The following is a 67,584-nucleotide window of genomic DNA, read 5'->3' on the forward strand; positions in this document are numbered from 1 at the left end:
AAAACCAAACCAACTTTTTTGGTAATTTTCGATTTCGGTATTATCAGTTTCGATTACCAAAATGTCGGTTTACCGAACCTAAAACATCGGTTAGTATTCGGTCGGTTTGGTAATTACCAAACCAAGTAACAGCCCTATTGGAGACCATAAAATGCGCAGAAAGGCTATAAAGCCCAATTTAGCCCTCCCGCTGAAGATGGCCTAATATGCATCGTTAATGAAGATTTTTCAAGCTCGGAACCCCTTAAGATTCAAGCCTTCTTGGAATGGCTCCAGAAGGTTTATCGAACTAGTTAGAAAGACAGAAAATACATTCTTCTTATTAATCATAGTTTAATTTGAGAATTCCTGGCTATTGTAACCAGTAACCTACTAATTTTCAGTCATTATCTGCAGAAGAGGTACGTAACGCACGACGTAAGAGATTCAACTTCTACTGTTTGGGCATGGAAATCTCCAAAACCAGAGGCTGTAGCCCGTCCCATCTGTTTTAGTGGTGGCTCCAGAGAAGTATCATTTTCTCATGGATGATGTTTGTCAACTAAAGAAAAACCTACAAATTGTATTATTCTAAAATCCAACTTAATTTCTTGGATTTTCTGTACCGTCCTATGCAGAAAGAAAAACCCCCCAAAATATCTAATATAACGTGGTAGAAATTTACAGCTTTACATAAAAGCTGCTTCTGAATAAAACAAAGAGCATCTCTAGTTCTCTACAAGCAAGGAATTAACATATATTAGTGTTAAGCTTGTAGATCATGAGTTGTGGGTCATCGATCGCACCAAACATGAAAGAATGATTGTCTGGCCCTGCATTACCTCCTTTTGATATATGCCATGCATCTCGATCTTTTGCATTTGATTTATGTTAAGAGTGAACTACAATTATCTATTTTTACACGGGGTATTTATTATTTTTGAGCTGGATGTTTAGATATTCAAGTTTTAAGCTCCATAGACATGTGAAGTGGCACATTGAAAATGGATTTTATGTCAAGCTGCCAAACTCGACCTAGCTATAGAGATCTCTAATTATTTATTTCATAGTCCAAAAGAGACGAAAGGATAGCCCACAGATCGTAACTCTAAAATAAATGCTCTGGTTGTTGCAGGTGAGCTGACTCTTATCCCTGTCACTGTTACCATATCTGGATAAGTCCAATGCTTTCACTCACCAAACCATGAATATATTTGAATTTCTTTCTTAACGTCAATTTATTTATATCTAATTTGACATATCAACATTAGAAAAAGAAATGCTAATTCCATACCTTCTCTGATGGTTAAGTTCCTTGTAAATTTATCAAACAACATTCTGAATCTAAGTGAAGTATGAATAGTTTACACATTCATCCGAGGAAACTCTGTTAATTAACTTGAGCAAGAAAATAGAAATGCCTTGAAATTCAATATTCAACGGCTTGATAAATGATAATTTAAACATGAGTAATGTTAGGTGAATGATTTATTTAGGTATCACATGCATCTTACCTTATGTAACAGATGATGTAGCATAAAATCTAACTTATCAGAGAATATTATTAACTAACGTGACTGTGCTATATTAATTGCTACATAAAATGAGATGCACGTGATACCCAAAAAAGTTGTTCACCTACCATTATTCTTTATAAATATGTAGAAATATATATTGAATTTCTGATATTAAGTTGTGAAAAATACAACTAGAGATTTCAAACAGTAGGTAATTGCATTTCATTTCAAAAATAATAAAAAAAGTTTGGAACCCAGCCTAGTTGGGAGGCTCAGCCCTACGCCCGGTCTCATTTATTAAATTAATATTATAATTTTACAACGAGGGACATAAAACTTGAACCCTATGCTACAGAAAAACCATGACAACGAACCAAATACGCCTCTATCAATAATACACAAATGAAACTCTCTCTAAACCCTAGCCGCTACTGGCAAGGGTCTCCATGGCGATGCTTATCGCAAACCAAAACCCCTGTCGGTGTCAATTCTTTGCTTGAGGGAAGGATCGTGCACCGCCCAGTAGGCGTGAAGACTTGTGCGCTGCTCTTCACATGGATCGAGTTTCCGATCTTCTTCCCCTTCCGTAGGACCAGGTTGGTGGGCAGTGGAATCTTATGCTGCCTCCTGTGATCTCTCGGGTTGGAGATGGATAACCAGGGTCTCGACTCTCCACCAATCTATGCTTGGAAAGGAGGGAGGTTTTCTTGATTATGGGTGGATCAGACTGCCTAGGGGACGCCTCAAGATCACTCCGCGGTGGCTACGTATTCCTTCAAACCACATTCCGATCTGCTTCTTTCTTGTTGGTCGGCGGTGGTCTTGGCACACGCTTGAAGAAGCCGGCGACATAGTGTTGCAAACTGTCGGACTAGCACAGGCGATGTTGGGAAGCGGCGGCACAATAGGGGTGCACAAATCATTTTGGAGGCCCATCTCCATTTGGTGGCCCAGATTTGATTGGGTGCTTAAATTGGATGGGATTCGTGTGCTTAAAATAGTTGGGCATGTTCTTTGGGTTTTGGTCCAAAGAGATTGAGTAAGTTGAAGTTGGTCTTTAGCTTGCACACTAAACTCTGCTATGTTTTTGCACTAAATATTTGAACCTCCTGGCGTACCACAATTGCGTGCATTGGCAAAGGGAGGCTCAAGTCAAAAGTATTTTTTGTAAGCCTAGTTGTATATTTAGGTTTTGGCAAGCTCTTTAAATCATTGAGCAAGATTTGTAATAGTGAAAGGTATCGGGTGTCCACGTGGACCGTTTGTATGTCCCGTTCTGACTGTTCTATCAATGGAATTTATTTGAACTAAAAAAAAAAAAAAAAAACCAGGACAATAGTTCTTGTAGAGTACATCATTCGTAGCATAATTTTTTTTTTTTCATTATAATGATTTAGATAAAACATCCATGTCTATAATCATCCAATCTAAATGATAGATCATAAGTTCGAATTCAATTTTATTCAAAAACTAGTTGTGCATGATAAAGAGTTCAATAAGCTAACACCACATGGGTCCAAACATTATTAAAATGGTTGGGCATGGGCCAAAAAATTCCGTTTTAGCTTATCCAATTGCAGATTTGCTTGACATAAGTCTACAATGTACAATGACGAGTACTGCTCCCCCAGTATTAAATCCAAACCACATGGTTAAAGTGTAGAACAAAAACACAGCTGTTGGTTTTCATTTTTGTTACCCAAACGACAACAGTGTTCATGTATAATCTAATCTGGTTTTATGTAATCGGGTCACTCATCCTTGTGAACGGAAAGAAGCTGCCCATAGTCTTGCTCATTGGGACTTACTAATTGTAGTTGTTTTTTTTTTTTTTTTAACTGCGTTTTCAATTATTGAAGAAGTTAGTTGTGAATACATGTGATGGTAATAAGAATAACCAAAATAAACAATATTCGATAACAATCAGAGATTGATGTAAAGACATTGATCGGCTAAAAATAATCATTCTGAATAGTGATAATCATGTTTAAGAATTAAAAAGATTCGATCGTGAAAAACCTATTAGACATTAAAACGAAGTTTTAATTATAGATTAACTTACGATCCTACATCGTGTTCAGCTAGTCTATCTATCTCCACCAATGTCCTAACCCAACAATGTACCTAAGAAGAAGTGAAGAACCCTAATTGGAATTTCAGAATTTGTACAGGCGAAAATAAGTCCAAAAGAGGATAAGAATACCTCGAAGTACGAGAATCTTATCCACCAAGACTAAAGATCCACGCCCACAATATAATACAAACAAGTGACCCATTGCCACGTCAGAAAACCACTTCATATTAATAATGTGACCCTATAAATACGATAGAAGACCCCCAATCAACCATTCCCTGCACTATTTCTTGAAAAGAAAGAAAAAAGGAAAAGGAAGAGAAAGATCAAAGAAGAAAAACTGAGTATAGCTTCAATTTGCTAGCTAGTGATCTGCATAACCTTGATCATCATCAAGATGTTGGCTATTTTTCACAAGGCTTTTGCTAACCCACCGGAGGAGCTCAACAGCCCTGCTTCTCACCATGGTTCCAAGAAGCCTAAGCTCCCAGAAGAAACCCTCCAAGAGTTTCTCTCCCAGCATCCCCACAGCAACTTCTCAATGAGTTTTGGAGATGCTGCAGTTCTTGCTTATGACAAACCAGACCAACCCTTTTCCCTAAAACAGAGGTACTCATCTAATCAATCATTTTCTTGCTCAAATATGTTCATGATCTCAAGTAATTGATTGTTTAGATATGCTAAGCATGTTGGGGGTTATTTTTTCAGGTTGTTCTGTGGTTTTGATGATATATACTGTCTGTTTCTGGGTAACTTGAACAATCTGTGTACGCTGAATAAGCAGTATGGTCTGATAAAGAATACCAATGAGGCCATGTTTGTGATCGAAGCTTATCGGACCCTCCGAGACCGGGGTCCGTACCCGGCTGACCAGGTTGTTAAGGATCTTGATGGGAGCTTTGCTTTTGTTGTCTATGACAGCAAGGTCGGCAGTGTCTTCACTGCACTGGTAGGATACTAGCATCATAGAATTGCTTCATTCTAAAGTAATTTCAAGTTGTTCTTTAAGGCACCTAAAAAAGACACTAATTCTTGTCCGAAACGAAGAAAGTGATTTGACAAAAGAACCAAAGCATATAATAAGTATGGTTATCGACGACTTAACTTTCGAAGTTAGAATTTAGGTTTAACAATTCACCATCTAATATCTAGAGTGTAGACTGTAGCCGGTCAAGATCTTACCAAAACTTACTATTAGTTACAAAGAACAACATATCAGAGTTAAATATACCGTACAAAGAAACAACATCTTACTTTAGGTGATCCCCAAAATGCACAACTATTCAACGAACTTAATTGGATTCGAATTATGGAGATTACAAACTTCAAAAATCTTGTGTTTTTGACTGCAGGGTTCTGATGGTGGAGTACAATTGTATTGGGGTATTGCAGCTGATGGTTCTGTAGTAATTTCTGATGAATTACATGTCATAAAAGAAGGATGTGCTAAATCATTTGCTCCATTCCCAAAAGGTACCCTAACAAAGTTATTAACCTTGCTCAAGGGTAGCTAGTGATTAATCATATCAAAGGCTAATGGTTGTGGTCATATTGCTGAGCAGGTTGCTTCTTTCATAGTGAGGGAGGATTGATGAGCTTTGAGCATCCAATGAACAAGATGAAGGCAATGCCCAGAATTGATAGTGAAGGTGCCATGTGTGGAGCTAACTTCAACGTGGACAAATTCACAAGGGTCAACAGTATTCCACGTGTCGGGAGTGCAACAAACTGGAGTACTGAGTGGGCATCGCACTAAGACGAAAGGTGTCATTGTGCCTACAGAGTGCCACAGAGACGGTGCCTGAACTGATTACTTACCTGAGCGTTTTTCTTAGTCTGTTCCTACTTAATTTTCAGTTTGTAACAATCGGACGAGTATAAATAATGCTATGATCTTCAAAATCTGTGTATGTCTGCGGGTCTGTTTATACCATGTACAAAAAAAAACAATTCACATAAACTAATGCCCATATATGTTGTCTTAAAAATTAAAACAGCTTACCATCTACCTAAAAAGAGGTGAAAGCAAAATCCTGGAGTAGGGCAAAGCACATAGTCCACAATCCCATCTATCTTTGCAAAGTACTTTGAAAAAGTACATTAAAATAAAAAGGAAATGCAACAAAATCAAACTTGCATATATAAGCTTAAACCAGGGATAGTGATAATATTTGAAAGAGCACGGGCAGTCAAGAAAAATCTGCCATTTGAATACGGATACAACAGGGCATACATTAGTCTGTTTTCTTCTAGAAGAACGGGAGACTAACGTATCATTCCTTCCACATTTCAGCAAACTCATCCTGCTCCAGTGGATTTTCAAGCTCATGCATCTTTCTCCTTGTCTTTGCTTTGACTTTCTTAACAAAAGTCCCAGCCTTCTTCTTTTTCTGCATTGATCGAATCTGAAAGCAGAACGAATATCACATCAATAGAAGTAAACTACGGAATCTGGAGAGAGTTAACAAGAAACTACGCATCAATATGTTTCACCTGATTTGGCGATATGTAAAATGGATTCTCATATAGTGTTGGGCCCCCAAAGCTGCCAGCAAATATCTTGATTGGATTCAAACAAAATCGAGGACCAACCTACATACAAACACATTCCGAGTTACAATGTCACCACAGATACCCTGACAACATGCATAGATTAGAACAGTGTAATGATGCAAACCTCGATCAGGGTCATTTTATCCAATCCACCTCGAGCTATTTTATCTGATTCATTATGGGGAACTGATATCTGCATATCAAGAAGGGGAAAAGGTCAAAGGCTAATGGTGGTGATATTGTAAGCAACATTTTATCCTAAAGATAAAACAAAAATAATTATATTAGGATAGGCACAAGCATATTGTAGTATTAGCCCACTGCATTTCCGTGACATGTATTTTTATTTCAGAATCTGCATTACCTATTCTTGACATGCCAATATCTGGAAACTAGGTACATTGACTGCATTCACATACAATTTTTAAATACGCTTCATCATAGCATACAATTAGATAAATAAAAGCATCATCAGCAATTCAGGAAAAACATACTCATTCACATCTACTTTTCATTAACTTTTTTTTAACAACTACATCCCTGTTAAGATCAAGCCAGAGACAGGTCGTCCCTTCTAATGGAGGCCAGCAACTGGCCACAGAAGAAGAATACCACATTCCTCATAACCAGTGCAGTTCAAACTAGTAGGGGTCAGGTTGAGTAATGTAGTGTTTTTTTTTTCTTTTATTTGGTTAGGGTGGGAAAAACAAGTTGTCCGAAGAGTGGAACTAAGGCTGGCCTTTGGCAATAATCCCAGTCCAACTTATCAAGGTTGATTGGTCAACAAACCGAAACATTATGCGTGCGCCTATCTGCTAATAGATATCCTAGTGTTTCATTCAACCCCTTCTTCCTAAACTACCTCTCCAGTTTTCCATCTGTAAACAATTATCCACCGAGTGTTGAGGCATCCCACAAAATTGAGGTAAACCAATGTTATTGCTCATATGTACATCATTGCCAATGTTCCACACTCAAACTGGTAACTTAGTGTTTCAGATTGCAATTAAAAGACAGTAATATTACAAAAGAATGCAGGAGGAAACCAAGTTTGATAATGACTTGTTGGGCTGAAAGATAATAGTCTCTAACTCTTCATATAGGAGACATAACAATATTATCATGTTGCAAACATTGTAGAAAAATCCCACATAAAAGGCATATCTAGACGGCGACACTGACATGACAATCAAAAGCCCTCAAAATCAGCTCTGAATTACACAGTAAAAGTGAAACTACAAATATCTTCAATAAATTTTATACCTGATAATTTCTGAACCATATGTGGTCATCAACGATAGAGAAAACAAAGACATGATCATGATAAGGCTTAGATTTTCTGTGCTCCTTTGGAGTGCCAAATATCTGCAAGACGAATTATAACACCGAATATAAGATATACCATATGACACGTCTCAAATTTTTTTTAATCATAATGCAAAATGATTACCACCAAGCAGGGATAATCAAGATAAGGTTTATTGCTATACCTGCGTAATCATCTCTTTCAAAAGTTTCCAGTGAGGATCCTTATCAAAATTGGATGAAAAAGTTAACAAAGGACGCGACCCTTTTAGATGATTTCCCGTAAGCTTCAATTCCTCCATTGTGTGCACTGAAAATCCACAAAACAAGTTTCATTCATCAGATCTGTTCTAAGAAAAACAAGTCAATCTTTCAGGAATTTTATACGCAATGCAAACAGAAATATTACCAGCATTCACTAGGAATTTCACAGATGGTCCGCTGGGAGATTTTGCCATCCACATATAAAGGTCCTTTCCTTTCCTGCACTGTAATTTAGAGAACCCCATCCAAATCAGACACATAGATTACTCAAGAAAACCAACAACCTTGATTTGCTGTTATTACAACACCCAAACTATGCTAAAAGCCAACCACTCAATTGAGAAATTGCAGAATTAAAGTTGACACTGACACTTCAATCAACCCCTTGATATGTAAATGCCTGAATGGTCACACATGTTAAAGGGGAAACCTATCAGTTCAACAACAAAATGGGCACCCTAACATTGAACAAATATCAAACAACAAACACTCACAAGGTCCCCCAGAAAGAATAACATCAATTTACCTCGAAAAACAGACAGGAAGAGCAACTCTTTAGCTCAACCAGCTCATTAAGGGTTGCACCTTTACTCGACTTCGACTCCACCTTGTTGTCCTTCTTGCAATGAGGCAACAGGTCCACCACATTCAACATCAAATGTCGATACCTACAAATTTACAACCATAAACATAATTAGACATCACCAATTACACATATATACATGCATTCAAACTCCCCCATACATCATTTATCAAAAACGACACCCCTATATCATCTTCTTCTGATGAGTTTGAACTATTTCTTGTATAAAAATAGAAGAAGCGAAGATGTTTGATCTGTACCTGTAATTAATTCGACGAGAACAAGTAACGAGGACCTTCTCTTTGTTCCTGAAGACTGGTGTGGACTCAGTTTCTTTGGGTTGGTCATCCTTCTTGTCCTTCCAACCCAGAAGCGTTCGTTTGGGTCTCTCCGGAGCCACCTCCTCCTTCTTCTGCGGCGCAGCCTCACTCTCGCTGTGCTTTCTCTTCTTCGCCATTACTTACTTGGTTTCTGTTGTAAACGAAAAAGCTAATTCTGATCACAAAGAATCCAAAACCTAATTAGGGTTTTGGGAGAACGACTGTGAGGACTACTGACCTGAGAGAGTTGGGGCTTGTCGTAGGGCAGGAGGCGCGGGAGAGATGAGAGCGGTGAATGAGGGTTTAGGGTTTACAAAAGAAGAGTTTGAAGTATTTTTGACCCGGCCCAAGTCTCTACTTTATGCTCATTCTTTTGGTTTCCTGACCCGGCCCGTTCATTTGTCTACTTTGCTTATTGTTGCATGGGGTAAAGTAATGCTGGTGCCTTGTTGTGAAGCTCTGTTAAAGTTTATGAAACACCGGAAATGATATGATATTCCATGTTTATTGATAGAACTCCATTACGAATTTATTGAGAAATCTTGCGATGGATTCGTAATCAAGAATAATCTAGACATCTTGCATGAAATAATTGAAATTTTATTATGAGATTCTTGAGTTTCCGATTTTGTTTAAATCGAAACTTAATTTCTCACTGTCCCGTTCCTTTTATATATCTTGGCGGTCAAAGGGCTTTATGACTTTTCTTCTTGTTGTTATGAAAATATTTTGTTTTCGGTGGTTCTAGTTGGACCTCCAAATTTGCTATTTAGACCTCCTATACTTAGTACACCTCTAATTTATTTTTTAGAATACTTGAAAAACTAAGTAGACCTCCTTATTTTTACTAAAACACCCTTGAACATGAGATACAATAATCTATTACTCTATTTTTTATCTCTATCTTTAACCACGAGAATAAGAATGAGTCAAAATCACATGATATTGCTTTCTTATGAGTATGTCTCTCCTCCACCAAAATTAATCAGAGAGGATTAGTTCTTGATCTTGATATGTTGCTAGAATCCCTTTGAATTTGTTAAAAGAAGGATTTCACGGGTTTTGGGTTGGAAGATTGAGTAATAACTATATAAAATATTCAATTAATTTAGTTTAAGAAAATTTCAAATTAGATTGTTTTGAATTTACTTTTATATTAAATAATGGGTCATGTATAGAAATTATTATTTTTATGTAGTTGTTTTAGGTAAATTATAAAACTATATGGTAATATAAGGAAATTCCAGAAAAAGAAAAAACCAATTTAATTGAATGTTATATTTGGAGAGGTAAGAAAAAGTAATTTTTTTTTTTTTTCATTTTTCTCACTCTGTCCTTATTTGTCTTTTTATATGACCTGACAAAGTCTATTAATAACTAAAAAAGTTGGAGGTCAAAATATCAAATTTAGAGATCCAACTAGAATCACCTTTTTGTTTTTGTTCAACTTTGTTTTTTTTTTTATCTTAAATTTTTTTTTTTTAAAAACAAGTTTTTGTTAGCTATTCACACACCCCTTCTATTTTTCTAATACATTAATTCAATTTATTTTGACAAATTACCCTAACTACCCTCCTTTGCAATTCAGTTTTTTTTTTTTTTTTTGCAATTCAATCATCACCAAATTCTAAAATGTAAACCCTTATTTTACTGCAGACGAGGACTACAAAACTCTTTGTGATTCCTTCTTTTCTTTTCCATCAAAAACTTCTTTAGCATAGTTATTCCATCTCTCTAATGTGATGCTTTGAAGTTCAACTATGGCAGAGCAGGAAATTGTAGACCAATCTTGGGAGAAAATTTTACATCTGATTTGCAATGGAGACATGGAAGAAAAATGTGAATTTAGTGATCATTCGAGCCCCTTTGAATCCATCATTCCTAATAAGATTCTAACTCAAATTATTTTGTGTATTTCAATCCATTTCTCACGATCAGTTTCTCAGCAATTTCGTGGATCTAAGAACTTTAAATTTATGGGTTCTATTTGTCTTGGTTTGATTTTGGTATGGGCAGCGTGTTAATCATGGTTTTGACTTGAGTTGATTGATTATTTTGAAGTCATTGACGCTTTGTTTTTTTTTTTTTTCTAGATACCTCATCACATACATAACATGCTTAATTATACTACTGTGCTAGTTTTACATGTATTGATGTATAAGAACAAGAAACAATTGTTTCCCGCTGGCAATAAAAGCGAAAAGATGATTTAACAAGGCTAAAGGCAGAGCTGCTAGACACATTGAAACTTTTATTGTATTGCACTAGCATGATTTAAAAAGGTTTTGAAACATTGGATCAGAGATGAACTGATCAATGTAGGATCATATTGCTTATACATTGGATACATTGCTGATTGCTCTTTTTGTGTGTACTGATGTAATTACCTTTTGAGTCTTATGCTTTCTTGTTTGGCTGTCTAGAAATTAGTATACTAGTTGACATTATATATGAATGATTATTGTTTTGGTGATCTAGGAAGTCAAAGTAGAGATAAATAAAGTTGACAAAATGCTTTCTTTGCTGGAAGTAAATTTTAATAGTCGGGAAGACCTTCTTGCTGCTGTTCATAAAATTGAATTTATGGAAGGGTATGTAACTGTTATAAGAAGATCAAAACCTGGTAAGTGTGTGTACATAGGCTGTGATAGAGGTGGTAAGTATCGAGACACTAGGATGGTTCTACCATAGAAATTTTTCAAATTTGCAGACTGCGTCTCAAAATGGCTTATTGCCAATCTATAAGAGACGAGAAACTTTAATAAGCTAGGTACAATATTGGAACCCCAAACAACAAAGGAGTAAAGCATGCGTCTTACCCCTCATACGTACGAGGAAAAACTTTTGCAATTTAGCTGATTATTAATTCATGATTGACTTGTTAAATAGAAGAAAAAAAATCAGAATTGCAAATAAAGATAGTTAGGGTAATTTGTAAAAATAAATTGAATTAAAATAATAGAAAAATAAAAGGAGTGTGTGAATAGCACCACCCTATATTTATAATTTGAGTGCCTAATGATTCTATTAATATAATATATTTATAATTTGAGATCACACATTATCTTGAAAACTATTTTATTAGAACTTAGTCATTTTACCACGTCAAATCTCTCTAATTTCTCTAATTTTCATTTTGTAATGTAGTGTTTTGATTCACGTATTTCTCCTTCTTTGTACAATGAAATAGTTAACACTGCAAACTTATTATGGCTTGTCTTTTTAATACAGTTGTCCTTTAATACTTTTCTACGACATCGGAGGTGAACAAGCCCATTAAATGCACAATGAATATAGGCACGGCCAGCTTTAAGAACTTATTGAGAGCTCAAGGAGAAATAAATCCACGGGTTTTGAGTAAAAAACGTTAGTATTTTGTTGAACTAAGGTTACTCCATGTTAGACAGGACTTCTTTTCCTACTAGAACATAAAGGACAAGTAGGATCTCAATCATACCTTCACTGCCCTTATCCCAAAAGCGGAAGTTTCCTCTGGCTTATCACAATTTCGTCCCATTAGTTTTTGTAATTGTTGTTTATAAGGCCCTTTCTTGACGTTTTAGCGTTCTCAAAGGTAGGAGATTTAACAGCTGATCCCCCATCTATCATGATTCTTGTTATCTCCAATCCATTAAGGTAAAGTAAAAGGAGGTGTGAAAGTACAGGAGATCAGATTACAAGATTTTCAGATATGAATAGAAAAACTCATAGAATAAATATCATCAAATGATTCTTTGATTTTTTTCACCAAACTTTACTAATTGTTTCTACAAAGCCTTAAGAAATAGAAGATATTTCCTAATAACATCATGATGAAACTAAATTGCCAAAAGTTCAAATCTTGAAATATTCGGGTTGCATCATTCCAGAACATCTTGAGCGAGTAAGGCACATGATGAATTGGTGACAGCGGCTGCATGTAGGAAGGATTCAGCTGTTGGTACTGAGATTGCTGCTGCTGCACGTAGGAAGGATGAAGTTGTTGGTACAGAGGCTGTGGCTGCTGAACGGATGGCTGATAGTGCTCGTAGCAAGGCTGCAACGTCGTCTGTTGGAAAGAATGTTGTTGCTGGTAGAAAGGTTGTTGTTGTTGTTGTTGTTGTTGCTGGTAGAAAGGTTGTTGTTGCTGCTGCTGCTGCATACAAGGCACATTTGGTGACGATGGTCCAACTTGAGTATGAAGATGAGGCACCTGATCAGGTGTCACATAATGAACGCAACTCGGGGAGGTCCCAAATCTTCTGAGATGTGGTGTACCACTATGTGAGGATTCCATTCTAAGAAAAAGAATAAGATCAACGTTTCAAAAATTAAAAAGAATAAGATCGATTATAGGTCCCAAATCCAATAGACTAATGCATAGATTTCATATAAATTAATGAGACCAAAGTAAAGAGAGTACATACCGTCCATTAGGAAATGCCCGTCGTTCAAGAGTAGTGCACAAAGTAAATATGGAGCTCATACCCAGTGAAAGATTCTCATCATGGATGAAAAATGCAAGGCCTTCATCATCGATTATCTCCACAGGTTGAGTAGGGAGATTTGATTTATATGCAGTCTTCATAATCAACTTATATTCATTTGGATCAACTCCCACAACACCACACACTCTATCAACAAGTTCTTGATAAGTAATGTCCTCTGGGATTATTATTCCTTTCGTTTTGCCACCAACATATGTAGAATTCACCCACTCTCCATCATGGTTAACCAAAACTCTAACTTGAATACTCCTGCTGAAAATTAGCAGATAAAGAACACCGTGAATAATGAGACAATGAGAAACTAGCTGAATACCTTATGTCTATTTCATATACCACCGAACATATATAAACCCTAAACAAAACCACACTTTTCGGTTTATTATAGCTCTGGTATCCCAAACAATAAAAGCAATAGAAATGTGGTAGTAAATAATTAAAATGAGAGTAATGCTAGGTGAACCAAATTAGTAGAAGATATTCAAATATTCTAGTAATTAAAGAAGACAAACACAAATTATCAATAAGTCTAAAGTTGTGTTACCAAAAGTATCCCAAAATTAAAAGTTCAGAGTACCTCCTAGAGGAATTTCGCAATGGATGCTTCAAGCGCACGTCGGAAGAAAGGCTTTGATCAATAAAATTTTTGAGGTCATCATCATTGATTATCTCCACAGGATAAGCCGGTGATTTTGATTCATCGATCGTACTGATCTTGATCTCATTTTCAGTTGGATGTACTCCAACAATATGATACAGTTGATCTAGAAGCTCACTATAAGTAATGTCTTCTGAAACCACTATTTCTTCTGTCCTACCACCTATGTAAACAGAATCAACCCACTTTCCGCCATAGGTAACGCCAAGTCTGAACTCACCCATTTCCCTGAAAACAAAGATACTAAAACAATTGGCAAAGGAAGTATAATAATTAATTAACATGCAAGAAACTGAAGATGATCGAATAACCTTTTATTATGATTAGTGATGTTTTCCTGCTTGTTCCGCAAACTAGCCTTCCCCTTATGTGTTTTGTGTCCATTCACCAGAGTATGAGCTTGTTCTTCATATTCTGCAGATGGCTTCATCAAAGTTTCATTCTTCCTTCCCACTTTAGATGCTTTTCTACATTCAAGAATCTTCAAAAGCTCGTTCAAGCACCATTTTGAAGAAGCATAGTCTGGTGAAACGATGACAACCCAAACCTTTGATCCCTCAATTGCTTTGTCGAGTTGTTTGCGAATGGACTTTCCTTTCTCAAGATCTATGTCATCTCTAAAGGTCGAAATTCCCCAGTGAATTAATGCAGCATGTAGATGGCCCATAAATGCCAAGCGGGTATCCGCCCCTCTAAAGCTTAGAAAGACATCATGCTTTCGTCGATAAGAAGAAGACCAAGAAGGTGTTGATGGCAGATTTCTAATGGCAGGTTTTGAAAATTGTATTTTCCACCGTATCTCATCAACAACGTCTTGAATGAGTTTTGTTTCGTGACTATACAGTGAACAGAGATAATATTATTCCATTAGTTTAGGGAAAGCATAATATTCATCATACATTCAAGTTATACATGCAATATCTTGATCTTGAACTTTTGAGAGATTTAGTGAAAAAGTTTTCCCAATTGGATGGCAGCTTCATTTAAATGAATCAGATGAGAATCTTTTTCCTACTTATTTTCATTTTTTCTTTACTGTCATAAAGTATAACGCTGAAAAAATTAAATAGCATATTAGTTCAAGAGTAAAGGACTGGCAACATATTATTTATCTTTTTGTTTCTTATTTTTTGTCGTGTACTAAAAGAAAAACGATTAAAAAACTAAATAGAATTGTTTTGACTAAAAAATTGCAAATGGGTTTTTGACGTGAAATCGACTGTAGTAAATGAAGTTATAAAACAAGTAATAATTCATTAATTTGAATGAAATTTTATGGATAAGGCATTTATAATAATTATTAAGTACTATTAATAAGGCATTTATAATAGTTTTTCTTACATGTAGCCACTACATTTATATACTTCAAATAAAAATAAACTAATTAGAGAATTGTTACAATACGCCTCAAATTGTTATAAGGCACTTTTTGTTCGACTTTAATTGTCCATAACAATACTATAGACCATTGATGTAATAAAACAAAACAATAAGGTGTGTACATTGATATATTGGTGTCTACATTATAAAGGTCAGGGTTAAGGATAGATAGGGTGGGGATGAAAAAAAAAACCTGACATTTTGTGAGGTGTATAACAATTTCCAATAGTTATAATTTATAAACAAGCAAGTAAAGGATCAATTAGGTCGCCTAAAAGACTTACTACATTTTTCTTTTATTGACCTTCATGAATGTTTCTCATACAAGTTTTCTTTCAATTAATATTCAATGAATTTTTGAGGTGAAGTATAACTATATATGTGGGAAAGAAGTTCTGAAAAAAGTACATATATATAATTGCATGTCCGATATACTTATTTCCGATATAATCTCAATTGATAACAGAATTATAGAATGCAACTCCTTTCTTTGTCAAAAATAAAAATAAAAAATGAAGCAACTGCTGGTCTGCTATATAAGGTAACTAAATAATAGATGACAAATAAGAAAATGAAAGAAGAGGAAAAATAATGCATACCAGCCCTTTGAATGCCAGCCTGAAAGATTTCCCAGTTTGGTTAAAGCAGCTCTCCACCTTTTTACTTTTTGTGGGTCATCCTTGTACTTTATCTCATGGTCTGCAAAGGCTTGTGCAAAACTTCCCGTTTGATGTCGTACATCGGAGGGATCAACACCGTGGAATATTGGCAGCACTGTTTTTTCTTCTACAACCTCCGAGAGTTCATCCAATGCCCTCTCCGACCGTGCCAAACGTTCAGTCACAACGTATATATAAGCTCCTGGTGTTTTTTCTTCTATCATGATAGGTTGCCAGTCGCGCGAAATTGAAAATTTAAAACGTCGTTCAACTGGATCCTTCCGTATGTCAAGATTACCCAGAAGGACTCCACGTGGAATATCTCGGGGAAGCTCGGAAAGGGATGAATATACTGTTTGTGAATTACGGATGCGTCTTAACTGTTCTTCGTCTAGAGTTGGGAATTCAACTGGCTGAAACCCAGCACAGAAAAATAATTTCAGATGATTAGCTGCAATTTCTCTCAATTGTCAACATCAAAGCATGGTACCAATTTCTCTCAATTGATTAAAAAAATTCGTTTATTTATTTACAGAATTAGGTAAGATCGATGTAGGAAGCCAGATGCTTACTTAATTAACTAAAGGACTAAATTCAGCAAACGTGGACCAAAAAAAAAAAAAAAAAGCCCAGATCCAAAGATCGAAACTTTAGCCAAAGTGAAAGAAAACCAGAAGAGAGAGCTGACAGCTTTAGAAATGGGTTACCTCGACATATCGACATTCGATGTCATCGACGATTCTGAGGTACTTTCGGAATATTTCGAGGACGGAGTTAATTGGGGTTTCTGAGGATGAAGAAGCCGGCGAGAGTGGCGGAGAGGAAGGCCGAGTCTCCTTGCGGTGGTGGTAGTCCATCGGAGGAAGCCTCCTTGAGCTCAAATTCATTTACCTTCGATCTCCTGGTTGTATCTCCGCCATCAATCGACAACCTTCAATCTCAAATTCGAACAATCCAAAACCGCCATCAATCTACAACCTTTACACGCATAATGGCTAAATTACCATTAAACACCACAAGATGCCGTAGTATGAGAAGACCAGGGCTACCCTTGAGGAGATCGTTGACCAGAGTATACAGTACGGTGGTCAAGAGAAACTGAGCCGATAAGAGATGCCGTAGACCTTGCGAATGAAACCCCAACAGCGCTGGTTCTCGCCTTTGCAGAGGCCGGGGTACAAGACCTCGCCGGACTCTGTCGACCTCGTTGAGCTTGCCGGTGGTGCTCACCCTCGCGTGGTCTCGGCGCTCGAGTCTGTTTTGGAAATTTTGGTTGAATTGGATTGCGATGTTGGGCTTGATATTGGGGGTGCATTTAGGGTTTTAAAGAGTGAGGTGGAGCAGCTCAAGGGATTAGAGAAGGAGAGGATGTTCGGTGCCGACTCATCGCCTATTTTACGACATCACCTTATTGGTTTTCGTTAGACAACTTGACAAGACCTGTCTCTCGGAATGCACCTTGAAATCATTGGCCCTGCGATGCCCACTTTAGAATAAATTTCACCAAAATTTTGGCGAAGCTTCCCTTTAAAAGTGGACCCTGCAAAAACATTCTAATATTCCTCCACAGTTCAACTTCCACAAGTAATATAAAAACTCAAATCTCGAGTATCAATTTATTTCGGCAATCAGAGCGATTTAAACAATGAGCTAAAATAGAGTACAAGGAGGTTAAACACTTAACCTATAGGAAATCGGAAGTGATGAACACTATGCCTCAGCGACTACGCAAGCTCGACCTCAACCTATCTGCAGACTGGTCACGTAAAATCAAAAAGCCCAAGAAAAAGCATTTAAAAATTATTAGAATAAATGGACGAAAAATAAATAATTTCAAAGGAAAATTAAATAAGATTTAATGATTTCCCAAATTATTCTCTTAAAAAGTAGTGCAAAATCGGTAAAATACTCTCGATTATCCTCTAATATTGATATCTCAAATGAACTCAAATCCTCTGTAAATCATCTCAAAATCCTTTCAAAACCTCTCATAAAGAAATATCTCAAATCACCTTAGAAGTCTTCGAAATCACATTAAAATTACTCATATCGTAAAATAGGCGATAATTAGAGGAAACTGCCGACTAGTCATCTCATGTCACCTGGAGGATACTGCCGACTAGGGATGCATCGGAGGGTATCGCCGACCGAATGAGGAAGTGATGGCTAGAGAGTACTGCCGACTAACTATCTCATGCCATTTGGAGGGTACCGCCAACCAAATGATGCATCGAAGGGTACTGCTGACCGAAATATTCTGGAGAGTACTGTCGACTAGGTAATGCATGCATGCGCTAACATATTTACCTCCTCGAATAAACTGAACTCATTAAATCATAATATTAAACCCAACAAGTCTAGAGAAATCGATCATACTCAAATACTTAAATAAATGCTTCCAAAAAAGAAACTCAATAATAATTCTAAAGATAAATCATCGAAAGCATTAATCACGAAATCTCGATAAATCAAAGCTCATAAAACTCAATATATATCTCAATAAGCCATAAAATCATAAATAAATCTCATAATAAATAAATGCTCGAAAGTAGTAATGCATGCATTAATTTATTTTAAAATCAAATGTCTACACAGGGAAATGACGAAAATGCTGAAACCTAGCTTCTAAGTCGACACTATACTCATTCTCTTTTAACTCTTCTTTAATTGTAGGGCTAAATACTGGTTACTACCCTGTGGTTTAGGTCCAAAATCAATTCAGTCTCTGGACTACTAATTTCATCAAAAACACCCCCGTACTTTCAATTTTAATCTAATAGGTCCAATTCGTTAATCTTCAGTTGTGGGTTCTAGTTATAATTTGGTTATTTATTTAAAAACTTTTTATTTGATAAATTTCTAATAGTGGGACTCACTCCTAAACTGACTATGCATACTATCTCAACACCACATTATAAAACATAGGCCCATATGAGCCACGTCAACAAGTTAACGGACTCAATTAACGAAAAACTAACAGATTGGACCTATTAGATCAAAATTGAAAGTGCATGGGTGTTTTTGATGAAATTAGAAGTTTAAGGACTAAATTGATTTTGGACCCAAACTACAGGGTAATAATCAGTATTTAGCCGTTAATTGTATCTCTCGCTCAACATTAAGTGATCACGCTCAGTCCTTTAATATTAAGTTAAACTCCTATCAACAACTTACTAATAATAATTACACCTTTAAATACTTAAAAACCTTTATAGTTAAACCAATATAGAGCCTTGTCCATCACTTCAATTTAACAACCAAGAAGAGTGCCAATTAATTATCCATGTCGTTCTCCTCTCAACAATGATTAATACTCAAATTCCTTATCAACAATTCCTTTAAAGAGTTTACCAAATTTACCCTGTAATCCGACACTCCAATTTCGATAACAAAATATCACGTTAATTACCCAAAGTCAAATCTCTCTTTACATTAAGCCAAATCATACTTATTCCTTGCCATTACCAAAATCATATGAACTTGGCCGATTTACGCTTTCTTTGTCAATGACAAACATGCTTCTTACAATCATAATATTTGGAACAATAATTAGAGTGGACAACAACGAAATCATAATCCTTGAACAACTACTCTTTTTCACCATTTTGACAACGTTAGCCTCTTTCAATAAAGTCTATTGAAGGAAATTCCATATCAAATTCATTTTATTCAACACAACTCAATATTTCGATCAACTCATCTACAACATTAAAAGATCAACAAACCCAGGCCCTTACCATTCTTCAATATCAAACAGACTGAACCCGCCGATCGACCCGCTTTCTCCAAGACTCCAAAACGTCGAATCTCACAAACCTCACACAATCTAGAACAAGTTATCAAATTAGGGTTTTCATTCCACATCAACAAATAGCTCCAACATAAGACAAGGGACGATCATTTACCTAGTAAGGTAGCAGGCAAATCCTGCGGTGGAGCCACGGTGGTGCACGCGCCAGGAGCGGCACGTGCGAAGACTCTGGTCGGAATCGGAGGTCGGGACTTTGGGGCTCTGGTAGTTCGTGCAATTTTGACTCTAGTTATGGTGGTGGTGTGACTCGATTTTCACCGGAGGTTGAAGAACAACGAAGTGCAAGGCCAAGAGCTTTGACAATGGTGCATGTGTTGTCGTCCAGTAGTGGTGAGTGACGGGGATCCTCAGTTTTTCTCTTCCTTGTTTGCTGAGTTGAGCCAAGATGGTGGTGAAGCGAGGAGACAGTTAGAAATTGAAGAAAGGTGAGGGGCAGTGGCACTGGAGCTTTACGGTGTGCGTACGGATGCTGGGATCAATGTATGGCAGTAATGGACTTGGGTTGTGATTGGGTTTCAGTTTGGATTTGACTGGTAGCGGCGGCGTTGTGAAATGGTGGCCAGAAGTGGTGATCTCTGGGAGAGCAGAAAGATGAGGAGGGGAAGAAAGAGAAAGATCCGTGCGGCTGAGAGAGAGAAAAGGAATGAGAGAGTGGCTAGGGATTTGTTCCTTAAATACCAAACATTGTGAATAGTCGATTTTGCTCTTTATAAATTTCCGAAAACTTCGACGTAGAAATAAACTTCCGTAGACCATAACTTATTCATACGAATTCCAATTTCAGCTTGCCATGTGTCCACGAACTCAATATTTAACGTACAGCTTTGCCAGAAGGATTGCATACAGCGTACCTTCACGGGCTCGGCCATATTATAATGGAAGGAGATTCTAATTTACTCATCGACTGTATATGTGATGCTGTAACAATTCCCTGGACTATGAAGATTTTAATCCGAGATAGAGATTTGGCTAATAAGTTTCAGAATACCATCTTTCGACATATATAGAAAGACGAATTTTATAGTTGATTATTTAACATCCTTAGCCTATAACTTTGAATGTCATAAAGTTTGGTTCTACTGTTTACCTCTTTATGTGTGTCCAACGTTCCGGTTGGATCAGTTGAGAGATGGTGTTTCTTGTGGTTTTTCCTTTGCTTTGTAAGTTTTTTTTTTGGGTCATAAAAAAAATAAAAAGAAAACCAGAACTTGTGCAATAAAAATATACATTACTTATTGCCTTTGGTTTATGGTTTTGCTTTATTGACCTTTAGCTTTGTTGACCCAAGAAAAAAAAAATGATATCTCCCCTTTCATTTCTGATTACACTCGGAAGATTCAATAGAAACAACAAAGAAAATTACTCAATTTCCACTCTGGAGCAGAAAGTTTGAAAAGCCTAATGGGCTGGGACGACTTTTGTGACACCGTAATGAGTGGTCTTTGGCTGAAATTGCAAAAAGGCCATCACGCATTCAGAAATTTGTTGTTTGATACAGAATAGGGAGAATATCACAAATGATTGATACGCTAAAAGCAAGCGCGCAATTTAACCCTGAAAATGTCATCGTTAGTATATGGTAAATAGGGATCGTTTTATTCCAGGGATTGAGGATACACCTGTCATTGTAGGACAAATAAAGAATTAAAATAAGTACAAAGTAAATTATTTACAAAAATAAAACAAAGTATAAACATATTTACAAATTAAGGGGGATTTTTGGATTTTTGGTTTCGAAAATTAAAAGAAACGAAATAAAGAAAACTATACAAACAAAAATACAAGGATGAAATGAGAGAAACAAAGATCAAAACCAAAATTATAATCAAATTCGATTCAACCCTAATATTGTTCATCTAAGTCATGAGAAGGGAGTTGATCATGTGAAATATTCAAAGCAAATAATTTCCCATATTTTACTTTTCAATGCTAATTAACCTAAGTGAAAGCACAAAGACTAATCCTATCAAACATGCATTCAAGCTCTAGAAAGCTAGACAATCATAACATGTTTAACGCATGAAACTCATAGAAAGGCTATCAACTTAAGTGTGCAACTTAGTATGAAAAAGTCCACCTAATTGCAATCCTCTTTAATTAAATTCGGTTTTTGCCCAAAACCTTTACTACCTTTCGATTCAAGTTACACAAAGCAAAAAGTTGATTCATGTTCTTAAATCTAGCATCATTCATATAAAAACCCTAAGTGTTTCGAACCACATAAGATTAAAATACGAAAGATATCAATTAAGCAAATTTAATCAAACAATTCTCACAAAAGCAACTAAGAATTACAATATAGGAGTCGAAATTCTCATTCAATTTTATAAATTTCAGAATTAAAAACCTTGTTCACACATCAATGTCAACTAAAACAAAACCAACGAAATTCAAACAAAGGTTACAAAGTAGAGGTCGAATTACACCGTGGATGGAAGATGAGAATGGATGATTTTCGTTGGGATCCTTGAAGCTTGAAAGCAAGTCTTCAATGGTGGATGGTGGAGGAATAGGTCACGGCTCCTTCTTCTCCCTTCGGCCTTGCTTGAATTCCGTGGCTTGCTCTAGAGGATGGGGAGAGGATGAGAGAAGCTCACGGCAACAATGTGTATTTTCTAAATTTTTCTAAAGTGTTTGGAACCCTTCTCAACGTCAAAGAGGGGAGTATATATAGGAGCACGGCTAGGGTTCACAAAGCAATCAGAAATTTCCACATAGCTTCCACCAATGAGAATTCGCCAAGTAAGCTTTGTGATGTGGTCCAACCAATCATAGAATGCCAAGTAAGCCTTGTGATGTGTTCCAACCAATCAAAATTCTCTAAAATACCTGCCTAATATTTAATTGCCGAATTTCCTTGAAATTATTCTGATTTTCTTCATGAATTTCGGCCAACATTCCTTTAGGGATGCACCTAGACACGTTTTGAGCTTTTCCTTGGTGCACACATATTTTCCTTCCATAAAAATCTCCCTTGAATCTCTCTTGGCGTCATCTCCTTGATTATTTCTGATTTTTACGTTGGCATCACACAAAATTAACTCTCCAAGAATATTTTCCTTCCTTAAAAGTCTCCCTAGAAAATCTCATGGCTTGGTCTTTTATTTTCCATCACAATTTCCACGTAGCTTTCCTTCTTTTCCTCTTGGATTTCACGGCAAATTTAATCCCCAAGGGAAATGTATTTTCCTTTTTTTTTTAAACTCTTCCTTGAATCTCTCCTTGCTTTGGACGGCAAAATACAATAGGCATCCGAAAATATCACAAAACCCTAGCTCCTTTGGGCCTTCATCCATTTTTGCCGAAAATCCAAGTCTCTTGATAATTCTTGGGCTTTCTTGCGTCACCTTCTTGCCATGTCATCTTCTAGAGTCTTCAAGAAGCTTCTCTCATGCCATGACACTTCATTATGTTGATTTCCATTCTTGGTTGGCTCAAGAGTCTTGTTTTGGCAGGGCTTCCTTTTCTAGACAGGGTTTCCTGGTTGAAACAGGAAAGCCTCATTCCTGCTCATTTATGCAGCCCTTTGTATCTCATCTTGTCTCCCTCCAACGTTGGCTAGCTCCTCTTTCCATTTATGAACTCATTTCAGCTCATTTATTCCTAGGACCTGAAAATAGAAACTGTTACCAAAAATAGAAACTTTCTAAAAATGAAAAAGGGAAACTTTCCTAAACTAAAATGGGAAACTTTCTAAAAATGAAAAATAGAAATTGCAAAACAGGAAACTTTCTACAACTAGGAACTTTCCCATTTGAAGAATGGAAACTTTCCTAAACAGAGTTTTATTAAGGAAATAACGCAGAAAATATAAGGAAATAATAGTTAAAACGTCGCATTAAAATGCTCCTATCTATGATCACTCAACTTTTACATGTTCGACACTTTGGTCACTCACTTCTTAAATATATCACTTTGGTCACTCAACTTTAAATCTGTTATTCACTTTAGTCACTCCCTTAATTTTTTCATTAAAAAAAATATATATTTGCCACAATATCAAGGATATTTCGTCCAAATAATTGTGAAAATTTGAGAAACTAAATTGGAATGATTGGGAGAAGTGATTAAAGTGATACAAAATGCTCATTCAGTGACTAGAGTGATTGTCAGAGTAATAGTTGAGTGATAAAAGTGATATATTTGAAAATTGAGTGACCAAAGTGTCGAATGAGTCATAGTTGAGTGACAATTTGTGTAATTCTCCCTATATAATATACAAAGGGTGTGAACTCTTCCCAATTTCTAATCTCGACATTTTAGCTTTATGCCTAGATGGATAGATAAAAGATGAATAAGGTTTGTGCAATAAAAAGATACCGTTACTAATTGCTCTTGACTTTTTTTTAGAGAAATGAGTCAAAAGCAATAAGTAGCCATACATTTTTATTATAGTTCAGCGAAATTAAACATAATGACCTGCTTGTAAGAGTAACTCCAACAGTTTCTTCATATTTTAATTTTTCTCTATTTCAGGGAAAAATGAGCCTCTTTTGCTCCAAATGGTTCCCTATAACTATCCCCATTTTAGGGATAGTGAGAAAAGAGAAAACTAAATTCCCTAAATTTACAGCAATCTCTAAAATTTTAATGACGAATACGGAGATTTTAGAGATTGCTGTAAAATAGAGAATCTGTTGGAGTTGAAAAAGAAAAAAAGACTAAAGCTTTTCTCCTTAATATAAAGATTATAGGGAAACTATTGGAATTGCTCTCAGAAAGAGCTATTATCTAAGCAATTCAATTTTTTTAAGCTACCAAACTGAAGCACATCTAGCAGTACACTCTGTTGAGAAACGGTCGATATGTGAAATCGAAAACACAAATAAACACAGCACGCCAAGAGAAACAACCATAGATATACGAGCACAAGAACACAGATTTAAGGTGGTTTAGCAAAAATTTTGCCTACGTCCCCCAGGCAGAAAAACAACCTTCCACTATATTTATAATGGGTATAACCAGAAAGAATAAGAAAACAATGACTCTCTCTTCTCTTCCTATGTCTCTCTTTTTTGCCCTCTCTCACTCTCTAACTCCGAGAATACACTTTGCTCTTTGTCTCTGTGATGCAAAACCAAGAGCAGAACCCCTCCTTATATAGCCATAAGGATATCAGCTTTCTTCACCGATTAGGAAACCTATTCCTATTGGTGGTAGACAATTATGCCTTCTCCTTCTCTGTAATCAACAAGGATTACATGTAATCCTACATCAATAAGGATTTTCCTTCCTAATTGGAACTTCATTCATTAGTAGGAATCCAAAACCTACTGGGTAAACAATTCTCATACTCTAAGATAATTAACCTAGGAAAGACTCATAGGCTGGAAACCCAACAATCTCACCCTCCAGACCATGAGGGAGGAATATCGGTGTGACTCCATTACAGGGAGTCCGCCCGAGCTAACTTGATGCAGAACTTCATGTTTGGAGCATGTAGCTCCCCCTCATCGAATAACCCATCACTATGTCCCTCCTGGTAGAACAACTCTAGATCATCTTCTCCCTAGTTAGAAAACTCATCATTGGAAAAGGAAATTAGGGACTTCTTTTCCAGATCACCTTTCTTCCTTATATGGCCTTCGCTTTGGCGCCATATGTGTGAAGAGGTATCACCCATTGCACTCAAGTCATCTCTGCATACCAAGCTATGTGTCTTGTGTAAGGAATGACAAAGCTCTCCTTTAGCAACATCCAACGACCCGTTTGTAAGCGTCCACTTTTCATCACCAATATATTGGTGAAACCTTGTCTATCAAGAGCACTTGAAGACAATATGTTGACACGCAAATCAGAAACGTGCCTCACATCCTTCAATGTCATTTGGTAACCAAGATTAGTCTCAATGCAAATATCTCTGATTCCCGAAATCTTGGAGTAGCTTGTATTGCCTATCTTTAACATCCCAAAGTCTCGTGCTTCGTATGTGGAAAAAAGCTCCAAGTTGGAAATAACAGAACAACTTGCACCGGTATCCACGAACCAATCGTGACCCTTGTCACCAACATATAGACATTCTTGAATGGTAAGAAGCTCCCCAAAGATAGTAGCCATAATGCTCTACTAGAAAAAGTACCCATCACACACGGATGAGAATACGTGTGAAATCATAGTATTGCATACGGAAATCCGTGTGAAGACGCCAATACACACGGTACAATGACTGATTAAAAATCCGTACGTATTACTAGCGTTGCCAATACTACTTGCACACCGAATTGTCTGTCCGTGTGAATGCATTTGGTGGGTCCCACTCCTTTTCCCATCCTCTAATTAGTAATTTTCAGAATAAATGTAATTCATCATTTTATAATAATTCATATATTCATATATTTATTTTTAGTTCTTCCATTAACTTTTATTATAAATAATTCATATATTTATTTTTAGTAGTTCATTTCTCTGAATCAGAGACATCAAACACCATGAGCGCCGTCCGATGTACCAATTGATCCCGACCTGCTTCACCTCCATCTTTGAATTCGACCTCTCCTTCCTCTCGCAGTGGGGTCACGCGCTATTCTAGCCCTCCGCCTCCTCCAATGACTTTGTCTTCATGGTGAATCAGCAGATCTGTGTATGAACAATTCAATGTCAAGATCCCACTAGATCGAGTTATGAGTCTTGTTTGCATCTAATGAATTCCTACAAGAACATCACAATACAGTTAGCAAATCAAGTGAAGAGGGATGCAAATTGCTGTGTTGAATAGGTTCATGCCTTTACCTGCAGATCTACAATCGATGAAGAACAAACTCTCTTGATTCAAAGTCATCTTCTTCATGTTTTTTTTTTCTCTTAAACCTCTCTCTGGTTTCTCAGTCATAGATCTCTCTCTTTCAGATCACCCTGTACTTGACAGCTTCTGTAAAGCTGTGATTGAAGGATTAATATCAACAAGTCAAAGAGATAGCAAGAAAATCACAAGAAATAACAAACTGATTATTGAAAACATGCCTCAATTGTAGAGGATTTAGGATTTTAGAATAGTGTTTGCTGGCGGCGGACTTGGGAAGACCTTGTGGTTATTAACTTAATAACCTATCTGCACCCCTTTGTGAGAAAGAGAGAAATCAGAAGAGAATAGAGAGAAATTCAAAGTGAGATTTGAGAGAGAGAGAGAGAGAGAGGGAGAGACGTGTTTATGAATTTTTTTTTAAAGAATAAATAACCATTTATTGGATTGACTATGGTCAGCCTCCACTTTTAAGTAATTGAAAATAATACTGAAATTTGCATAAAGCAATTGAAAAATATTCACACGGACGTATGTGTGAAGCTCAATTTTTGCTAGAAATAATGGTCTAAACATAAATACACTTATTCAATTTTATACATATTCACACGGATATCTGTGTGTATCTGACACATGTACATATTTTTTTTTAAATATAAATAAACTTTCACACGGATATCTGTGTATACCATCATTTATACATAAATTAGTGTAAATTTCATACGAAAATCCGTGTGAATTTTCATGGCCCCACTTTTATGATATATTTCACACAGATATCTGTATGAATATAGTTTTCACACAAACATCTGTGTGTATCGCAGTGTTTCTCACACAGAATCTTATCTGTGTGAATCCCATCTGTGTGTGCATTGGCTAGTTTTTCTAGTAGCGATGCCATCATCTCCATCGTTTTGGTAGTTGTCTTTCTTTCTGTCCTATTTCCACTTTTGACACATCCGTTTCATGTGGCCCGTATTGCCACAATAGTGACACTTGCCACTAAACCCTCGACCTGAATTCTTGTCTTTACCCATTGTGACGAGGAGCTTTCCTTGTCCATTGTATATGCCCACAGCTTTCCTTCTTGTTTCTTCGTTAAACATGTTATCCTTAACAGTATCCATAGACAGTACACCATCAGACGCGTAATTACTTATGGTCACCAATAAAGTTTCCCAACTTTCCTTCATTCTTGGCGTCTATGTCACCGAATTCGTGTGAGTGAGTTTGATCATTGTGCTATTTGCTCCTTCCATTCTTACAACACCGAACTTACCGAACCAAACTTTGAATTCCCAGACGAGCCTAAGCTCTGATACCACTTGTTGAGAATCAGTCAATATGTGAAGTCGAAAACACAAATAAACATAGCACACCAAGAGAAGCAACCACAGATATACGAGCATAAGAACACAGATTTAAAGTGGTTCAACAAAGCTTTTGCCCACGTCCACCGGGCAGAAAAAAAACTTCCATTATATTTATAATGGGTACAACCAAAAAGAATAAGAAAACAAGGACTCTCTCTTATCTTCCTATCTCTCTATTCTTTGCCCTCTCTCACTCTCTAACTCCGAGAAGGGAATACACTTTACTCTTTGTCTCTGTGATGCAAAACCAAGAGCAGAACCCCTCCTTATATAGCCATAAGGATATCAGCTTTAACCTATTCCTATTGGTGGTAGGCAATTATGCCTTCTCTTTCTTTGTAATCAACAAGGATTACAAGTAGTCCCACATCAATAAGGATTTTCCTTCCTCATTGGAACTTCATTCATCAGTAGAAATCCAAAACCTACTGGGTAAACAATTCTCATACTCTAAGACAATTGTCTTAGGAAAGACTCATGGGCTGGAAACCCAACACACTCTATATAACCTAAGAAGGAATAAAATAGCAAAGATATTGTAAGGGACCTGCCGACATTCATCAACAAATTGGGGAAAATTCTACGGTACTGGGGCATATCTCATACTGTGTGCTTTGTGAAGATGAATGTGTTGTCCTGGTGGTAAATCTTCATATTCAAGACTAAATAGAGCATGTGTCCTCATTCACGTAATAGATTTCTCGATTGTGTAATTGGGTGGTACCTTGTGTAATTTTCCTCATCGGGAAAATAATTACATCTTTTACAACGCTTATTATGAATATAAGGACAAATGATTAAAGTTATTTGTAATAAATGTCCTGTTTGTGGTAATTATAAGGTCTAAGACAACATCTACTAGTTTATGAATCATTTTACAAAATTGACGATGAATGTGTTGTACAAGTGGTAAATTTTCATATTTCATATCAAACAGAGCATGTGTCCTTATTCACATAATATAGTTCTCGATTGTGCAACCGGGGCAAACCTTTTGGTAATTACTTCATTTATGACAATATTTACAGGTATATAGACAATATTACAAATTGATGACAAATGTGTGCTTAAAAAGGTAAACCCTCATAATAGACCAAAATAGGCTCGAGTCTTCAATGTTGTAATGTGGTTCTTTATTTGATAAATAATGTTGTTCAATCAATAAAAAAGCTCCAATTATAATATTTACATGTTTGACCACTAAATTACGATAACTACTACAATTGTGATTATAAATTGTAATTTTAGTTCCATTTGGTGTAATTAATATATTCATGACCTCCGTTACATGTTTTGAAGTTCGAACAATGTTATAACAATAATTGTGTTGTTAAATTGGTAATTTTTATTTTTTTAAATTGTCATGTGTCAAAATTTGAATGGTAACCTAATATCATATTAACTTGTTATATATTAAAAAAGAAAAAAATAAATAAAAAAAGGTTATGGGATACCCGGGGGTACTGTAGCTTGTCTCACAACTTGGTTTGCTTCTGGCTTATTGATTTGCTTTATCTAGCTTTGGTTTTTCCTTGTAGTCAAGAAATTCTCCTCCATGAAGCTTCCTTGGCTGGTGTAATTTGATCATATTCTACTTGCATAGCCACTCAACTTTTGCTCAAAAAGAAAAACAATACAGTCATATACTCTGGAATTACCTTAAAGCCATGGTATATTTTTGGTACAAGAAAGCCATAGTATATGTGAAGTGCCTTTGATCGTACATATGGCTGAAAAGTCTCGTGATTCATTTCAGATTACACTCAGAAGATGGAAACAAAAAAGAAAAGTACTCAATTTCCGCTTCTTTTTTTTTGATACAACTCAATTTCCGCTTTGAAGCGGCAAGTTTGAAAAGCCTAATGGAGAAGAACGACTGCTGTGACACTCAAATGAGTGGTTTTGGACTGAAATTGCATAAAAACCTTCACGCATCCACGAATAGCACAGGGTTCAGAGACCTGGAGGATATGAAAACGAGAGAAAGGTTTATGAATGGTGAATGTTTTTAATTAACACTAGTTTTTAATCACCCAATTTGAAGCTTGTGGATGTGGACCAAGTCATTGAAAGTTTAGGTGGCTGGAATTGCCGAAACTCAGCACAGAAAATAATTTCAGATGATTTGCTGCAGAAGCCAAAAGCTTCATGTTAATATATAGGCAAATGGCACACTTTCTAGGTCTGCTTTTAAAATCGGTTGTGCTTTTGGGTCGAGTCTGATTCGAGATCGGGTCGATCCAGATCTGGATCCTTGTTGTTTGATGTCAATCGGTGCTAGATTGTCTTGTCATCTATGGCATTACTTTGTTCGTTTCCATTAGGCTAGGCATATGAGTAAGGGGTGTGCAATAAAAATAGGGTGGTGCTATTCACACACCCATTTTTTCTATTCACACACCCCTTCTATTTTTCTAATACATTAATTCAATTTATTTTGACAAATTATCCTAACTACCCTCCTTTGCAATTCTGATTATTTTTTTTTCTTTTTTTCTTTTTTGCAAGTCAATCATTACCAAATTCTAAAAAGTAGTGTGGTATTTAGTGGGAGTGTGCCTTCCCATATGCGGCAATCATTGGCTGACATTCTAGACGTTCAGGTAGTGGACAAGCATGAGAAGTATCTTGGCATTCCTAATCTGGTAGGTAGATCGAAAGCTGACACTTTTGCTTATATCAAAGATAATTTGTCAAAGAAGCTTACAGGTTGGCGTACCAAATTATTAAGTGCAGCTGGTAAGGAGATTCTGATAAAAGTCATAGCATAGGCAATGCCCCTATACACTATGAATTGCTAACTTCTATCGCAGAATTTGATTCATGAACTCCACCAACTTTGTGCCCAATTTTGGTGGGGGAGTACAGAAGATAAAAAAAGCTATGCATTGGAGAGCTTGGGATGAGTTATGTAAACCTAAAGTGATGGGTGGAATGGGATTTCGTCAGATGTTTGCTTTTAATCTGGCTATGTTAGCTAAACAAGGATGCCGTCTAATTGAAGATCCTGAGTCTTTGGTTGGTAGGATGTTGAAGGCAATCTATTTTCCCCGTTGTAATTTTTGGGACGCGGAGGTTGGTTAAGCTCCATCCTATGCTTGGCGGAGCATTCTGAATGGTAGAGATGTTCTGCAGGCCGGTATTCGGCGTCATATTGGGGATGGTAAGTCCACCAACGTGTGGACTGATCCTTGGTTGATAGGGGAGGATTTGACTTCTTTCTATACTCCTAGAATTAATATGGTTTCATATCTTATTTTATCTCCAGGTGTTTGGAACCAGGCTTTACTACAGGAGCTCTTCCCATTACATATTACACAAAAGATCTTGGCTCTTCCACTTAATAATCGTATGCATGATGATCGGTGGATTTGGTTTGGTGATAAGAAGGGAGGCTTCAACGTCAAATCCGCCTACCATATAGCACAGGATAGAGTTTTGGGTGAGAATTTCGGCATGCCTAACCCTAGTGCCGAGCTTTGGAATCGGATTTGGCAAGCCCCGGTTCCGGGGAAGGTTAAAATTTGTGTGTGGAAGGTGGCGTCCAATATTCTTCCATCTCGGAGTCGGCTAAGTGAAAGGGGTATAGACATTGATACCCAATGCCCATTCTGCGATGAAGAGATTAAGTCCCCTCTACATGCATTAAGAGATTGCTCCCATGCTAGCTCATTTCTTCAATTGGCAAATATTCCCAATGTTCCTTCTTCTACAAGTGTGATTGATTGGTTAGTAGCTTCTTATTCTCAGTCCCCTACTACCTTTGCTACTTTGTTGATGGTGATTTGGGCAACTTGGTGTAATCGAAACGTGAAAGTATGGGGTGATGAAGCTAAGTTAGCTTTGGAAGTTATGCCACTTACTCTAGGGGTGGGAGGAATTTAAGGTTCCTTATTCATCTTCTCGCCTTGCATCTCCAATACAGAATGTTAGATGGAAGAAGCCTCCTATAGGTATGATCAAACTAAATGTGGATGCGGCTTTTAGCAATGTGGATGGGAATGTAGATGTTGGGGGTGTGTTTCGAGACTTTGAAGGCTCTTGTTTAGGAGGTTTTCGCCACACACTTCCTGCAGCTTCTTCCGCTCGGCATGCGGAACTGGTAGCGCTGCTGGTGGGTGTCCAGCTAGCTATCTCTCATTAATTTGTCTCTCTGATAGTGGAAATTGATTATCAAGACTTGGTACAAGCTGTGGCGCATGATTCCCTTGATCATTCGGAGCTGGGCTACCTCTTAAGTGACCTTCGAGAGGCCCTGTAGCTAGCAACCTTTGTGCAGGTTCACCATGTGCACCGAGCAGCAAACATAGTGGCTCATACTTTAGCACAAGATGCTAAAAATGGACAGTTTTTTATGCAGCTCTTTACTGTACCTCCTCCTACTGTACCTCCTCCAAATGTGGTGGAGCTTATATCCATTGATTGTAATGACTTGTAAGTCAATGAAATCTATTTCATTTCCCTAAAAAAAAAAATCTAAAATCTAAACTCTTATTTTACTGCAGACGAGGACTACAAAACTCTTTGTGATTCCTTCTTTTCTTTTCCATCAAAAACTTCTTTAGCATAGTCATTCCATCTCTCTAATGTGATGCTTTGAAGTTCAACTATGGCAGAGCAAGAAATTGTAGACCAATCTTGGGAGAAAATTTTACATCTGATTTGCAATGGAGACATGGAAGAAAAATATGAATTTAGTGATCATTCGAGGCCCTTTGAATCCATCATTTCTGATAAGATTCTAACTCAAATTATTTGGTGTATTTCAATCCATTGCTCATGGTCAGTTTCTCAGTGATTTCGTGGATCTAAGAGCGTTAAATTTGTGGGTTCTATTTGTCTTGGTTTGATTTTGGTATGGGAAGCGTGTTAATCATGGTTTTGACTTGAGTTGATTGATAATTTTGAAGTCATTGACGCTTTGATTTTTTTTTTTTCTAGATACCTCATTGTTAGATTCATTATGGACTTGTCACACATAACATAAAGTGAATTGATAATTAGCTTAATGTCAAAATTAGTTCAACATGGACACAAACTATAAACCAATAATTGTAGCTTAATGAAAGAGTGTATCAATTCATTAAGGTTAAATAATCATATTCTTGGTCTGCAAGAAAGACTACAATGAAGTGTTACATTAAGGATCTAACTAGGAAACCTAATCTGATATGGACTGCTTTAATGGGAAGCTTCTTGAGGTTTAAGTCTCCTATATATATGAATGAATTAGTCCATGTTGCCACCACGATTTTTATTGCATTAGTTCTGTCCATTGAGAAGCAAGGTTGGTAAGCAACAGAAGGCTATATTCTAGTGATCAAGTTTTGCAGCTGCAGAAGATGGAATCCATGCCTGTGATTGTTGAAGGTAAGTTTTGATTCTTTTTGTGATTGTTGTCAAGTTAATGTGCATATGATTGTGAGCATGGATATATGGTTTTACAATCGCATATATAACATGCTGATACTATTGTGCTAGTTTTATATGTATTGATGTATAAGAACAAGAAACAATTGTTTCCCGCTGGTAATAAAGTGAAAAGATGATTTAACAAGGCTAAAGGCAGAGCTGCTAGACACATTGAAACTTTTATTGTATTGCACTAGCATGATTTAAAAAGGCTTTGAAACATTGGATCAGAGATGAATTGATCAATGTAGGATCATATTGCTTATACATTGGATACATTGCTGATTGCTCTTTTTGTGTGTACTGATGTAATTAACTTATGAGTCTTATGCTTTCTTGTTTGGCTATCTAGAAATTAGTATACTAGTTGGCATTATATATGAATGATTATTGTTTTGGTGATCTAGGAAGTCAAAGTAGAGATAAATGAAGTTGACAAAATGCTTTCTTTGCTGGAAGTAAATTTTAATAGTCGGGAAGACCTTCTTGCTGCTGTTCATAAAATTGAATTCATGGACGGGTATGTATCTGTTATAAGAACATCAAAACCTGATAAGTGTGTGTACATAGGCTGTGATAGAGGTGGTAAGTATCGAGACACTAGGATGGTTGTACCAGAGAAATTTTCCAAATTTGCAGACTGCGTCTGAAAATGGCTTATTGCCAATCTATAAGAGGTGAAAAACTTTAATAAGCTAGGTACAATATTGGAACCCCAAACAACAAAGGAGTAAAGCATGCGTCTTACCCCAAACTTTAAATGGCTTTTGCAATTTAGATGATTATTGATTCATGATTGACTTGTCAAATAGAAAAAAAAAAAAAATTAGAATTGCAAAGAAGGGTAGTTAGAGTAATTTGTAAAAATAAATTGAATTAAAGTAATAGAAAAATAAAAGGGGTGTATGAATAGAAAAAATGGGTGTGTGAATAGCACCACCCTAAATTTAAGGGGAAATTATCATTTACCCAATTTTAGCTTAAAAATTGCCCACTTATCCAAACACTCTAAGAGATTGCTCACTTATCCAAACACTCTAAGAAATTATTTCCCTAATACCCAATTTAGTTTTTTTTTAAATTCATTTTTAGGACAATTTTGCCCTCTCCTTCTTTGTCACTTTGAGAAAGAAGTCATTGGAGACCTTGCTTGACTCCGGTGGCGGACTCCGCCGACCGGTGACCTGACGCCGGCGACCAATGACCGGAATCCGGCAATCGGTCACCGGAATCCGGCTACCGGACTGGTGACCGGATTCCGGCATCTGAATATATTGCCCCCTAATAATACCCAGTAACCATATTATTGCCCCCCAGTAATCATATTATTGCCCCCCAATACTCATATTATTGTCTCTCAATAATCATATTATTGCCCTCCAGTGAATTGCATAAACTCCCAAAACCAAAATGAATACGCTACAGGCACAATTGATCAATTTATATGCATATTATTGCCCCCCAATACTCATATTATTGCTCCCCAATAATCATATTATTGCCCTCCAGTGAGTTGCATAAACTCCCAAAACCAAAATGAATACACCACAAGCACAATTGATCAATTTATATGTTTAGTTCTACATGTTCACTTTTTTTTTCCCCTTCCTCATTCTTGGAGCTCACAGTTTACCAAGAAAAAAAAAATTGGGCCACCCAGAAAAGTAGGAAACGTTTCACCACCAGCACCTGCTTGTACGCGAAGAAGAAACGTTTCACCGCCGACTTGATAGTCTGCATCGCCTGCAGCAGATCACCGCCTCCTGGATCCTTGGCCCGCCCATCGGGTCCACCTCCACTCCCAACACGTTCGATACCTTATGCTTCAAGTCCTTATACAGCCTGGTGATCTCCACCAGTCCCTTCAATCTAAAGCAAAACGACTCTGTATCGTCCACCATTTTGATCTTCAACTGGTTCTTGAGCCGGAGAAAGTCCTTCTGGTCCATTAACAGGTGGAGGTCTTCGATTTTGGCGAGATGCTTCTAGAAGTAACAGTCGGCCGTGGCCTTTTTGAAGTCGCCGGACTCAACGCGGCAGTTCACCTGCTTGGGCTCGAGGACCTACCTGGGCTCAATGGACTGGCCGGCGGTGATGGCTGAGAAGCCGCCAAGGGAGCTGTTGCCAGACCGACGACGGTGGTTTGGGTGAGGAGGCAGATTTTAGAGAGAGAGAGAGGATAGAGATCGATGGTTTTCAATTTAATAATAGGGGCAAAACTGTCAATAGATGTTAGATTGGGTAAGTAGGGTTAAAAAACTCTTACACTACAAAAAATAATTGCAACGGCTACCCCGTTTGGCGTCGGCATCCTTTTGCCTTTGCAAAAAATTGACTTTTTGCTTCGGCAAAATCACGCCGTCGTAAAACTTGCGACTGAGTTGCTATGCCGTGGCAATGGGGTAGCCAAACTTTAATATTTATCTTCGGCAAACATTTGCAGTCGCAGACTTCCAATACTTGGCGACTGCGTCTAAAATGCCGTCGCACTAGTTAACAACTATGAGCCCAATTCTCTTATTAAATCTATTTTCTCATCAAAAAACCCTAGCCTATTTCTCTCGATCCTTGTTCTCTATCGCATCCCTCTCTCTCTCTCTCTCTCTCTCTCTCTGTGTTCTCGATCTAACTGGACAAATTGAGCATCGCAGAACTTGGTGGCCACTGTGCTGATCTAGATCCAGGGCTTACTCTTTTTGGGTATTTCATTTTGGCTTACTCTTCAGTCGTTCCTCTCCTCTCTCGTTGAATCTAATTCGACTCAGATGCTTCCAATTCAATGACGGGGTCATTCATGCGAGTTTCTTTCTGTCCAAGCGAAATTCGTACAGAATTTTGATTCAACTAAGATGGTCTCTCTTCTCTGTTCTCTGAAAGCTCGCGTCTTGGGTCAGTTCTCAACTCTCTTTTTGCTTGGTTTCTGTTTTGGGCTTCTTGTTTTTTACTGGTAGATTCAAATTTATGTTGAGATTTTCAGTTATAATCTACTAGAAATTATCTGTGATTTAATTCATTGTGGACTGAAAGCTTTAGTCATTGCTTGTGTGAATTTGCTTTCTTGCACTTCTCTGTTAATTTGTATACAAAATGTAAATGCATTTAGAAGGTAAAGTGAATTTCATTTTAGAATTGAGGGTTGACTAGAAGGAACAAGGCTCAAGCGGTGAAATGACAAAGGCAAAGTTTTTCTGTTCTGATTTTAGTACATCAGTATTACTTACTAATCTTGAAAGATGTAGGGACAAGGGACTGGTGTTATCGTACATACTATACTGGTGTCTGGATTTTGGTATCGATCCTACAATGAAGGATGTTGACAAGTATTCTTTTGTTCCAGGTAAATTTCCCTCTCCATTTTCGTCTCCTTTTCCATCAAATTGTGTTTACCAATTGCACAATTATATTATCCTTTTCATGTCATCGCGATTATGATTTCCACTGGTTTGATTCATTTTTTCTTTCGAAACTATAATTTCTGTTCAAGGAGCTCCAAAGATCTCCTCAGACCCGACTGCAATTGCACCGAGTATTTTCTCAGTGCAATTATCAATTACCATCTTTATAGGTAATATTATTTTCTCTAATTCTTCTTCTTCTTCTTCTGTGGGAACTATGGTTTTTCCTCTTTTGAGTTTTAGGGGTAAGTGAACACATTGATAGATGAGAAACTTGATGTTAACTTTTTACTTTTCATTTAGAGAAACAAAAGTAAATCTACTCACCGAACTTATGAATCCATTAACAGATATTGAGGAGTGGCACGAATTGTTGCAGGGCTAGGTTTCCTAGGTATATCATATATATCTTGTAATAAACTAAAGGGATCACTATATTCCGGTTACAGATTCCATTTAATGTTTGGCGTCTGAAGCTTGGTAATTGTATTTTACCAGGAGAAGAGATTTGTAGATGCAAAATGAGTTCAACGTAATGGTGGTCAGAAGTTGGAGCTGCACGATTTTGTACGATGGTGGGTTGTTTCTTTTCCTGCAATCTGTATCTAGAATTGTAATAATATTGGTGCAAGTTTGTGAAGGAGATGGTGCTTAAGCATCGAGCTGCACTTAGCAATATCACCAATTTCAAAAGAGAGGCTTTTGGGTATGTGATTTTTTCTTAGAATCTGAATCTATTTATGGGTTTTTGTTCTGGCATAGACCCATTACAAAGTTTTTTTTTCGTCATTATTTTTTCTTTTTGTAAGTTGAATTATTGATTTTGATTCTTGTTGTGCTGTTTGGATTGTCAAATTGATTTTGTTCTGTTTTACTTAATATGTTTTCAGAAAGCATGCTTCTCAGTCAATATTAGAAGACTCTCTGTAAGTCAATATTTCGTTGAAGATCTGCTTCTACTTATTTACAGTTTTATTGAATCTTTGTTATGTTTTTCTTAGTACTCAAGTGTGGTGTAAAGGTATAACATGTTTTCATTTCAATAATTGTAACTTGTACACTTATAGATCAATTATTGACTACTACATATCTTTTTTAGCTTGGTGAGAAGAACACTACGCTCTTTGTTAAAGTCAAAATTAAAAGACCACACAGGTTGCTCTATCTGATTGTTTATGATCATGTCCTACTCAAGTATCTGATGGTAGAGATTGACTCATTGCTCAAGAAAAAGTATTGCCATGCACTACTTAGTTTGGATGAACTTGCCAAGTTATTTTCTGCTAGTATATGCTTTTTTTCATGTTTGATGATTGGTAATTAACTTTGCTATAGATTGCTACAGATGATTGGTGATTAACAGCTGGTTGACTCTGTGAAGCAAAATTTAGACGCAGAAATTAGATATTGATGGGAAGATAACTTTTGTTCTTTTTCTCCTATACAGGTTGGTGGACAAAATTAATGTTTCTTTCTCCTGTGCAATTTCGAGCAAGTCTCTTTTGCTTCACAAATGAGAAATAGCTGCAACATTTCAATCAAGTATTAGATGATGTAGACCTCTTTTGCATTCTCTATTTTTATTTTTAAGTGAGAATTTTTGCTCTATGTTTTAAAGTTAAGTTCTTGTGGGTGATGTTTTCAGCATGTTTTTACATACGAGTTTCTGGTCACATAAACCGGTGGAATAATTGCTTTTCCTCAATGAAGCTTGGTAAGCTAATATTCAGACGGGTACACTTTTGTTCAGTTGAGGTTTCACTCTTCCATTATTCGCTATTTTGTTTTGTTCGGTAATGATGAAGTATTAAAATTTGGAAACCTCCTTGGTTTAATATCTCTATCTGAATGTATTTTCTTACTATTATTAATTTCTATTTGCAGGTGATGAGACTGGGGAAGAATGGTGTGGAGGAAGTTTCGGAATTGGGTCCTCTCTGAAACTTGGCTTTGCAGCTCCGAAAGTGACCATACTTATAGCTAATTAGCTCACTTGCAACATTTGATGTTTGTAGGAGAAAGATATTGAGGGGTTGAGGTTACTGACCATACTTGGCTTGAGTGAATCATACATGATGAGGTACTTTGTGCTAATGAATTAGTGTTTATCCCCTTTTTCTGATGAAGGTTGGACCAAACAAAATACTTTTTTTTTTTTCAAGACCAATAGCTTTGTTTTGTTGACTACCCCCATTCGCATGAAGAGAAGATGGCCATGCATTTTCCAAAGCTGTTAAGATGCCCCTGTTTCTTCACTTCCATCCATCACTTTATTCTCTTTTAAGTTGAGGCAAGTGCAAAGCAAAACTAAAATTAACTTGTGGGCTTTTGGCATTGAGATTCTTGTCCTCCTTGCTGTTGACTACTTCAGTGGCCACTGTCTTTTCCATTAATTAAGTTTCGCTCCTAACTGTGCCTATACAGTTTGGGTTTGGACTTTGGAACTCTATTTCAAAATTTCCACATTATTTTATCTTACGATTTCAACATAGTTCGTTGAGTTCTTTACTGCCAGAGGCTTGAGCAGACTATCCTTGTTTCTTTCTCTATATTTATTTCTTTATTAAGAAAATTTATTATTTATTACTATTAGTTTGTTTCATGTAGATAAGGAAGGAAGCACTCTGGGCATGCTTTGCAGTGGAACCTGATTTTGAGGCAATGATTTCGGTTAGTTCATATCACTGGATCTTGATTATTATTCTGGAATATATTTCCATTTATTAGTTTGTACTCTGTAGAAAAATAATATGGTCAATAGAATGGAAGGATCTCTAAACATCTGCTTTAAGAAAATAACTGGTGGATACCTTAAGAAAATAACCTGGTGGTGCAGACAACCTGGTGGATACCTTAAGAAAATAACTCAATTCATCATTTGAGTGACTAAAGAGTTTAAACTGTTTTCTAAATTAACTGATTCTCTTCAATTAATATAATGCATCATTGTAAATCCAATGAATGGTTTAGGGTTCTTAAAGTTACACTTTCTTGTGGTTGCTTCCTCAAGACTCCGGGATTGCTTCAGTTGCCAAGCAACTAGATCAAGATATTAATAGCTCATGTTTATTGAACTGAGAATCAATACTGAAATTTCAAAGGTTGCTTTCAGTTCCTATTTCTTAATAGCTCATGTTTATTGAATATTGTGAGTTCTGACTGAGGGTGCCTATTGTGTATTGTAGACTTTAGCTTGTTATCTGTCTATTCAGTGAACTAGAATTACTTCAAAGTTAGAGAGAAGGGGTTAGAATGGCATTGTGAAAAGTATAACAGACCATTGTGGACAATCACTGCATTAGAATGGCATTATGTGGTAAGTCACTTTGTCATTATAGCTTCTTAATTAAAGTTATTGTTCCTCATTTGATTTCTCTTTAGTCAGTTAACCAATGGTACTGGTTTGTACAGTGTTCAAGAAATTAGCGTGTTATCAACCAGTGTGCTCGTTTGTACATATATACCTTTATTAATTTATCAATGATGAATATACATACTAGTATCAACTTGTAAAAGAAACACTAGCTTTGATGACACTTGGTTTGAAATTTCCTCTCATACTGCCATTCTCTTTGTAATATGATTATAAAGAATGGTGCAACCTGCGATGTTCATTATTGAAATTGGGTTATGGTGTGACATTGAAAAAGGGTGATATGCAAAGCCATACATGATATATCAATTTCCTTTTTTTGATGTCTTAGGTTCCGGATGCAACTAGTGACCATGAAATTCGGAAGGAATCTGTAGGAGAAGAAGGGAATCCATATTCAAGCTGTGATAGAGCAATGGACTGAGTTTCAATATGTTCATATTCTAATAGTGCAATATTGGAATTTTTGTTAAGTGTTACTCTTGGTTGTCTTCATTAGGTGCTTGGTTTTGGGCATAACTTTGTATTTCTTCTAATTACATATTTGGATGAATGCATCAACTTAATTACATTGCTATGAAATTGATGAGTTAATGGACAATATATGTGTTGTATATTGAGATTTTTATCCCATTTTTGGATGTTGCAAAAATACAAGTTTTGTTATAAAAAAAAAAAATTTGCTGGTTGGCCACTAGCATCGGTGAATTGCCGTAGCCAAGAATACATTTCTATATAACACCACACCGAAGCTACGGCAACGAGACTGTAGCAAAATTTGCTATTGAAAAATTGGCGGGAAGCAAATTAGTTTGGCAGCAAAAAAAAAATGGCGGGAAAAAATTTGGCGGGAAACAAATTTGGTAGGAAACAAATTTTGGCGGGAAGTAATATAATTGTCTTAATATTAATTATGCTGCGACGGAAATTTGCCGTAGTATATTTTGTAATGGTGACGGCATTAGGGGTAGTATGAAACCGTCGCAGAGTAAGTGTCGCAAAGCTCTTTGCCGTCGCAAAAGTGGTCTGCCACGACATTTTGCCGTGGCTAAAGATATTGGCGATGCCACCAACGGCGTCAGAAGCTTTGCCGTCGCAAATGCTTTTTTGCGACGGCAAAACAACTTTTCGCTACGGCAGGGCGCCGCGGCTATTGTAATTTTTTTTTGTAGTGTTAGTTGAGTAAGTGGACAATTTTTAAGCTGAAATTGGGTAAATGGTCACGGCCCCTAAATTTAATGGCAAAATCATGAATCAAATTTGATACCAGTCACACGTCACTCTTTTCTTTCTCTTGGTGTCATCAAAAGCAATTTGATGTTCTTGCTCCGTTTGTGTTTCACCGCCCTAGTCTCATCATTATCCTCTGTTAGCTTCATCTTCTCCGACAGACCCGCACACTTATCTCCTCCCCGTCACTATCCTGTCATCAGCCTCAGTTTGTTCTTCATTTGTGGAGAAACCATGTTCAGTTCACAGTATTACAATATGTTGATAAACACCGCCAGTCTACCACCGATGTCCATCATCTTTTGCTGATGTCTTGCTTGGTGATATCGATCCGAAGTGTGATTTTATGCATCCCATCACAATGTTTGACATAAAAACTATAATTTACTGATCTAAATTGCTGAACTAACTCGTAAACAAGGTATCGGAAGTGTAATGGACTTCACCTTCTTTATGAGATTACAATATGAATACTATCAAGGACATGAGTTTTTATAGTGAATTCTGTTATTGATGCAATTTTAACGGAGGTTCTACCAGTATCCAAAATGTACAAGAAGCTCACGGACATTGATAAATAATAGTCATTGATGGAAAAACTAGCATTCTCAGACGGTACACCTAATTATCTGATGAAACACAATGCAGCTCCATGGACCAAATATACAAAGCTTCAAGCAGTTGCCACCAAAAAAAAAAAAAAAGAACAAACACCACCACCTTTTTCCTGATTGTACGCCTCCAACTGAACCTTCCTCTTCTCTTCGGAAACTCTCTCATATTCTCCAAGTGTTATCTCCTACTTGCAAACCATAACGGAAACACCAACCAATTAAAGAAGAAAATAAGCTTAATAAGAGCTAGACTGTCATGTTGAGTTGTTAAAAGTAATGATTTCGAGTAATATGAAAAATGAAACTCACCTCAAGTGCTTTTCTTCAGGTTTGTCGGCATGTCGCCATTCACAACTTCAGTAAAATACTGACCAACATCAATAGAAGGATTTATATATTACCTATATGAAGCATGAAATTTTGAAAGTTATACACAAAAGGAAGATCACTCAAAAGATCTCCATTTGATCTTCAGACTATTGCAACCAAATAATTCTAAACGTTGCTTTGGTGATATGAAATTCAGCTGGTAAGTAGAATGAATCAAAGCATTTCCACTTTGACTATGTTGACTGTTAATGGTGATTACTCAGTACAGTCGTACAGATGCTAAAATATTAAACATATGAAACCCAAAAACATTTTAAATGTCAGGGACAAAGCACTTTTCAGCTCGGGAAGGCTGAAAAACTTTAGAAGGCATATGCAGGACATAAGACCTAAGATCAACTATTCGAAATATATTACCAGAACCATCTTTACTGCAAATCGTAGTGAAATTTCATTATCTTAATCCACGAAGTGCATTTCTCATGTAACAACACTATATGGATTATGTGCTACCTACGAGTATAAGATGATGCATTTTGTAAGCCTCAGACCTCTTTGTCCACAACCACTTCTTAAGAAGATCCCATGCCTCTTTACTTCACCATCAGCAATAAGATAAATTTCAGGAAACAAAATCTAAATTGAAGAGTAGATAAAAATTGGTTCGTAGAAATCTTTCTTCAACTGTTATGTCACACTCAACTATAGCTGTAGTAGCTCCTCTCTATAAAATGAATTGCCCCAAAACTTTAAACTGAACGAACCTGAAATTCAAGAAACCATCCTAATACAAAGAGAAACCCTAGAGAAGACATCATAGCTCCAACATCCCCAAGAAGCACCTGAAGCACAATATCTAACATCACTCTGAGGGATCACAAAATGCAATAGAAAAAAAAAAACAATAAAAGATTAAAAGAAAACTTTTCATCACAGAATGCTGATTATATGGAGACATATGAAGAAACAGCACAGTGAATAAAAAAATTCCAAATAGATAATAACCTTTAGACCAAACAACCTCTGAACAGCTTAATTAATATACTCATACCACACATTTCCCAGTATATTGAGAGTTTGAGAAAAATATAAGACTTTTTCCCAATCACAATTCTGTCTATCATTCCTCAGAGATATTACAGTTCACAAATCAGAGCCAGACCAACAATTACAAGAACATAGAAAAGTGAGAACTTTTGTCTAGACAGCTAAAAACATAATAAACCTTGTCAGCAATCCAAACAGAAAACAAAGGTGAATGAAAAAAGAAATATATCTTGTCTCACACTCCAGAACTCAAAAAATCAACCGTATTGGAACAAGCTAAAGTATTACAAGCAAGATAACAAATGTAAAAAACAAAAGTGAGAATTTCCATGTCAAAAGATATGATATGAACTAATGAAAGAAAATGTAAGAAACAATGTTGACTCACAGCTTTAAGTTCGTGAAAGTTACCAAGTCCATAAACAATAAAACAGAAACCCCCACAATGAACTGGCATATAAAAGAAGCAAGCATCTGACTATTATGCATAATCATGCAGACCCAACATCAGAGATAAGAAAGGTTGACCATTGGATTTGGGGCAAAAATATGTAAGAGATTTGGCTTGCTTAAATCTCCATGTCTGTTAATCCCGTTGAACCTAGAATATAATAATCAGTTCTTTATCATAATCAGTAAATACGCTCTAATCTAGAAATGTCCTTGAAACAATTGCACAACCTCAATTGTTGACAAGTTTAACTTACTGAGAAATGGTAGTTCACACGGATACAGTTCTCTTGTCAGAGAAGATCCTATCAGGCATTCTATTAGTAAATTGGCCGCTCTTGCTATTGCCATTGGCAGCCTTCCGTGGGACGTTCCTCTGCATGATCCTGATCGGAATTCCACCCAAATCAAAGTCTTCCTTCAAAGACCTTTTTAAGAACCTGATGTCTGTATCTGAGAGCTCTTTCTTCCCACTAACAAAGGCCACAAAAGTGGGTGGTCGTGCTTTCACCTGTGTAAAGTACTTAACCTTGGGTTGAGCAGACTGATCTTTCCAAGAATGCCTGCTCATAACCTTGCGCAACCAACGGTTCAGACGAGCTGTGGACAACCTTGAACACCATTTTTCATATGTATCAATAACTTGGTGCATGACAGCTGCCTGACCCCTTCCTTCCAATGCTGATATGAATACTACTGGTATTCCAGTCACCTGGGGTATAACAGTCTGAATTTCTTGAGGCACAGCTTCCATAACGTTGTCACAAATTTCTTGTTCTTTTAATAGATCCATCTTGTTCACAACCACCACTAAACCACGGCCTTCTTCAATAGCCTGTCTAGCTATAACTACTTCATCATGCTTCATACTTCTTCTGGCCTTTGAGATCTCTTCGGCATCTAGGACCAGAGCAACTACATGAGCTCTCATGAGACTCTTTCTTGACTGCACAATGCTCAAGGATGATGGTCCTTTCTCCATCTTTGTTCTCTGCAACCAGCCTGCAGTGTCAACCAGGTAGATAGTTCTCCCTTGAAATTCAAACTCAGCTCTAATTGAATCTCTTGTCAGACCAGCCTCCGGACCTACCAGCACACGTTCTTCTTGTAACAATGTATTCAGCAAGGTTGACTTCCCAACATTGGGTTTTCCAACGATTGCTAACTGTAATGGCAGCTTACTATCCTCAATCTCACAGGAGCTGTCGTCACTGAAATTTCCCTCATCAGTGTTTTCTTGATTGTTTAAGACACTGAGCATATAATCCTCAAGCATAGGCTTTAGACTCCCATAAAGATCTTGCATACCGAGTCCAGTTTCAGCTGAAATGGCAATAGGGTCACCCCATCCCAACCTATAAGCTTCAGCAGCAGCCGCAGCAAGAGAGCCACTACCATCAAAAAGTGACTCTGATTTATTCATGGCAACTACAATATTGATTCCAGGTGCATGCTTGCGCAACCACCTTCCAACCTCCAGATCCAGTGGGTGCAGTCCAGCTCTCACATCTATAAGGAAAACCGCAAACTGAGACCTTGCCAATATACTTGCAGTCATCCCTGCTGTTCTGTCAAGAATAGAACCTGAAGAAGCTGCTGTTTCTAAGCCAGCCGAATCCAATACCCTGAATCGCAGATCACCCAATTTAGCAATGCCATCTCTGAAGTCACGAGTAACATGATCATCTGGTGTGTTGTACACAAGGGCCTCCCGCCTCCGGATCAAACGATTGAACAAAGCTGACTTGCCCACATTCGGGCGGCCAACAAGAATCACAGTCGGAAGCAGATTCTTCTTCACTTTGGTGAAATCTACTGGCTTTTCATACTCAACCCTAACTTCCTTTGTTGCAACATTATCATCCGAATCATCACGCGACACCTCAACACGAGCACCTGCATCACTGCAAGAATCAGTATCAGACGGTTCAACATTAGTTAGCGTGCAAAGTTCCGCTGTAGCCTGAAGGATGCAAGGATGCAAGATTGAGATTGGCCTGCCATGAATCCAACTCAAAGACGGTATTCCAATGCGATTGAACGAGGAAGTGGTAAAAAAGGATCCAATGGTAGTCAGGTCTCTGTGTCTCTGTATGCAAAACTGGGGGATTGAGTTTGTGGAACTCTTAAGTGGATTATGAAAGAGGCCATAACCAAACTTCCTCTTCTGAGCTGAAAGTGAACGAATCCATGAAGAAGACATACCCAAGATGTGAATTGTGTCAAACAGTAATGTCTGAGCTGTCTGTAGACCAGAGTCTTTGTTAAAACTGCAGCGATTCAGGGAAATGAATCAAGTCTTAAATTGAGAGAGTGTGGAGCTGTCTAAGGCAGTCATTGATATACCCTAAACATATCAAAGATCCAAAAAGGGTTTCAACTCTCAAAACGACTATCTTGCTTGCTTTGGTTTCTTTGAAGATTGAAACAAACTGAACACTGGTTCCTGCAAAATTAAACTCTCTTAACAAATGCACCAAATTTCCAGAGACAAATTCTAAAGTAATAAATGTCGATAATTTACTCTTGGTATCAACCCCAATCTCAGAATCACAGATTGACAAGGTGAGAAAAAAAAAATACTTGGATTGAACTGAAGAGCTGAGGGAGTCACCACTACAGTAGTAACAAAACACAAAAGAGAAAGAACCAGAATGAATAAAGAACCTACCTTTGAATTAGACGCCGCTAGTTTTCTTATCTGGGTTGCTTCATGTCTCTCAAGGTTGGAAAATCAATGGGTTTCTCAAATGGCGGCACTATTAGAAACAGGAAACCTATGAAAACCTCTGAGATAAAAGATAGAGAGAATTTTAATCAAAAAAAAGATAGAGAGAATTTTATAAACGGTGACTCAATTATGACTCGTTTGACACTTAATTTTCAAATATATTATTTTGGTCACTCAACTATTACTATGTCAGTTACTTTAGTCATTGAAAGGGTATTTTGTCTCACTTTAATCACTTCTCTAATTCATTTCAATTCAAATTTCTGAAGAGTTTTTCTATTGGAACCTCCAATTTACTCACTTGACCTCTATGCTTTTTACACCTCCTATCAAATTTTTAAATACTAAATTTACTCATTAAACCTCACTAAAGTTCCTCAAATAACCTCAATCATATAATTAATTTACAAACAAACTAAGATCTTTATAATAAAAAAATTTAGTCATTTCAATGATTTAATTACTCTATAAATCTTAATTACATCTCCATTCCTTAATCAGATAACATATATCTCTTATCCAATAAAAAAAAAATCAAACACAAGGTATTGAGTTTTAAAAATTAATAAAAATAAAATAACATGAACTATTATGTGATTTTTTTTTATTTACTTTTTCTTTTTTAGCTGTTAAAAAAAAAACAAGATTAGTCATTTTTTCTTAATGTTTCTCTATTTTGTGTACCTCATGATTAATTATTTAAATATTTTTTATTTATTTTTATTTGCTAGCTTTTTTTTTTCCTTCTTCTTTTTACAAATATAATAGATAGATTTAGATTTACGGCATAATACAATTTATTTTGTTCTCCCTAACCAATATGCGTTCAATATGCATATCATACATTTTTATCTTAATCATAATTTTATTTCTCAATATATATATATATATATATATATATATGAATGCTTTAATGAGTACATAGTAAAATTGGAAAATGAAAATAGATAGTGAAAATAATAAAGAATGCAATCTAATATTATTGAATTGGAAAGTCTAGTTAAAATAAATATAACCATTTTTTTGGTATAATTATTGTCCCTAATAGTCATTTTATAGTAAGTTATATATGTCATTTAATAATTCATAACAGAGTGAGGTCAAGTGAGCAGATTTGAAGGTCCCAATAGAAACTCTCATTTCTCAATTGATTGGTTGAAAATATCCTTGATATTGTGGCAAATAAATTTTTTTTAATGAAAAAAAATTAACGAAGTGACTAAAATGAATAACAGAGTTAAAGTTGAGTGATCAAAGTGATATATTTAAAAAGTGAGTAACTAAAGTGTCGAACTGGAACATGTCAGAGTGATCATATGTGATATTCTCCTTAAAAAAAATCAATTGCACACGTGTCTTTTTCTTTTTCCTAAAGCTCGAATCTGCCACCGCTCCACCTGTAGAGCTCGAGCAGTGAGGAAAATAAAAAAGGCTCGACGGTGAGTAGTGTTGACTGTTGAGTGAGCAGAGGGAGAGAAATGGCGGACCGATATTTCGCGAACGACATGCCGGAATTCGTAGAAGAGGCGTCGGCGGACGAGGCTAAAGTGGGCTCTTTCTCAAAGCTGCTGTCTCTTCCTTATCCAACTCTCTCCGGTATGCTCAGAAGCTCCGGTTTGGACCTCAAACAGACGGTACTACTATTCCTCGCTTTATTTTTCGAACCATTTTCATGTATTCTAGTAAATCCGGAGTTTGTGGCCTCTTGGTAAATATCTGGGTTTTAGAAATTTTTACCAAGTTAAAGACTTGATTTTTAATTTTTTAATTTTTTTTAATTTTTGGTTCTGGGGTTATTTTGAGAGATGAATTGAAGTGATTTGGATTTGGGTTTATGTGTTGTGGGTTTTAGGTGGTGATGCAGACATGGGGTGTGAGTGGCAAGCGTGTGGAAGATTATACTATGTATGCAGGGGCTCTTGGAACTGCTTGGTTGGCCTTTAAGGCTTACCAAGTCACCAACAACCACACTGATCTTAAATTGTGCTCTGACATTGTTAAGGCCTGTGATATAGCTTCTAGAGATTCTGGGTACTCTCTCTTTCTCTCGTAACAGTCACCTTTGAATTGATTGTTTGTGACATAAACATATCATAGTAGTTATGAGAGTTTCTCTTATTTATAAGGAAGCCTTCTTCATCTCTCTGATTGTCTCCAGTAGTTTGGTGTTTTAAATGGTAGTGCTTGAATTAAATGTAAAGTTTGCTGTCCTTGTTAGTGTTACTTTCTAAGCACCTTCTCTCAACTGAGCATTTTGAACATTATGGATGCTCAAATATGCCGGGATCATGCACCTACTTGCACGATTCAATGCCATTTCTTTGGATCCGTATCTGTAGTAAAATGCTTCTAATTGCAGTTTAACATTTGTAGCTTACTGACCATGATGGATACCTGCCTTTGGATTACGTAGTTTAACTTGATAGATTTTTAATATGTTGCATGAGTTTGCACTTTGCAGGTATGTGTCATTCATATGTGGGCGGGCTGGCGTTTGTGCCCTCGGTGCTGTGGTGGCAAAGCATGCTGGTGATGAAATGCTACTTGGCCACTACTTATCAAAATTTAAAGAGGTGGTTGATAGCAACGCTTGTTTCTCAAATGCTTAAGACATTGTTCTTCTTGAATGTTGGCATTTCATGTGTGTGTCTATTGATACTCAGTTTTTCTCTTAAGAGCAGATCAAGCTCTCTAGCAATCTTCCAAATGAGTTATTATACGGCAGAGCTGGGTACTTATGGGCCTGTTCATTCTTAAACAAGAATGTTGGAAATGGAACAATTTCTACTACTCGCATAGTAAGACAAGTTCTGCTTATAATTTTCTTCTGATTGATCTTGAATGGACTGAATTTGTATCCTTATAATTGCCGATTAATTTTGTCAGAGATCAGTTGTGGATGAAATTATAAAGGATGGTAGACAATTGGCCAAGAAGGGACGGAGCTCATTGATGTACGAATGGCATGGGAAGAAATACTGGGGTGCTGCCCATGGTCTGGCAGGAATTATGTATGTTTTGATGACCGTGCAACTGAAACGTGAGGAGGTTGAGGATGTCAAGGGTACTCTACGTTACATGATTAAGAATCGATTTCCCAGCGGTAACTTTCTTTCAAGTGAAGGAAGTGAATCAGACCGTCTTGTGCACTGGTGCCATGGTGCTCCTGGAGTTGCTCTTACACTTGTTAGAGCAGCTGAGGTAAATCTATTTAAGGCTTATTTTATGGAGTGAAGAACTGAATGTTGTAAAGTATTATGAGACAGCAAGTTTTATTATTTTTATCCTGTTGTGTTTTTCAAATATTTTCACCTAGGGTACTTAACTGTCACTCTTCATTTTTGGATTCATATAAGTTTGCCATTTTGTTGTTGCTGCTATTAAAAACTGAATTAATACAACACGAGATGAAAATGAAGGGTCCTTGCCAACAATCCGATAGCGACTTTTCTGAAATATGGCTTTCTTGTAGTGGATAAGAGAATAAGTCAATAATTTTACCTTCTTTTCCATAGATATATGATCTGCAGTCCAAACATGAGAACTTTTTTGTTGATGGTGCCGCAGATGACTCTTGAACTTTATAATGTTGCGTAAATGTATTTTCCATATCGCTTACTCTTTAGTCTATGCATTTGATTTCTTTAGGTTTTCGGAGATGAGGAATTTGTGCAGGCGGCTATAGATGCAGGGGAAGTGGTGTGGAGACGGGGTCTGCTAAAGCGAGTTGGCCTATGTCATGGCATAAGTGGGAACACTTACGTGTTTCTTTCACTCTACCGATTAACAGGTAAGGTGGAATACTTGTACAGGGCCAAAGCATTCGCTTGCTTTTTGTATGACAAAGGGCTAAAACTCATATCAGAGGGAAGGATGCATGGAGGTGACCGCCCCTATTCCCTGTTTGAGGGTGTTGGAGGAATGGCTCATCTCTTTTTGGACATGACTGAACCATCTGAAGCTCGGTTTCCCGGATATGAACTTTAAACTAGTTCTATGCAATATATTAGAAGTACATACCCGACTCTTGTTTTGTTTTGTTCTGTCAATATTGGAGTATATAAATAAAGAAAATGTAACAGGTTGATCTGCACTTGCAAAAGGGGTGAGGGTGATTTTATTCATTTTGAAACTAACCATTAGACATCCACACGAGAAAAACTGCTAACAACAACAGAGAATTTGAATTGTAACTCCGCACTCTACAAATGGAACTGATCTATTCTCTGGTGACATCATCCTCCAAGGCAAATGTTGCTTGACAAGAACATCGACTTCTTATTTAAGCCAAACCGACAAGCTTCTCACTGACTTCCCACACCTTGCGAGCCTTTTCTGCATCACTGGCTTCTTCAGACAGTTGGTTCTCAAAAGAAGCAGAGGTCTTGTTCCAGCTCCAGTAGACTCCTGACTTTGTCAAGCTTGGGTCGCTCACAACCTAAATCAGCAAGAGCAAACGAGGTGAATTCATCAACCATGAGAAATTCGAAAACATATGCATAATATATAAGCTCCGTCTCTTATTCTTTACCTGAGCAAGTCTCTTTCCAGACTCTTCTTCAGAGACATAGCCCTTGGTGATGTACTTTTGGAATGGAGGGAACAGAAGCCTGAACAAGGGAATGTGCTCCCTGAACAAGCCAGTTGTGGCAATGCAGCCCGGGTAAAGGGAAGCGAATGTTATCCCAGTCTCCTCATGGTAGCGCCTGTGGAACTCTTGCATTGTGAGCATGTTGCAGACTTTGCTGTCCTTGTATGCCTTGGCACCATCAAAGTCTCCACCGTCAATCATGGCCGAGCTGTTGACCCCATTTACGCCCCCTGCAAGTCCCCTCAGGTCCCCAAGGTTGGCCTTTGGAGGTACATTTCCAGCCAAAGTGTTTGTGTTCCCTGAACCATATAACAAAAGCAACACCATTTAGCACACCACAAGAGTACACATTCCAAAAAATTTATTTTCTCGGTTTGAAGTTTGATCCAGTACCTGTAATTGAGCCAACAATGATGAGCCTCCTTGAAGGGTAATCGGATTTGTTCAAATCCTCAACCATCAACCGCGCAAGAAGGAAGTGTCCAAGATGGTTAGTCCCAACACTAAGTTCAAACCCATCAGCAGTGAATGTAGGCTCTTTAGCAGTTGGTAAATACACAGCAGCATTGCAGACCAGAACATCAAGGGGGCGTTCAGATCTTCTGAAGTTATCAACAAATTGCCGAACGCTGTCTAGAGAAGCAAGGTCTAGATGCATGATTGTGTAGTTCTCTTTAGGCATCCCAGCTGCCTTGGCAGCTCTTTCGGCCTTGAGGAAATCCCTGCATGCCATAATTACATGCCATTTTCCGGTTTCGGCCAAAGCCTTTGCAGTTGCTAGACCAAGTCCAGAGGAGGCACCAGTGATCACTACACTGCCTTTTCTTAAAGTCTTCTTCCCATCTGATGTGGACTTGTTGATAGCTGGGGATGCTGTGGCCGCTGTTTGAGCCCTCACTGGCTTGAACTCTCTCTGTAACCAAAACCCCATTTTCAATACACAAAATTCGATAACAAAAATTGATAACAATTACGATAACAGAGAAAAGAGAGAGAATTTGATCTTCTCCTACCTTGCAGCTTAGTGCAACAGAGCTGAAATCAGCCTTGAGATTTTCTGAGAATGAGACTCCAAAAAGGCTTGAATCCTTGAAAGAAGCACTTGACTTTCCCTGAAAAACACACAATAATTCCCAGAAAACCAAAACCCCATTAGATTCTCAGGCGTTAACAACAAAGAAGAGACGCTGCCAAAAGAAGAGTAATATCACATGACAAACCTCCTTGGGAGCAGAGAAAGCAGAGGAAACCACAGAAGCAGCACGAAGAGCCATTATCACAACCAAAAACCAAAGCTTCCTTACCACACTGGAACTGGGTTATCTCAGCTTTTCTCACCAGTAACGAAATATTAGTGAAGTACCTTGAAAAGGAAACACACTTGTATTTATACTGTGGTTTTGGCAGTTGCTATATTTGAGACTGTACACTGGAGTTTAAACTAGTATTTTTGGGATAGGTGTGGGGAGAGAGGATAAGATAATTAGTAGCATGTGAGTCTGCCACATCAATCTCAAGCAACCAATGAGGTTTTGAGGTTGGGATTTCTCTTGATATTTGCTTTGAAATCTTTTCTGGGTTGGGTGTGCCTAGGAAGGGAGATAATTTTGGTGCCCCCACTCTCTTGGGTCGTGGGGTGCCCTTGCGGAGTGCACACACAAGAAAGTGCTCTAATTTTGGGTCTCTGTACAAACAAGTGAAGTAAAGGACAGGGCATTGTGGGCAGGAAGTGAGCCACAATATCCAGAATTGTCTGGAATTAACCAAAGAGAAAAAGGGGCAAAGGTAGTGCTATTGTTATATATGGAAATTGGAATCAAGAAATGCCAAGAGGCCTGAGCCCACTAATGCCTTGCTCATAAAAATATCCCAAGGCCTGAGCCCACTTAGAGCTCACTCCACAGTACAACCTATTTTTGTATTACTAATTAGTAACAACTATCTCCCTCTGATGGTATACAACTACTTTTGCAATCCGGATCCACCATTTCATTGTACACTGTATCTCATTTCTGGTGAAAGTTGTTGAAGATGCCAATGCCGAGAAAGCCGATGGTGGCACCAGAATTCCAGTGGTTGTTGAGGGCGTGCACGGCAATCGCAACCGCTTTAAACAAGAGGGTTTGTTGCTATATTACACTAAAAGATAGGGTTTACGGCTCTTAGCTTTCATCGTTAGGAAAATCGTTGGTTGAACTTGATTCGACATGGATATGTAATTTGCAGATGGTTTTATATTGAAACACTAAAACAAATGAGGGTCAGACTCGGAGGGATAAGTAGTAAATATACAAGGCACAGCAATGGCTTTAGTCAGAAAGAACAATGAAGACCAGTCCTGCACATCAACTATAAAGAATTTTCATTTCTAAATTTAATAAGCTTTTCCATCTCACAACTTAGAATTCCCGATTACAACAAATTCTTCGGTTTCTAAATTCATGGTGTATTTTTTTGTTTTTTTTTTGGTTTTTTTTTTTTGGGGGTGCAACAAATCTATTTTCTTTCTCCATAGATGCCCAGTCGGAGTGGACTGCCTCTCCAACAGGCACAAGCACATCGAAACAAATGGAACTCTCACTAATATTACAACTCTCACCAAATCTCTCTGTACATATTTGCCAATAGGGGAAATGGACCGGCTCTATGTGGTAGTATTAACTCGTCATTCCCAGGATCAGGGGACCTAAATCTTTGGGCCCTTAAATCCGAATCGGCAACCCAAAATTTTGGAAAGTTCTAATTTCACCTCCCAAGCCAGCGGTTACAATCACCATACCCCAGGCCGGAATGTTCTGGCTTACACCATTGCTAAAATCAAAACTTACACGAGGGCTTCGTTTCTTAGTAGCTAGAAGAAGTTTTTCCTCAGGCCACGTTGCCGAAATTCTATCAAAGAAGTAACTGTTGGATGCACTAGTAATTGTTCCATGGAGAGGGCTATTGGTGCAACCCGATGCTGATCGTGAACCATCCTTGCCATTAGCCTCCTCCTCAACAGGAGTAGGGGGATGATTGGCTGTAGAAACCTCATCAAGATTGTTTTGATCTCCATCTTGTAGTCCCCATGAATCACCAACACCAGGCCAAGAGACGGCCACTGATACATTGTGACTATGAAAATGCTCATACGACCGTGTAACAGTAACACTTTTGCTTCTGCTAGGGCGCGAATCAGCTTCATGTTTCCATATATATACATGAGAATCCTCGCTGGCAGATACCACATATTTACCGTTTACTGTGAGGGTTGCTGAGATTTGGCTATTTGTGTTACGAAATCCTGTCCAAATATTAGATCGATTCAGCCTTTGAAAAATGCAAAACTCTATAGTGCATATGCAAACATTTGGGATGACAAGTTCATGGATCTCTAGCATACAAAGCATACTCATAATAACTACTAGTTAGAAACATATCTCTCATCAGTACTGATTGTTGACAAAAGCAGAAATAAGTTCTAAATTAACATGTTGTAGATAGACTAAGAAGTGACAAATGAAAAGCTATTAGCAGAATAAATGAAAGAAAAGACGTGCAACGTTAAGGTCCTAGGTATTGTTTGCCATTGTCAAGCTTTAGCTTTACAAACAAAAATATATTCACCTTTCAGTTCAATTTCAGAAACATAAGCTCAGATCCTCATAGTTTTAGACAATACAAATCACCATAGTTGACATTTTTTTTTCTTTTGGATGTTCCATAATTAATACCCAAAAAGGAACATTAGTAGCTAGGCTTCATAAATTAAGCATGGCTTCTAGGAGAGCTGGTGAATGAGAATAGTGAAATGGTGTAGGACGCAGCAGAAGATCAGCCCATGAAAAAGACTATCTGGTTTGAACCGGAACCTATATATTGATATTCTAGTCGGTACTGCATCAAAGGTTGGTCTATATTTTTTTTTACCAAAGCAAGCTAACCATGGGTAAAAACGAGGATTTACAGGCCCATTATAGTGCTTTGATCCATGTTCTTTCTCAGAGATTATGTTACACGTTCTTATCAATCATGCAACACTACTTATTAAGAGAAAGAAAAAGAGAATATCCAACACTAATATGAAGTAAACACCAATATGACAGCAATCAGCAAACTTGATAAAGAATATCAGATCAATCAAGTTGAAAAAATAATTTCCATTTTTTGGTAAAGGCCAAAGGGCAGCGAGTGGAAATTTAGTCAGATTTCAAGTACCATCAGATTTCAGAACTCTTTGTACCATAGCTAACCCAACAGAAGTTAAGGAAATAGAGAAACATGAGCATAAACTTTTAGTGCTACTATCACCTTAATTATCTAGATCAGAATTCAAGGGGAAAAACTTATGTACCAAACAATTTTAAATGGCTAAAATAACAACAACAAAAAAATAGAAAATGAATACTTACCCTTGAACTTGTGAACTAGATCAATACCATCGACAACCCTGACTCGTGAATCTGCAGATGTAACTAGTACTTCCGAGGAACTTCCTGGTGCAAACTGTCAAACAAAACTGATCAGGAACTGAAGAATCAACCTAACATGCAGATGAAAGTTAAATAAAATATGCTCTACAAGATGGGATGCAAAGTTGGAATGTAGTGGGGCAACAAGTTTCATCACCCCATATTTTCATGAGTGTACCACCTAAGCATATAAACAGAGGGAACAAATGTAATATATTACCTGGAAACCAGTAATTTTCTTGTGATGAGATTTCTTTTTCTTGTTCTGCAGATTTATTTGGCTTTTCTCTTGCAACTTATTATCTGAAAAAAAAATTGGGAAGATTTATTAATTAATAGCTAGTGGTGCAAGGAACATCAAAGTGATATGCAAGCATACAAAGGCCAACTTGCACATATAAATATGCACAAAGAGAGAGAAAGGGAGCTGTACCAGATGTGTTGTATAACCGGCAGCTCCCTTTGTAGGTTCCAACTAGAGCACCCTGCAGAAATCCACAAAAATTATTTCCTTGACCAATGAGTTCGAACACATTGTATAAATAGATGCGTTAACGGTTGCAACCAACCTGGCCATCAGGAGTGTAGCAAGCAGCAGTGACCATCTCATGCATATCATTCCAATCAACCACTTGGCGATCAGTGATGCTCCATATACGAACCTTAGCATCAAGTGATCCACTAATGAAGTAGTTATCATCAACGGGATTAAACTGGATGCAAGTTACTGCATCAGACATATGCATAATATAGTTATCAGAAACAAATGAAAGGAGATGGGAAGAAAGATTAATATCTCTTGCTATTCATAACATCCTCTTTCAGTATTAAACCATCAAATTAAAACAAATCAGATATTCATACTTCAAGCTCGATCATGCTTATTTTAATTTTTGTCTTTTTTCCCTTACACAACTCAAGTCCTTTTGCCTTGCAAAAGGTGCAAGTAAATCTTGATTTAGTGCTTTCATGACCCTTAAAGTAATGGTGTCCGGTACCATAGTTTATGTAAAGTTGTTAAACTGGAAGCAAAACTAAATGGTAGAGCATTTAATGAAATGCCCACAGATACTTACCATAGTCAATGTGTGAAAACTTCTGCAAACAAGACTTGCTTGGCAAATCCCAGAGGTGAACCGTTTTATCCATAGAAGATGAGAGCAGGCGCTGGGGAAAGAAAAGAAAATAAAGAAACAAGGAGTCTTAGTGACAATTCTGCTAAAGAAAATAAAAAACAATGTATTCATGTTATTGCAATCACAATCTACTTCATATGTAGTCTATTAGAAAAGCACCACCATGGATATCAGAAAAGTCAACAGAATGAAGTATACAAAGAGAGACAATCAATTATTGGGGTTATTATGAGAACAACTGAGCAACTCTCATTCTTTGTCTAAGTTCACAGATAAGTGGAAGGTCTTGACACATAGCACCATGGCTTTCTTCCTAGGAGCATTTTAAAGCACCTTCAACAAATCCAAGGTGCATACAATTGATAACCTAGAACATATATCCAGAACAAACCTGCTTCTCTACATTTGCTTATTTATTTATTTTTATTATTTTAAAAGTAAAAGAGATAGAGAGCATCCACAGTATTCCCAATGGAGAAGTCTCACTAATCTATGCTACTGTCAGAAAAACCATTCTTGTTCAACCACAAATGTTCCTATCCATGTGTATCTACCATCCCATAATGAAAAGAAAAACAGAAACCTTAGCTTCAAATGCCCAAGGAACAGTCATTCAGATCACTTCACTAGGCATATACAAACTAATGGTGACAACAGAAATGTGCATTAAAATTCAACAAACATTTGGCATCAAGGAGCCAAAAAGGAACTAAAATCCTAGAGAACAGAAAATCAGAAAAGTAATATACCTGAGACTTGGACCAAGAGAGGTCAAGCACATCATCTACATGACCTTGGAATGAACAGATGGGCTTTTCTGAGAGTGCAAACATAGTCTCTGGAATCACATAATGTTCCAAACTCAATGATTTCCGACTGATAGACGTCCTCCCTCTCTTCTTTTTTTCCAGATGGCTGTAACTATTGGGCGAGACGGAACATGGTTCTGAAGATCCATTGGCAATAAACAACAAATCCAAATTGTTATCTTCCGATTTCTGCATCAACAGGTCACCCTTCCTCTCCGTCTCCATCACCTGCCATATATGAATCACACAATCCTCACCGGCACTGGCCAGATACTTCCCATCCAAGCTAAACTTAATACTCCAAATAGACCCATTATGCGCCTGAATCTCCTGTGTCTTGTACATAGCCGTCAGCTCCTTACAAGACTTGCCATACTGCCTGACCCTCACTCTCTCCGGCCCATGAAACGACACATCCTGGCTATCATCAGTGGCAGAGCTTGACCTCCGGCCCCCCTTCTCCGACGAAGTGTCCCTTTCATCACTGCTCCTTCTCTCCCTATGCCCAGTCACAGTGCTCGCAACACTCTTTATGCTCTTGAACCAACCCCTCTTCTTCAACTTGGGAATCGCTCCACCGCCCCCATTGGCATTCGAATCCGAACCACCACCGGCCTTGTGACTCTCCTCCACATTCTGCCGCCGCATCAGTTCCTGAACAATGGGGGAATGGCCCACACTCATCTCAAACTCCTCCATGGTCAACTGCTTCCCGGTCCCCACTTCCTTAAGCTTGTTCCACATCCCATCTTCCCTGATCTCATTCACCACAAACTCCTTCCCATTATCAAGATTCCGAATAGTACACACTTCACTCTCCTCCTCCTCCTCCTGCTCCTCCTCCACCTCTAACCCAGTCTCGTCGCCGCACCGCCGGCCGTTCTTCCCGGATGGCGGCCTATTCGGCGGCGGCGACGGAGAAGGTCCATTGCTCTTGCCGCTCGCCGATTTACAAACGACGCAATCTTTTTTTTTCTGTGTATTTACAAACGAATTTTTGGTCTCGGTCTCGGTCTCGGCCGGAGCCGGAGCCTCAATCTCGGAACAAAGAATAGGCGACGAACTAGCGGATGCAGCGCCGTTGCAGTGTTCGACGCCGTCCGATTTGGACCGGACGATTTCCGGAACGGCGGCAGGGCTGTGTCGTTTAGTCAAATGATCCGACGAGGCCGAGCGGCCCACCGGGTCGGGCTTGGCGCGCGAGAGGGCCGGGTCGCCGCTGAGGCCCATTTCGCGGAGGAGACGTAAGCGGCGGTCGGAGACGGAGGCGGGCTCGGAGATCCAGACGTCGTACTTGTAGGCCCCCATTGGGAACTTTGGGGTGGGAAAGCGCTTGCGGGAAGCATAATTGGGAGGAGAAGAAGAGACGGCGGCGTCGTCGTCGTCGTCGTCGGAGGTGGAGGTGGAGGTGGAGCAAGAACAGGAGGAGGAGGAGGAGACGAGAATGCGATCGAGGGACTCGTAGAAGCACTCGTCTTCGTCTTCTTCCTCCCCGGCTTTGCTCATCGTTTAGTGGGCAGTCCCATTTGAGAGCGGGAGCGCGGGGAGGGGGAGGGGGGACGGGTCGGACGATCGGAGCCGACCCGGGTCGGGTTGGTGGTGTCGGGTCGTGGCGGGATTTGGATCTGTTGGGGGTGGGAATTTGATGGGATTGGACAAGAGAGAAGGTGGCGAATCAGATCCGATAACGGGAGAGAGAGAGAGAGAGAGAGAGAGGGAACGAAGCCCTATGCTGCTGGCTTTGGGGGGTTGGGGCTTGAGCACAAAAATGTAGTTGTTTGTTGTTGCTGTTGTTGTTGTTGTTGTTGGTGCTGTTGTGTTTGTGTTTGTGTATGAGTGTGTCTAGATTGTGGGGAGAGTAAAATGAGGGATTTTGAGATTCCTTTTTCTTTCGTCTTTTACTTTATTTTTCTTCTTCTAATGTTTTTCTTGGCTTGGTCTTTGTAATGACTAATGAGGTAGTGGGAAACAAATTTTCTCTTTTTTTGGTATTCAAAATCATTGGATTTGGTCCTTGCGCTCCATTTATGGAATGGAAATGGGATTTTACCAAACCTTCGTGGGATTTTTTTTACCAAGAAGGACGATATCAAAAATGGTGGAGAAACAGAGATAGGGATTCGTGCTGAGTACAAAGTATGACAGTATCTTGGATGATGTCGGGACACCGAAACGGGAGTTAGGAAGGGAGCTCGTTGATCAATACTTGGGTTGAAGTGTCGACTCTAGGAATCATAAGATTAATTTGTCTAGATCGATCAAATCGAAATCTGTTATGACTCTCGTCAGAAATCGATAATCTCGAAGATCCATGAGTCTTGCTATTGAAGATCCATGTGTTCTTGACTAGACAATTTGGTCGTTAGTTCTTTGGCAAATTTGCTCATATGCGTGAGATTTGGCTTTGTGAGCATTGATCGTATCATTTTGCTAGTGAATCACTTGAACGGAGGTGGAATTGTGATTTGTTGCTTTGGATGTGTTTAGGATCGGGACCACCCCGTGATCTATATTGCAAACAAATTCACGTTGAAAAAACAAATTCACGTTTTTTAGAGTTAAAGAATTAGAAATTGAGAGTTATCAAAGAATAATGGTGAAGAAATCCCAAACTCTCTCTTTCTCTCTCCCTCAATTTGTTTCCCCCTCTTTAATTATGCTCATCATGATAGATGATCTGTGTTCTTTCTTACAATCAACGTCTGATCTAACTCTCGTTTGTGCGATTTTGATTGGTGATATGATCTCGTATTCTTTGGTTGGTCGCTTGAGCAGACATTAGCCTTTCCGAATTGTGTCATGAGGATATTGTTTGAAATTCTTCATTTTTTTTGTTTGTTTATCATTTCATATATACAAATAAATCAATCCTATCAAACAATATAAAAACAAAACTAGGGTCACCTAACTTTAATGACACAACTCCAAAAGCGAAAAAATATTTTCCCATAATTATTTTGTCTAATGATATAAGTCTCACATTTATAAATTGATACTTGAGCGGTTCTAAATAAGATTCATGTTGAACTGATTTTTATTTCACGGATGATTAGTTGTTATGTAATTACATCCTTAGAGTTCACCTCTAGAGCAAGGCTTAGGGTATCGGGGCCTAAAGTATATACTTATATAATACAAATCTCACCAAGCCCAGTAAATGAATTCAATGCTTTAAGTTTTGAGTAGTATCTGTTACAGCTCGACATTCACCTTACCCTTAGCTTGCACATTCTGTCCAGCCCATTACTGTTAACTTAAGGTGACACCAAAATGCAATGCTATGCTTCAACTGCATTTGGGACCAACTAGTTACTAATCAATAAATTCTTGGCATTTATATGCATTGCACACAAGGGGCCATTCTATTAATGTCTCCCGTTTGTTTATGGACAATTGACATCCTGTATCTCCCTCCCCTATCTCTCTCGTCTCTCTCTGAACTAGAATGGTCTTTTCGTTCTGCTGTTTGTGGGTGGCTATCACCATAGATAGAGCAATGGGCTTGATAGAGAAATCTAAATCCGGCCACCAATTATGTTCGTCATTAGCAATATGAGTAAGGGTTCAAACTTTATGATATGCCTGCGCGATATTATTGTTGTTCGTTGTTGATTATTAGATCAATGAATGTCTCTCATAATGAATCTCGCATTAATTATTTATCTAGAATTTATCACGTATCATGTGTAACAGTTATGTGTCACACAATAAATATTGCATAGTGCATCAGTGGAGTGTTTGAAATCAACTCAACGCTCAGGTACCATGACTTAGGAAACTAAATTTGACCTTAATAGACTTTGAACCAATGACAAATCTCTTAGTGCACCACATCTGAAAGAGACCTAATTATCATCTCAAAAAAAAAAAAAAAAAAAGAGACCTAATTAATACGTTGGTTAGTGTTTGATTATTGATCGATGATGTACGTCTCTCTAAGTCAATCTCGCACATGATTTATTTAGAATTTATCATACTTTCTATAGGACAGTTATAAATCTCATCAAATGTTCCCACACAAATGGATGGCTTTGGAAACCAAATCTGTCCTTAATCTAGCAAACTTATGACATTACAAGAATTAGAAATATAATAAGTGGTTTATGAGGAGGGACTTTAATATCCATCGCATTTTTAGCAGAAAGTGAGTGATGATTGAGGTGTCAATTCGAAAGCAATGAAAACAATGAAACATGAAAAAGAGCAAACAAAAGTATGATAGGTCTTGGCATAGGGCAGGCATTTGAAGCCAGAAATCGAAGAAGATGCAAAGCAAAAGGCCAAGCCTATGGAATAGGCTGGGGCTTAGACTGGAAACACACAAGGAAATGGAAACAATTCAAGAAAGTAGTTCATTTGTTCGACTAGTTACAAATCGTCTATCACGTGTTGTGTTGCAGAACCCCTAACATTTTATTCAAGATGTTACTATGAGTACCCAAAAAATATTAACTCGTCAACATACGAGAAAGAGGAAATATGTAACAAGTCAAAAAAAAAAAAAAAACATAGTTCTCATTTCTTTGCCTAGTTCCATATACCCCCATCTTCAATCACATGTGGGGTTGTAGATGATTTATAGTGCATAACATACACACAAATGTGTGGAACATATGGAAGACAGGATAAAATCAAATACTGGTTGAATGCTTCTAATAAATCAATTTTTGTATAACATTTTTATAAGATTTTATTTATTTACCTTATCTTTTTTTGAAGAGAGCCGAAATCAGCTAAGTTTCATTAGGCCTTCAGACCCATGTCATTCTAAGAAAAAAAATCACATATTTGTGTGACGTACAACCAAACTCTAAGAGTTAAAAATTAAAGAAAATTATTTATCAATACAAACCATGAGTCAAAAAGGCTTATCAACTAACAAAACGAATAAACGTTTCAAACATAAAAGCGAGCAATTATGTGAATAGAGACACTTGCACTCATAGAACCAAAGAAAATCTTTCTAACCTAAGATCAAATGACGTCTAATGACTCTAATCTCATCCATTATAACACCCTCCATTGGCTAAGCAAATATCACATATATTAGTAGCTTCACCACTTTTAAGCAAATATTAATAAGCCTCACACATTATTGTGAGGGAAGAGATAACCATCTGAAGTAAACTCAAGTGCAATATTAGTAGTCTTCAAGAGCCCACCACCATTCGGAAATCTCAAAAATTCTGACACCTAGTGATTTTTTTGTGTGGGTCAGATTGACACCTAAGCCCAGTGATTGAAGCTTGAAAGTTATGGCCACTTTGGCCTTTTCTTATTGACATAAAGAAAGTGCAAACTGCAAAGTCTAAATCAACTCGGTCAAAGTCTAAAAGAACTAGGGTGTGAACCTTTTCCTAACCAAACATGGCGATGGTTTCCTAGTTAAGGCTAAGTATCTAACCAATTAGCATTAGAATATTAGTAAACTAACTTGACCACATTATATCCAGCTAAAATGACATTCACAAGTTCCAAAAATGCATTACAACTCATTCTTTCTTGCATACGAAGCTCAGTGAGCTCGTGTGGAGTTAAAATAAATGGGAAAGGGGAGGGGGCGGTGGCCGGCCGAGACTACCTCATAGATTATGAACCAGACCAGATCAAAATATGTGCTCAATGGGGAAATGCTTTGAGATAGAGAGTTGGATTTAGTCGTACTTAAAATACATCTTTCACAACCATATAATACAATATAAATTTAAGGAGAGATTGAGAATTGAGTTAAGACTAATATAAATTAAAAGTTCAAAACTCCTTTAAAAATAACAAAAAAAAAAAAACGTAATGATTGTACCCTGTGATTTAGTGATTTTTTTTTTTATACTTTACGAGTCATACTCAAAACCTTATATTTGTAGAACAAAAATTTATGCTCTGAAATCATTGATCTCGGGATCCATTGAGGACGGTTCCTAACATAATGATCCCCAACCTTGTTCTGTTTTTGGGCATGATTCGAGACACGATTCTTGCAGCCACATACTAACGGTACATATCTGATTTTTGAAAAGACTACTCGAGACAAAACATTGTTGGTCTAGCATGCTACCATGTGTACAATCCATGAAGGAATTTCGGCTTTTAGAAATATTCAGGAATGACATTAATAGAGTGGGGAGGAGAGAAATGGAAGTGATGGTATCAATGAAAACACCACTGGTGACTGGTGAATGGTGGGATCTGGCAAAGATCGAAGACGAGCGACAGGCAAGCCCACCCCCGCCTCACAATCCCACCAATCCCGATCCCGTCAGGGACCAGGATATGAAATTGGAGAAAGGCCGGGAAGGAAACTAGGTATAGAAACTTTTCTTTTTTTGCTTTGGCTTGACTAATTAGCAGAGACGCTCTAGCAATACAGTTACAACTTATACATATAGGTACTTAATTCGTCCAGAGAGTTTCATACACAAATCCAGACTATGTTCAGAGAATGATAGAATCATAACAACTCAAACCCCAACCTCCTCTTAAAAAAGGAAAGAGCATCAAGTCAACAAAGTGATCATATCATTGACTTAATATGGATGGGAAGTAATTAAACTATATAATTCAAAATGATCTTGTTTGTGTAACGACCCCTCGGACAGTACGACAGGTCTTGTCGATCGATCCCTACAGCTTGCTAAAAGTGAGGTTTGGTACTCGTTAAATTCAAAGCTAAAAGGTTATCGGTGTTTTATCATCAAGCTAGCTAGGGCCAAGCAAAATCAAAACCACAAAACCATGCAGATATATATATATATATATATATATATATATATATATATATATATATTCTCAGTATACCAACTCCTTGTATAATCATGATTTCATGAAACAGTTTAACATATATATGTCGATTCTGGGGAAGTATATAGGAGGCTTGATCAGTGTTTTCTTAAAATGGCAGCTCTCTATCATTCAGAAGAGGAAACACAATAAATGAACAAAAATAGAGGAGTCTACTTCATTTTTTTTTTTTTTTTTGGAAATATTCTCTTCAAAAATGAGTACAAATTATTCGTTAAAATATTTCAAACAACGGAAAGAATAACTCTAATTTCACCGCTAATCATCTTTATTAGTTTTCTAGCTAGCACTTAATCATTGGAATTGTCGATCTCATATTCATAACCATGTGAATATTACGTGTAATGAATTGCTTCTAGATACAGAAAACTGATTAATTTGGATACCTCATCCATGACATTATTTCTCTCTGCAGCTAGAGTAGGTGATACGGAGGTGACAAGTGAATTTTTACACTTCCAAAGCAAATGCATGGGCATGAGATCAAGAATTTTATTCCCTTAACATTCTTGTTGTCGTTAAAATTCTGTGAAAGTAATATTGATATATAATATATAGCTAATCATGCATAACCAGCATCTTGTTCCTCCTGCTTTACCACAGAAGCAAATTGGTATCCAATGCATATAACTTGATAATTATATATCAGATTTTTTTTTTTTATCAAATGGACCTTAAATATTAATTGGATTGATGGCTTCACTTGGTCATGACCTGGAAATTATTTACTTTTGCAAGCCCAAATAATCCAGTTCAAGCACGTACAGTTAGTACTAGCTAGTAGCATAATGCCCCCATTACTTTTAATCCAAAATATTAAGCAAATCAGGGGTGTTAGGTAGTGTTGATCTCATTGACATTACTACATATACATGTTCCTGATATGAAAGGGAAGCCTCCTGCTCATTACCTACTGAGCATAAAGCTTTGCTTAGCTTTAATACGGTTTCCACCATCATGAACAAATTGATTAATAACGACTTAAATTAAAAATCAATTAACCCACATTAGTGACAAATAGTATCAAATAATTTATAAACACACCACGTGTCTTGATTCCCAACAGCCTGTGTGTGAGTGAAACAGGTTCTTCGAATTAATTATACATTTGATTGAGCAGAAGTGAGAAAATTCATCAAATGCCATCAGTTATAATTAAGCTAGCTTGTATATAACATGCTTTTGGGTTTAGTTTCTATAATATATATTCTCATGTCATGAGGGTCACTCAGCAATAATAATGTGGGGATGAGATACTAATTTATATAGATCAACTGGCGATTAGTTTAATTACTGATCAATCATCCATTCATGTGATTAAAGGACAGAAGATCATAACAAAACTACAAAGATTAACAGTTTAACTACTGTTTCAGAAGCATGAAGAGGCTATCTAGCTATATACATATATATGTCTGTTAGTCTGGTACTATACCAGATGTATCTGCAAACACTGCTGCACGGATAGACAATAGGTAATTAACAACAAGTAGATCGTTCTGAGAAGCTAATTATCTGTGGTGACAGATCTATGAACAGTATGAACTAATCAATAAGGTTTTCTGTTCATAATTTGATTCTTTTTAATCTCGACTTATGAGGTGCCTGAAAGGACATGCATGCCTCCAAAGGCAAAAAGATTATGAAACATAGTGCATTTGGCAGAGCCATTTTAGACATGGGAAAGTTTTGTTTTATATTTTTTTTTGTATATATATTTTTTTATGGTCTTACAATACATAAATTAACTATGTGCTGCACCTAATTAAGTTTGCTTTTGCTTCTTGCAGTTGGTCTTTAATTTGATTTGGTGTTTAGACTTTAGCAGGTTTATTGGACTCGGTTCCAACTTCCACCATAATGCATGTACGTGTATTTTTCTTGAAGGAAACTTGGATGGAGCCCCTTCACTTATGCTGTATTCTCCTTATTCAATTCCAAGTTTCACTATTAGGCACATTTGAGTGATACACATCTTTCTCATTTATCTGTAAAACCCTAAATCATAACAATTTCTGAGTCTTGAATGATAATTCATGTATGTGAGCAATATTCAACAATGAATTAAGATGGCATCCATATTATTTACTCATGGGAAAGATTTATACGTTGTTGAAGAAGAAAGCAGACACCTTCACATTGCTCAGTTTCTTCAAAAATGTTTCTCAGATCAAAGTGTCAAATATATTGATTGGAAAACACATATCTGCCACCAAGAATATTGTGCATCATCATATGTATTTGTCTCAATAAATTAAGTGCTAATATTGAAGAAAAACTGAGAGCATGTGGCAGCTGTGATCAGGCTATCTAAGGGGACATGACAATGTAACATATTCGAGCATGTTTAAAGCTTAGCATGTGCACTGTGTACTATGCCCTAATTATATAAAGATCGAACATCCAAAAAGAAGAAGCAGCACGTCAAAAACATAAAATCTAGGTTAGCAGAAGAGTTCCAAATTTTCTGCCCAAGGAAAAGAAAATGCCCCTTCCGTCCCCTTTTTGACACATGAAGCAGAGTGTGGCCGCCAAGTATCAAGAGCGATACAATATGAAGTTTTAATTTATTCCACACCGCCTGTTTGAACCCTACAAATTTTACTCACACCCTTATTTGTAATGCATGCATGTTGTGCTGAACCGGCTGACTCTACCGATCGATGAGGCTGTTCTTTCCCAGTTTCCCACCTGGTGTTCTATCTGCTCAACATCCCATTCACGCAATCCATAGTTACTTAGTCAAGATATGCTCAAAAATGAAGGATACTGGTGGAATTTATAGGATATGGAGGGAGTCGAGTAGAATAAGCTAGAAGCTATAGGTGTGCATGGTAGTTTAATTAACTTTACTACTTTACTCAATTATCAATCATATATTTTCAGCATCTTCTGTTTCTTTTTAAACAAAAATCCCAGCAACAATAGAACCTTATAATAACTGCCGGGTTTAAGCTTCGACCCATTTTGGTACATTCCATTTACTGAGTTTAAGGTGGTGTCAGCGTCTTTCGGATCAGCAAGATTTTTCTTCATATTTCTGGCCAAAACTTGGACTATAGTGCAGAGGACAAATCTGCTGCAGCTTTTGTGTGTGACCAGTGAGATCTGATCCAGTTTTTAATCGAGGAAAGCTTTCATGAGGGGCTAAAACATCACATATGTATCAGCAGTACTGTTTTGGAATAGAACTGTTTCATTCCATTTTGGTGAAACTAATATAATTCATAACTTGAACCAGAAATTGGCATTCATATCAAGCCACTACGTACAGCTGAAACTCCTGCTTATTCATAAACGTGTGAAATGAGTTGCAGGCATTATAAGTACATCGAAAGAGATTCATGAATCTGATGATATAAATTTATAGCAGTGAAGCAGTACTGATCAATTCCAGGAGCTAGAAGCCAAACAAGTGGCTGTTTTGGCTGACTAGATTGCACACAACCTAGCTAGCTTGTAGTTCCATTTCGACTAGCTTCTTACCGCTGAACTGAAATAAACAATGGCAAATTGCG

The 67,584-nt window shown here is 37.4% G+C and overlaps 8 protein-coding genes and 1 long non-coding RNA gene across 14 annotated transcripts; 4 read left to right on the plus strand and 5 right to left on the minus strand.

Annotated features, from left to right (window-relative positions):
- The first annotated feature begins 3,835 nt into the window (after window positions 1-3,835).
- Window positions 3,836-5,480, plus strand: LOC112165729 (stem-specific protein TSJT1). Its single transcript, XM_024302352.2, has 4 exons — window positions 3,836-4,179; window positions 4,279-4,519; window positions 4,923-5,043; window positions 5,133-5,480. Exons 1-4 carry the CDS (start codon window positions 3,968-3,970, stop codon window positions 5,324-5,326), a joined length of 768 nt encoding a protein of 255 aa, XP_024158120.1. The 5' UTR covers window positions 3,836-3,967; the 3' UTR covers window positions 5,327-5,480.
- Window positions 5,481-5,678: 198 nt separating this feature from the next.
- Window positions 5,679-8,934, minus strand: LOC112165728 (ribosome biogenesis protein BRX1 homolog 2). Its single transcript, XM_024302351.2, has 9 exons — window positions 8,834-8,934; window positions 8,536-8,746; window positions 8,219-8,360; window positions 7,838-7,916; window positions 7,614-7,738; window positions 7,387-7,488; window positions 6,248-6,316; window positions 6,064-6,162; window positions 5,679-5,975 (listed from the first exon to the last, which is right to left on the minus strand). Exons 2-9 carry the CDS (start codon window positions 8,730-8,732, stop codon window positions 5,844-5,846), a joined length of 945 nt encoding a protein of 314 aa, XP_024158119.1. The 5' UTR covers window positions 8,733-8,746; window positions 8,834-8,934; the 3' UTR covers window positions 5,679-5,843.
- Window positions 8,935-12,267: 3,333 nt separating this feature from the next.
- LOC112165907 lies at window positions 12,268-17,249 on the minus strand. 3 transcript variants are annotated; one of them, XM_040506561.1, is made up of 6 exons: window positions 16,484-17,249; window positions 15,717-16,189; window positions 14,049-14,573; window positions 13,657-13,965; window positions 13,002-13,334; window positions 12,268-12,836 (listed from the first exon to the last, which is right to left on the minus strand). In XM_040506561.1, the coding sequence occupies exons 1-6, from the start codon at window positions 16,661-16,663 to the stop codon at window positions 12,353-12,355; spliced, it is 2,304 nt and encodes a 767-aa protein (XP_040362495.1). In that variant the 5' UTR covers window positions 16,664-17,249; the 3' UTR covers window positions 12,268-12,352. The 3 variants fall into 3 exon arrangements, with proteins under 3 accessions (XP_040362495.1, XP_024158378.1, XP_024158377.1); XM_024302610.2 differs by having other exon boundaries at window positions 12,288-12,872; window positions 13,002-13,331; window positions 16,484-17,248; XM_024302609.2 differs by having other exon boundaries at window positions 12,288-12,872; window positions 16,484-17,248.
- Window positions 17,250-30,266: 13,017 nt separating this feature from the next.
- Window positions 30,267-32,137, plus strand: LOC112203576. The gene is made up of 4 exons (XM_024344522.1): window positions 30,267-30,408; window positions 30,968-31,479; window positions 31,568-31,813; window positions 31,979-32,137. The coding sequence occupies exons 1-4, from the start codon at window positions 30,267-30,269 to the stop codon at window positions 32,135-32,137; spliced, it is 1,059 nt and encodes a 352-aa protein (XP_024200290.1).
- A 5,983-nt stretch (window positions 32,138-38,120) lies between these two features.
- On the plus strand, window positions 38,121-40,461 carry LOC121053168. The gene is made up of 5 exons (XR_005810950.1): window positions 38,121-38,220; window positions 38,391-38,544; window positions 39,114-39,176; window positions 39,692-39,822; window positions 40,211-40,461. It is a non-coding gene; the product is annotated as an uncharacterized LOC121053168 (long non-coding RNA).
- A 1,071-nt stretch (window positions 40,462-41,532) lies between these two features.
- Window positions 41,533-46,357, minus strand: LOC112166427 (GTPase Der). Of its 4 annotated transcripts, none has more exons than XR_005800006.1 (5): window positions 46,222-46,357; window positions 43,808-45,996; window positions 42,818-42,895; window positions 42,033-42,090; window positions 41,533-41,908 (listed from the first exon to the last, which is right to left on the minus strand). XR_005800006.1 is itself a non-coding variant. In XM_024303268.2 (3 exons), exon 2 carries the CDS (start codon window positions 45,751-45,753, stop codon window positions 43,822-43,824), a length of 1,932 nt encoding a protein of 643 aa, XP_024159036.1. In that variant the 5' UTR covers window positions 45,754-45,996; window positions 46,222-46,357; the 3' UTR covers window positions 42,674-42,895; window positions 43,808-43,821. The 4 variants fall into 4 exon arrangements, 1 of the variants encoding a protein (XP_024159036.1); XR_002923265.2 differs by having other exon boundaries at window positions 42,033-42,124; XR_002923267.2 differs by lacking the exon at window positions 42,818-42,895 and having other exon boundaries at window positions 41,534-41,908; window positions 42,033-42,124.
- Window positions 46,358-47,671: 1,314 nt separating this feature from the next.
- On the plus strand, window positions 47,672-50,383 carry LOC112167121 (lanC-like protein GCL2). The gene is made up of 6 exons (XM_024304089.2): window positions 47,672-47,915; window positions 48,134-48,312; window positions 48,743-48,854; window positions 48,963-49,079; window positions 49,168-49,482; window positions 49,930-50,383. The coding sequence occupies exons 1-6, from the start codon at window positions 47,760-47,762 to the stop codon at window positions 50,266-50,268; spliced, it is 1,218 nt and encodes a 405-aa protein (XP_024159857.1). The 5' UTR covers window positions 47,672-47,759; the 3' UTR covers window positions 50,269-50,383.
- On the minus strand, window positions 50,383-52,286 carry LOC112167122 (protochlorophyllide reductase, chloroplastic). The gene is made up of 5 exons (XM_024304090.2): window positions 52,093-52,286; window positions 51,886-51,984; window positions 51,266-51,785; window positions 50,813-51,171; window positions 50,383-50,719 (listed from the first exon to the last, which is right to left on the minus strand). The coding sequence occupies exons 1-5, from the start codon at window positions 52,144-52,146 to the stop codon at window positions 50,564-50,566; spliced, it is 1,188 nt and encodes a 395-aa protein (XP_024159858.1). The 5' UTR covers window positions 52,147-52,286; the 3' UTR covers window positions 50,383-50,563.
- A 925-nt stretch (window positions 52,287-53,211) lies between these two features.
- LOC112167120 (WD repeat-containing protein 44) lies at window positions 53,212-59,103 on the minus strand. Its single transcript, XM_024304088.2, has 7 exons — window positions 57,209-59,103; window positions 56,400-56,490; window positions 55,893-56,050; window positions 55,757-55,808; window positions 55,544-55,626; window positions 55,264-55,357; window positions 53,212-54,155 (listed from the first exon to the last, which is right to left on the minus strand). Exons 1-7 carry the CDS (start codon window positions 58,772-58,774, stop codon window positions 53,575-53,577), a joined length of 2,625 nt encoding a protein of 874 aa, XP_024159856.1. The 5' UTR covers window positions 58,775-59,103; the 3' UTR covers window positions 53,212-53,574.
- Between the last annotated feature and the right edge of the window lie 8,481 nt (window positions 59,104-67,584).

The sequence above is a fragment of the Rosa chinensis genome, chromosome 5 (assembly GCF_002994745.2).
Source record: "Rosa chinensis cultivar Old Blush chromosome 5, RchiOBHm-V2, whole genome shotgun sequence".
Taxonomy (NCBI): domain Eukaryota; kingdom Viridiplantae; phylum Streptophyta; class Magnoliopsida; order Rosales; family Rosaceae; genus Rosa; species Rosa chinensis.

Excerpts from the sequence above, each read along its gene's own strand:
- LOC112165729 (XM_024302352.2), top strand. The coding sequence starts at position 3,968 with ATGTTGGCTATTTTTCACAAGGCTTTTGCTAACCCACCGGAGGAGCTC. Across the intron at positions 4,180-4,278 it reads CCCTTTTCCCTAAAACAGAG|GTTGTTCTGTGGTTTTGATG; the intron begins GTACTCATCTAA and ends TTATTTTTTCAG. Across the intron at positions 5,044-5,132 it reads ATTTGCTCCATTCCCAAAAG|GTTGCTTCTTTCATAGTGAG; the intron begins GTACCCTAACAA and ends ATTGCTGAGCAG.
- LOC112165728 (XM_024302351.2), bottom strand. The coding sequence starts at position 8,732 with ATGGCGAAGAAGAGAAAGCACAGCGAGAGTGAGGCTGCGCCGCAGAAG. Across the intron at positions 8,361-8,535 it reads TCTCGTCGAATTAATTACAG|GTATCGACATTTGATGTTGA; the intron begins GTACAGATCAAA and ends GTAAATTTGTAG. Across the intron at positions 6,163-6,247 it reads ATAAAATGACCCTGATCGAG|GTTGGTCCTCGATTTTGTTT; the intron begins GTTTGCATCATT and ends GTTTGTATGTAG.
- LOC112165907 (XM_024302609.2), bottom strand. The coding sequence starts at position 16,663 with ATGAATTTGAGCTCAAGGAGGCTTCCTCCGATGGACTACCACCACCGC. Across the intron at positions 16,190-16,483 it reads TCGAATGTCGATATGTCGAG|CCAGTTGAATTCCCAACTCT; the intron begins GTAACCCATTTC and ends GCTGGGTTTCAG. Across the intron at positions 12,873-13,001 it reads CGGGCATTTCCTAATGGACG|AATGGAATCCTCACATAGTG; the intron begins GTATGTACTCTC and ends TCTTTTTCTTAG.
- LOC112203576 (XM_024344522.1), top strand. The coding sequence starts at position 30,267 with ATGCGGCAATCATTGGCTGACATTCTAGACGTTCAGGTAGTGGACAAG. Across the intron at positions 30,409-30,967 it reads TTTGTCAAAGAAGCTTACAG|GTGTTTGGAACCAGGCTTTA; the intron begins GTTGGCGTACCA and ends TTTTATCTCCAG. Across the intron at positions 31,480-31,567 it reads CCTTTGCTACTTTGTTGATG|GGGTGGGAGGAATTTAAGGT; the intron begins GTGATTTGGGCA and ends CACTTACTCTAG.
- LOC112166427 (XM_024303268.2), bottom strand. The coding sequence starts at position 45,753 with ATGTCTTCTTCATGGATTCGTTCACTTTCAGCTCAGAAGAGGAAGTTT.
- LOC112167121 (XM_024304089.2), top strand. The coding sequence starts at position 47,760 with ATGGCGGACCGATATTTCGCGAACGACATGCCGGAATTCGTAGAAGAG. Across the intron at positions 48,855-48,962 it reads ACTTATCAAAATTTAAAGAG|ATCAAGCTCTCTAGCAATCT; the intron begins GTGGTTGATAGC and ends TCTTAAGAGCAG. Across the intron at positions 49,483-49,929 it reads CACTTGTTAGAGCAGCTGAG|GTTTTCGGAGATGAGGAATT; the intron begins GTAAATCTATTT and ends TGATTTCTTTAG.
- LOC112167122 (XM_024304090.2), bottom strand. The coding sequence starts at position 52,146 with ATGGCTCTTCGTGCTGCTTCTGTGGTTTCCTCTGCTTTCTCTGCTCCC. Across the intron at positions 51,172-51,265 it reads CATTGTTGGCTCAATTACAG|GGAACACAAACACTTTGGCT; the intron begins GTACTGGATCAA and ends TATATGGTTCAG. Across the intron at positions 50,720-50,812 it reads CTGGAAAGAGACTTGCTCAG|GTTGTGAGCGACCCAAGCTT; the intron begins GTAAAGAATAAG and ends TTGCTGATTTAG.
- LOC112167120 (XM_024304088.2), bottom strand. The coding sequence starts at position 58,774 with ATGAGCAAAGCCGGGGAGGAAGAAGACGAAGACGAGTGCTTCTACGAG. Across the intron at positions 56,491-57,208 it reads TCTCTTGGTCCAAGTCTCAG|CGCCTGCTCTCATCTTCTAT; the intron begins GTATATTACTTT and ends TTCTTTCCCCAG. Across the intron at positions 56,051-56,399 it reads GTTTTCACACATTGACTATG|TAACTTGCATCCAGTTTAAT; the intron begins GTAAGTATCTGT and ends TGTCTGATGCAG.